Genomic DNA, 72,089 nt, shown 5'->3' with positions numbered 1-72,089 from the left:
TTACTGCTCTTTTTTGGCAACATTATAAGTCTCTTCCTTTAATCTAATACTATCTTTAACTTCTCTCGTTAGCCATGGTTAAACTACTAATCCCAGAAGTTTTTATTCCTCAGGGGAATGTACATTTGTTCCGAATTATGAAGTAATTCTTTAAATTTTTGCCATTGCTTATCTACCATCATTTCTTTTCATCTAGGTTCCGAATCTACCTTAGCCAACTCGCCCCTACGTAGTTTGCTTTGTTCAGATTTAAGACCCTAGTTGTACTTAACTAAATCACTCTCAAATGCAATATAAAATTCTATCACATTCGGATCACTCTTCCCCAGAAGACCATTTACGACAATGTTATTCATTAACCCTTTCTCATTGCACAAAACTAGATTTAAAATACTCTGTTCCCCGGTTGGTTCCGTGACATTCCGCTCTATAAAACTATCTCAAAAACATTCCATAAACTCATCCTCCACACTATTACTGAAAATGTGGTTTGCCCAGTCGATATGTAGATTAAAGTCCCTCATGATTACTGTATTACCCTTCTTACATGCACCTCTAATTTCCTGATTTATACACTGCACGACACTATGACTACTGTTAGGTGGCCTATAAATTACTCCCACCAGTGTGTTCTGCCCCTTGTTTCTTAGCTCCCCCCAATCTGATTCTACATCTTGGGTTTCTGAGCTAAGATCCTTTCTACTGTTTTTATCCCATCCTTTATTATCAGGGCTACAAGACCCCCGCACCCCCACCCCACACACACACACACACTTTTACACTCTGCATATATCTTCGAAAATTCAAGAATCCTCGAATATTTAGTTTCCAACATCGATCACTTTGCAACCACAGCTCTGTATTGGCTATTAGATTAAACCCATTTATTTCTATCCGTGCTATTAATTCATGTATTTTGTCGCGCATTCAGATATAGCGCATTTAGCTTTAACTTTTTTGTGTTTCTCCCTGATGTCACTATTTTCCCCTGCTTATCACTCAACCAACATCGCTAAAGTTGTGAGAGACAATATTGGCTCTAATGAACAAAATGTTGAATCATTGTGGGTGGAGATTAGAGATAGTAAGGGGAAAAAGTCACTGGTGGGCGTAGTTTATAGGACCCCAAATAATAACTTCACGGTGGGGCGGGCAATAATCAAGAGAATAATGGAGGCATGTGAAAAAGGAACGGCAGTAATCATGGGGGATTTTAACCTACATATCGATCGGTCAAATCAAATCGCACGGGGTAGCCTTGAGGAGGAATTCATAGATGGCATACAGGATTGTTTCTTAGAACAGTATGTTACAGAACCTACAAGGGAGCAAGCTATCTTAGATCTGGTCCTGTGTAATGAGACAGGAATAATAAACGATCTCCTAGTAAAAGATCCTCTCGGAATGAGTGATCATAGTATGGTTGAATTTGTAATACAGATTGAGGGTGAAGAAGTAGTGTCTCAAACGAGCATACTATGCTTAAACAAAGGGGACTACAGTGGGATGAGGGCAGAGTTGGCTAAAGTAGACTGGAAACACAGACTAAACGGTGGCACAATTGAGGAACAGTGGAGGACTTTTAAGGAGCTCTTTCATAGTGCTCAACAAAAATATATTCCAGTGAAAAAGAAGGGCGGTAAGAGAAAGGATAACCAGCCGTGGATAACCAAGGAAATAAAGGAAAGTATCAAATTAAAAACCAATGCGTATAAGGTGGCCAAGGTTAGTGGGAAACTAGAAGATTGGGAAAATTTTAAACGACAGAAAAGAATGACTAAGAAAGCAATAAAGAAAGGAAAGATAGATTATGAAAGTAAACTTGCGCAAAACATAAAAACAGATAGTAAAAGCTTTTACCAATATATAAAACGGAAAAGAGTGACTAAAGTAAATGTTGGTCCCTTAGAAGATGAGAAAGGGGATTTAATAATGGGAAATGTGGAAATGGCTGAGACCTTAAACAATTATTTTGCTTCGGTCTTCACAGTGGAAGACACAAAAACCATGCCAAAAATTGCTGGTCATGGGAATGTGGGAAGGGAGGACCTTGAGACAATCACTATCAGTAGGGGGATAGTGCTGGACAGGCTAATGGGACTCAAGGTAGACAAGTCCCCTGGTCCTGATGAAATGCATCCCAGGGTATTAAAAGAGATGGCGGAAGTTATAGCAGATGCATTCGTTATAATCTACCAAAATTCTCTGGACTCTGGGGAGGTACCAGCGGATTGGAAAGCAGCTAATGTAACACCTCTGTTTAAAAAAAGGGGCAGACAAAAGGCAGGTAACTATAGGATGGTTAGTTTAACATCTAGAGTGGGGAAAATGCTTGAAACTATTAAGGAAGAAATAGCGGGATATCTAGATAGGAATAGTGCAATCAAGCAGACGCAACATGGATTCATGAAGGGGAAATCATGTTTAACTAATTTACTGGAATTATTTGAGGATATAACGAGCATGGTGGATAGAGGTGTACCGATGGATGTGGTGTATTTAGATTTCCAAAAGGCATTCGATAAGGTGCCACACAAAAGGTTACTGCAGAAGATAAAGGTACGCGGAGTCAGAGGAAATGTATTAGCATGGATAGAGAATTGGCTAGCTAACAGAAAGCAGAGAGTCGGGATAAATGGGTCCTTTTCGGTTGGAAATTGGTGGTTAGTGGTGTGCCACAGGGATCGGTGCTGGGACCACAACTGTTTACAATATACATAGATGACCTGGAAGAGGGGACAGAGTGTAGTGTAACAAAATTTGCAGATGACACAAAGATTAGTGGGAAAGCGGGTTGTGTAGAGGACACAGAGAGGCTGCAAAGAGATTTAGATATGTTAAGCGAATGGGCTAAGGTTTGGCAGATGGAATACAATGTCGGAAAATGTGAGGTCATCCACCTTGGCAAAAAAAACAGTAAAAGGGAATATTATTTGAATGGGGAGAAATTACAACATGCCGTGGTGCAGAGGGACCTGGGGGTCCTTGTGCATGAATCCCAAAAAGTTAGTTTGCACGTGCAGCAGGTAATCAGGAAGGCGAATGGAATGTTGGCCTTCATTGCAAGAGGGATGGAGTACAAAAGCAGGGAGGTCCTTCTGCAACTGTATAGGGTATTGGTGAGGCCGCACCTGGAGTACTGCGTGCAGTTTTGGTCACCTTTCTTAAGGAAGGATATACTAGCTTTTGAGGGGTTACAGAGACGATTCACTAGGCTGATTCCAGAGATGAGGGGGTTACCTTATGATGATAGATTGAGTAGACTGGGTCTTTACTCGTTGGAGTTTAGAAGGATGAGGGGTGATCTTATAGAAACATTTAAAATAATGAAAGGGATAGACAAGATAGAGGCAGAGACGTTGTTTCCACTGGTCGGGGAGACTAGAACCAGGGTGCACAGCCTCAAAATACGGGGGAGCCAATTTAAAACCGAGTTGAGAAGGAATTTCTTCTCCCAGAGGGTTGTGAATCTGTGGAATTCTCTGCCCAAGGAAGCAGTTGAGGCTAGTTCATTGAATGTATTCAAATCACAGATAGATAGATTTTTAACCAATAAGGGAATTAAGGGTTATGGGGAGCGGGCGGGTAAGTGGAGCTGAGTCCACGGCCAGATCAGTCATGATCTTGTTGAATGGCGGAGCAGGCTCGAGGGGCTAGATGGCCTACTCCTGTTCCTAATTCTGATGTTCTTATGTTCTTAAAACAGATGATCTGGCCATTACCATTGGTGTTTGTGGGAGCTTACTGTGCACAAATTGCCTGCCACTTTTCCTATATTACAATAATGATTACACTTCAAAAATGCTTCTTTGGCAGAAAAGTGCTTTGGGCTCTCCTGAGGTTGTGAAAGGTGTTCTATAAGTCTTTCCTTTTTGCGCCATTTCTCTGGGGCTTTTGTCAATCTTTTGCCGAAGTTAAGACAGGCAGTTGAGAGAATGCCCAAAGAAATTCCACAACTGGCCATGGGTCACAGAATTGGAGCCACCCAGTGTTCATTTTCAGTGTTCCCAAGTGTCACACTGAAAATGAACACAGAGCTTGTTAGGTGTGCAATACCACTGAATTTACCCTGCAATATTACATACAAGATACAACATGGAAACAACTGCCATTTGGCACAACCAGTCCGTTTTGATGTTTATCTTCCACACAAGCAGTAGTCCCAATCTCATGTGCCCTCCATCTTCCCATATTCCTATACCCTGCTTTCCTTATCCACCTATCTAACCTACTCTTAAAAGTTCACATTGACTCCAACAAATGTGAGGTGCTCATCTTTATCACTATACAAACATAGAAACATAGAAATTTACAGCGCAGAAGGAGGCAATTCCGGCCCATCGTGTCTGCGCCGACCGACAAAGAACCGCACGGCCCTTGGTCAGCAGCCCTAAAGGTTACATATAAATCTATGAACAATGACGGAAAGGCAAAGAGCACCCAGCCCAACCAATCCACCTCACACAACTGCGACACCCCTTATACTAAAACATTCTACACTCACCCCAACTGGAGCCATGTGATCTCCTGGGAGAGGCAAAAACCAGATAAAACCCAGGCCAATTTAGGGAGAAAATATCTGGGAATATTCCTCTCCGACCCATGCAGGCGATCAAAACTAGTCCAGGAGATCACCCTGGCCGTATTCTATTCCCTGCAGTACTTACCATTATATCTGCTCCGTCCGACAAAAGGTCATCCAGTCTAATCCCAATTACCAGCTCTAGGTCCGTAACCCTGCAGGTTACAGCATTTTAAGTGCCCATCCAACCATCTTTTGAAAGTGGTGAAGGTTTCTGCATCCACCATTCTTCCAGGCAGCGAGTTCTAGATCCCCACAACCCTCTGCGTAAAGAAGTCCCCCCCCTCAAATCCCCTCTAAACCTTCCACCAACCACCTTAAGACTATGCCCCCTCGTAATAGACCCCTCCACCAATGGAAATAGACCCTTACTATCCACTATGTCCAGGCCCCTCAATATTTTGTACACCTCAATGAGGTCTCCTCTCAACCTCCTCTGTTCCAATGAGAACAAACCCAGCCTATCCAATCTGTCCTCATAACTAAGATTCACCATTCCAGGCAGCATCCTAGTAAATCTCCTCTGCACCCTAGTGCAATCACGTCCTTCCTATAATACAGCGACCAGAACTGCATGCAATACTCCAGCTGTGGCCTAACCAAAGTATTATACAATTTAAGCATAACCTCCCTGCTCTTATATTCTATGCCTCGGCCAATAAAGGCAAGCATTCCGTATGCCTTCTTAACCACCTTATCCACCTAGTCTGCTACTTTCAGGGACCTTATCCACCTGGTCTGCTACACTCCAAAGTCCCTTTGTTCATCTACACTATTAAGTGCCCTACCACTTAATGTGTATACCCTTATTAGCCCTCCCAAAGTGCATCACCTCAAACTTCTCTGAATTAAATTCCATTTGCTACTGCTCTGCTCACCTGACCAGTAGATTGATATCTTCCTCCATGACTTTCCTCTTCATTATCAACCACACAGCCAATTTTAATGTCGTCTGCAAACTTCTTAATCATACTCCCTATATTCAAAGCTAGATCGTTGATATATACCACAAAAAGCAAGGGTCCCAGTACTAAGCCCCGTGGAACCCCACTGGAAACATCCTTCCAGTCACAAAAACATCCATCAATCATTACCCTTTGCTTCCTACTTCCAAGCCAATTTTGGATACAACTTGACACTTTGCCCTGTATCGCATGGGCTTTAACCTTCATGACCAGTCTACCATGTGGGACCTTATCAAAAGTCTATATATACTACATAGTACGCACTACCCTCATCAACCCTCTTGGTTACCTCCTCAAAAAATTCAATTAGGTTAGTCAGACACGATCTTCCATTAACAAATTCATGCTGACTGTCCCTAATTAATCCTTGCCTTTCCAAATGCAGTTTTATCCTGTCTTTCAGGATTTTTTCCAATAATTTTCCCACCACTGAGGTTAGGCTGATAGGCCTGTAGTTACTCGGCTTATCCCTTTCTCCCTTTTTAAACAAGGGTACTACATTAACAGTCCTCCAGTCCTCCAGCACCATGCCCAGGTCCAAAGAGGACTGGAAAATGATGGTCAAGGCCTCTGCTATTTTCTCTTTTACTTTGCTCAACAGCCTGGGATGCATTTCATCCGGGCCTGGGGACTTTCTACTTTCAAAGCTGCTAAACCCCTTAATACTTCCTCTCTCACTATATTTATTTCATCCAGAATATCACACTCCTCCCCGATAACAGTATCTGCATTGCCCCTTTCCTTTGTGAAAACAGATGCAAAGTATTCTTTAAGAACCCTCCCAACATCTTCTGCCTCCACACAAAGATTACCCTCATGGTCTCTTAATAGGCCCAACCCTTTCTTTAGTTACCCTCTTACTCTTAATCTATTTATAGAACATCTTAGGGTTTTCCTTAATTTTACTGGCCAAGAATTTCTCGTGCTCTCTCTTAGCACTCCTAATTTTGCCTCTTAACTTTCTATATTCCTCTAAAGATTCTATAATATTTAGCCGTTGAAATATGACCTAAGCGTCCCTTTTTTTCTTAATCCTCCTCTGTAAGTCCCTAGACATCCAGAGGGCTCTAGAATTATTTTTCCCAGCCTTTTTCTTTAAGGCCACATGTTTGGCCTGAGCCTTCCGGATTTCCTCCTTAAATGCCTCCCACTGTACCAACACTGATTTACCCACAAGTAGCTGTTTCCAGTCCACCATGGCCAAATCACTCAACTTAGCAAAATTAGCTTTTCCCCAATTTGGAACTTTTATTCCAGGTCTATTCTTGTCCTTATCCATCATCAACTTGAATCTGATTGAATTATGGTCACTGGCACCCAAGTGCTCTCCCACTAATACCCCTTCAACCTGCCCAGCTTCATTCCCCAAAACTAAATCCAAGACCGCCCCCTCTCATGTTGGGCGTGCTACATACTGACTAAAAAAGTTCTCTTGAATGCATTTCAAGAATTCCCTCTATACCCTTCACACTAAATTTGGCCCAATCAAAATATGGATAGTTAAAATCCCGACTATTACTACCCTATTGTTTTTGGACTTCATAGCAATCTGCCTACATATTTGCTCCTCTATCTCCCTCCCACTGTTTGGGGGTCTATAATACATGCACAGCAGTGTGATTGCCCCTTTTTTATTTTTCAATTCAACCCATAAGGCCTCATTTGATGATCCCTCTAACATAGCATCCCTCCTCATCGCTGTAATATTTTCTTTAATCAGTACCGTAACACCCCCGCCCCCCTTTTTACCCCCCTCTCTATCTTGTCTAAAAATCCGGTAGCCAGAAATATTGATCTGCCAAACCTGCCCCTCTTTCAGACATGTTTCTGACATGGCTATAAAGTCATATGCCCAAGTGTCTACCTGTGCTCTTAGCTCATCCGCCTTATTCGCTATACTCCTTGCATTAAATTATATACCACTCAGCACAGGAAGACCTCCTTGCTTACTACTTACTAGCCCTGTTTCCTCTGTCTTACAGATTCCCTTTCTAGATTCTTGCTGTCCAATTTTAGCTTTACTTCCTTCCCTTTTGAATTCGTTCTCAGGTTCCCATCCCACTGCCAAGCTAATTTAAACTCTCCCCAACAGCACTAGCAAAACTCCCCGCGAGGATTTTGGTCCCGGTGCTGTTGAGGTGCAACCCGTCTGGTTTGTACAGGTCCCATCTCCCCCAGAAGCGGTCCCAATGCCTCAAGAATTTAAAGCCCTCCTCCTACACCAACTTTCCAGCCACGTGTTCATCCTCTCTATCCTTCTATTTTTATACTCATTAGCACGTGGCACCAGTAATAAGCCGGAGATTGCTACCTTTGAGGTCCCACCCATTAATTTTCTTCCTAGCTCCCTAAATTCTTCCTGTAGGACCTCATCCCTCTTTTTACCTATGTCTTTGGTCCCGATAAGGACCACGACCTCTAGCTGTTTACCCTCCCCCACCCCCTAGGATGCCCTGCGTCCGCTCTGTGACATACTTGATCTTGACCAGAGAGGCACAAAACCATTCGGGAATCACGTATGTGGCCGCAGTAATGCCTGTTTGTTCCCCTAACTATAGAATCCCCTATCACTACGGCTCTTTTGTTCTTCGTCCCTCCCCCCTGTGCAGCTGAGCCGCCCGTGGTGCCTTGGAATTGGCTCTGGCTGCACTCCCCAGAGACACCATCGTCCTGACCGATACTCAGAAGTGAATATTGGTTTGAAAGCGAGTTGGACTCATGGGGGGATTCCTGCGCTCCCTGTCTAGCACACTTACTACGTCTGGTGGTCACCCACTTCCCCTCTACATGCACGCCTTTAAGCTGCGGGGTGACCACCTCCTGAAACGTGCTATCTACGTAGTCCTCAGCCTCACGGGTGTACCTTATTGACTCCACCCGCTGCTCCAGCTCCGAAACGTGGAGCTCGCGCAGTTGAAGCTGGAGACACCTCCTGTACACATGGTTGTCTAGGCCGCGCAAAGCATCCCGGACTTCCCACATGCCGCAGGATGTGCACTCCACGGGACTGAGCAGCACTGCTATCCCTCTAGTTAGCATTATCTAGTTTAAAATCTACTGAGAAGAAATAGAGAAAAGAGATTGCGACCATCCACCCAGCTGTCTCTCCCACTTTCCTCCCTTCCATTAGCCCTCAAAGACAAAGGTTCCCCTCTGCCCGAGCTCTGAATTTGCATCTTTCTCTAGTTTCTCTCCTATCTCCCCATCTGAGCTTATCTTGCTCACGAGACCGACCTCCTGCTCCTTTGACCCTATTCCCACCACCCTGCTGACTGCGTGTTCATTGATATTGTTAACAGTTCCCTCTCCTCTGGTACTGCGCCCAACACCCCACTCCGCGCCCCCGCCCCCCTCCGCCACCTACCTTCAAATCTCCCAGAATCACCGCTTCTCAAAAGACCCATCCTCGACCCTTCTATTCTAGCTATCTACTGGCCCATCTCCAACCTCCCTTTCCTCTCAAAAGTCCTTAAACCGGTTGTCGCTTATCAGGCTCCCTCGGAGTCACACTGGTGGCTGATAAGCATTTGTTATGAGAACTGAGCCTTGTAAAATAGGCCCTTAAATGTTTAGTGACTTCCTCAAAGTATGCAACGATACTCTCAGCAGCAAACGCACAATCTCCACCAGCTAGAAGGACAAGGGCAGCAGGGGCATGGGAGCACTGTCACCTCCAAGTTCCTTTCCAAGTCACACACAATCTCAACTTGAACAGATATCAATATTCCTTGATCGGCGCTGGGTTGAAATCCTGGAACTTACTACTTAACAACATTGTGGGGTACCGTCACCACACGGACTGCAGGGTGGGCCTTCAAGAAGGAGGCTCACCCCCAACTTCTCAAGGGCAACTAAGGATGGGCAATAAATACCAGGGACGACCACATCCTGCGAATGAGTAATAACAAAGGTATCCGTGTGACATGACTATTGAAATAGCTCTTGACTGAAGAGGATAAGGAAATAACCAGTAACAGAACAATTAAGATGCTTGATCCTGGAAGAAAACAGCAATGAGCTTGACTTTTGGTTTATCTAAGCCCATCTCCTATTCATAACAACATAAGGATTGGTAATTTGTACAGGCTTCCAGTCATATTTTAATATCTGTATCTTTGACAAATTTTTATATCTCATAATACTCCTGCGAACCACCTTGGGATGTTTCACTACATTAAAGGCGCTATATAAATACAAGTTGTTGTTGTTGTCTGAAATATTAAAAGGGATGCAGCAAAATGAGGTTGCAGTTGAAACAGCAATCAACCAGCCTGTGAGAATTGAGAAACTGGTTCAAATCTGCCCATATCACATATCCTGCTATGAAGCCAGCGTGCAGGATGTAAAGTTCTGCAAGTGTCCCAACATAAATCAACACAGCACTCCTTTATCTGAACTTTCCATCTGGGCTCTTCCACACACTGCAGGGAAGCATCAGGAAATCTATTTCTAATGCATCACAATTCCCAGGATTGCTGTAGTCTCCTGAAAGATAGTGCCAATTGCAAAGATTTCTGTGCAAATGGAAAAACTAGGTCACTAACACTCCCAGTCCTGCGGATACAGTTCACCTTCCTCTTCAATGCGGTATCAATTTTTTTGTTTTAAAAAGCTTCTGCAGATATACATGAAGTTGAACTGTTGTAACAACTGAACCAAAACAGTCTCAGATCCCACTTCCTGGAATTGGAAAATGTTTTAAAATATCACAGCGAGTGTTGCTTTCAGTGTTAGGTAGTTCCCAAATTCAATTTGGATTTGACTTTTATCATAATAATTATGTACCTTAAATGAAGTAGGAGCTAAATTGATTATAGTTATTGGTAGTGCACTGTTAACTGTTTATATCAAGACTTAACAAAAAAGGATTACTAATGTGAGTGTACTTTGCATTTCAACTTTTATGATCTTGTAAACTGCAAATATGAAAGATGTTTAGCCGAGGTAATCTGTAATTTAACAGCAGATGACAATAAATGAATTTCTCTTTACTGTGGTAAGATATTTTCTGTTACGTAAAAGCCTCCTTTCACCCATCTTCATTTGAAAATCGGCCTGGCGTAGCAATGTACAATAAATCTTTTTTTTAATCTTTAATTTCAAATCAAATTTCTAAAGTTGTGCTGTACCCCCATGCTCGCTCACCTACAATGGCTCCCGGTTTGACAATGCCTCAAACATAGAAACATAGAAAATAGGAGCAGTAGTAGGCCATTCGGCCCTTCCAGTCTGCACTGCCATTCAATATGATCATGGCTGATCCTCTATCTCAACACCATATTCCCACTTTTCCCCCATAACCCTTGATGCCTTTTGTATCTCGAAATCTATCTATCTCCCTCTTAAATATATTCAGTGACTTGGGCCTCCACAGCCTTCTGTGGTTAAGAATTCCACAGGTTCACCACCCTCTGAGTGAAACAATTTCTCCTCATCTCGATCCTAAATTTCCTACCCTGTATCCTGAGACTGTGACCCCTTGTTCTCCACTTCTCAGCCAGGGGAAACATCCTCCCCGCATCCAGTCTATCCAACCCAGTCAGAATTTTATACGTTTCAATGAGATCCCCGCTCATTCTTCTAAACTCTAGTGAATACAGGCCTAGTCGACCCAATCTCTCCTCATACGACAGTCCTGCCATCCCAGGAATCAGTCTGGTGAACCTTCGCTGCACTCCCTCTATGGCAAGTATATCCTTTCTTTGGTAAGGAGACCAAAACTGCACACAATACTCCAGGTGCGGTCTCACCAAGGCCCTGTATAATTGTAGTAAGACATCCTTGCTCCTGTATGCAAATCCTCTTGCAATGAAGGCCAACATACTATTTGCCTTCCTAACTGCTTGCTGCATCTGCATGTTTGCTTTCAATGACTGATGTACAAGGACATCCAGGTCCCTCTGTACATCGACATTTTCCAAGCCATCACCATTTAAATAATACTTTGTCCTTATGTTTTTCCTACCAAAGTGAATAACTTCACATTTATCCATGTTATACTGCATCTGCCATCCATGTGTTTTCCCACTCACTCAACCGATCTAAATCGCCTTGCAGTGTCTTTGCATCCTCCTCACAACTCACAATCCAACCTAGTTTTGTGTCGTCAGCAGACTTGGAAATATTACATTTGGTTCCCTCATCCAAATCATTTATATACATTGTGAATAGCTGGGGCCCAAGCACTGATCCCTGTGGTACCCCTGTAGTCACTGTCCGCCACCCCAAAAAAGACCCGTTTATTCCTACTCTGTTTCCTGTCAGTTAACCAATTTTCAATCATGCCAATACATTACCCCCAATCCTCTTTTAGTACTCTGGGATGCAGATCATCAGACTCTGGGGATTTATCTACTTTCAGCCCCATTAGTTTCTCCAGCACTATTTTCTTACTAATAATAATTCACTAGACCCTTGGTTCCCTAGCATTTCTGTACATTATTTGTGTCCTCTTCTGTGAAGACAGAACCAAAGTATTTATTTAATTGTTGCATTTCCTTGTTCCCCATTACAAATTCTCCCGTTTCTGTCTGTAAAGGACCTACATTTGTCTTCACTAATCTTTTTCTTTTTACGTATTTGTAGAAACTTTTGCAGTCAGTTTTTATGTTCCTTGCAAGTTTACTCTCATACTCTATTTTTCCCCTCTTAATCAATTTCTTGGTTCTTTTTGCTGAACTCTAAACTGCTCCCAATCCTCAGGCTTGCTACTTTTTCTGGCAACTTTATATAACTCCTTTTTGGATCTAATTTCTTTTGTTAGCCATGGTTGGGCCACTTTTTCTTTTCTGTTTTTATGCCAGAAAGGAAGTATAACTGTTGCAATTCATGCATTCATTCCTTAAATATTAGCCATTGCCTATCCACCGTCATGCCTTTTACTGAATCGTCCCAATCTATCATAGCCAATTCATTCCTCATATCTTCGTTGTTTCCTTTGTTTAGATTTAGGACCCTAGTTTCAGATTGGACTACTTCACTTTTCATCTTAATAAAGAATTCAATCAAAGAGCAAACCATCTCGTACACACTTCAGGAATTCATCTGCCACAGTATTACTACTAATTTCGTTTGGCTAGTCTATATGCAGATTAAAGTCACCTACGATCACTTTTCCCTAAAGGACTGCGCACAATAAGACTGTTAATTAACCCTTTCTCATTACACAATACCCAATCTAGGATAGCCTGTTCCCTAGTAAGCTCCTTAATATACTGGTCTAACAAACCATCTCGTACACACTCCAGGAATTCATCTGCCACAGTATTACTACTAATTTCGTTTGGCCAGTCTATATGCAGATTAAAGTCACCTACGATTACTGTTGTACCCTTGCTACATGCATCTCTAATTTCCTGGTTGATGCCGTCCCCTACACTACCACTACTGTTTGGAGGCCTATAAACAACTCCCACCAATGTTTTCTGCCCCTTGGTGCTCCTTAGCCTCGATTTTAAAATTCTCATGTATGTTTTCAAATCCCTCCATGGCCTTGTCCCTCTCTATCTCTGTAACACCCTCCGAGAACTCTGCACTCCTCCAATTCAAGCCTCTTGCACATCCCAGATTTTCATCGCTCCATCATTGGCAGCTGTCTACGCCCCAAGCTTTGGAATTCCCTCCCTAAACCTCTCTACCTCTCGCTCCTCATTTAAGATGCTCCTTAAAACCTGCCTCTTTGACCAAGCTTTTGGTCATCTGTCCTAATATCTCCATATCTGGCTCTGTGTAAAATTTTGTTTGATGATGCTCCTGGGAAGCACCTTGGAATGTTTTACTACATTAAAGGTGCTATATAAATGCAAGTCGTTTTGTAACCCATGGCTTATTAACGTTCCTTCAAACCTATCAATTTTATTTCAATATGTTAGAATTTGGTTGCAGCTGGACTGGGAGGCAAAGACTATTAGTTAGCAATGAATCAGTAAATCTGTTATTGACAACTTCATACACAGTGTTATATTTCAATCTATTGGCTGTAATTAAATAAAGAGTGTATGAAATATTGGTCTCATACCACTGAATACATTATTGGTAGGCCACAGTATATTGTCTGTATATAAGAGGTGCAGCTCAGGAAATATTAGGCACAGAACCATGTGCAGCAAGCTCACCATCTCCCAGAGGTGTTCTGTGGGCAAATTGGCTGCTACTTTTCCTACATTTACAAAAGTGACCAGACTTCAAAAAAGTACTTCACTGGCTGTAAAGCACTTTGTGACGTCCTGAGGTCATGAAAGGCGCTGTATAAATGTAAATCTTTCTTTCTTCTCTCAGCTTATCAAGGTGCACACTCACAACTCTGACCAGCTTCATCCCGCAGCAAGCTCGGATCATCTCGTCATTTGTGATTAACCTTCCATGGACCATTTGATCACGTTCTTAAACAGATATTCAGGCAGCTCCTTTTTTAAAGCTATTTGTCCTGAGAGTTAATAGACTCCTTTTGCTTGGAGCCATGAGATTCCTATGATTCTGCACATCTGCAGGAGAGAAATATTAAATGGTCCAAGATACCAGCATTTGAGTAGATGGCTCTTGTGAGAGGGTTGACACTAGCCAGATATTGTCTTTTATGATTCTATAGGGATGACTCACTGATCCTGTCAGTCAACATATCTGAGGAATTAGATGAGGCAAATTTTAAGTCCCACAATTTCCTGGGTTGCACTGAGAGCGTGAGATTGCAGAATCACCTCATAATCAGTTTTCTGGGGGGAAAAAGGGGAATTCTTGTCCTCTGTCCCATCCCAGTCCCAGACAATGTCATCACCTGAAGCTGTGTCCACCATATTCAGTAATGTAGTCCCACTAGCCGCGAGCACGGGAGGTCTGGAGATAGGCCAGCAAGACATGTCTTGTGAGGTGGTGTGCCGGTACTGAAGTTCCACAGTTCCTGTCCTGCCTTTCAGGGCAGTCTCTCAGTGGCTCAGCTAGCTAAGGCGGCGAGGAGCCGAGGTACACAAAGCTAGAAAGGCCCTAGGATCTATCTCTGTTCTTTGCAGGGCCTGGGGAGGTGGGAAAGGCATTGTACTTAGCCTCTACGAGTCTGGTTTAAGGAGCGACAAACAGCCATCCCTCCACCACCCTGGATACTGCCACACACAACATACCACATTGTACATTCAAGCAGGCCCTGGACTTAAAGATGTTTTACAAATTTCAGATTTTTCCGCCATTCCCTTACCAACTGTCGCACAAGGTCATACTAAGCAGGCAGCTGCTTCACGGGCTTTTTCTCATCTTGACTGGAGGCAAGTCAGCGCACATGGACCAGTTAAATCCAATACATTATATACATAGAGTAGATGTAAAGATCACAATAGCAATTTTCTAAAATGTGGATACGAGGTCATACCAGAAACTATGGGCATCCATGTACATTGTGGGCAGCCATGTTTGCCACATGATACTGGAGTGTACCCAGCTCCTATGGAACTGTGTGCAGCAAAAACTCAATGCCTCCAGAAGAGGTGAGTGAGGGAGAAACAAAACTGAAAGAAACAAATGAATCAGCAAGACTTTTGGTCTCTGTCCTTGTTCATCGGTCAAGTAGGACCTTAGTTACCAGGCCTTGGGCAGTGAAGTAAAAGAAGCACCAATCATAAAAGCTCCTTAAGTCGGTGTGATGGTGGGATGGTTGAGCTGGTCCATTGCCTCAGGCAAGCCCTATGAATTGACTTGAAGGTACAGCTCTAGTGTTCTCCTTAATCACCAGAAGAGGCGAGGGCCAAGGGGCAGCACGGGCCAACCCATACTGCGATATGTGTGCGCACTAGGCCCGTGCAGCAGAGCTGGTCTCCAGTCGTTTTGGGTAATCCTTGTCACTGGACCAAGACCTAGCTCTGTCAAGCCCGTGTAGTGGCTGGTGTGCAACGACCACCACATGTTTAAAAAAAAATCCACGCACAGGCATCTTCCACCCTTCAACATGTAATTCAGGACCTGGAATATTAGGTCCTTCATTGAAACACCTGTGAACTCATATCTTTTTGGCGTGGAAGCAAGTCATCCTCATTTCGAGGGACTGCCTATGATGATGATAATCAGGCAGAGGATAGAAAGCTTTACAACTCTTTTAAATACCGGCGATTTGCCTCAGGACAGATAGTCGGAGATTGCTTTGTTCAGATTTAAGACCCTAGTTGTTGTACTTAACTAAATCACTCTCAAACGCAATATAAAAATTCTAACACATTCGGATCACTCTTCCCCAGAGGCTCCTTTACGACAATGTCATTCATTAACCCTTTCTCATTACACAATACTAGATCTAAAATACTCTGTTCCCTAGTTGGTTCCTCGAAATACTGATCTAGAAAACTATCTCCAATACATTCCATGAACTCATCCTCCACACTATTACTGAAAATGTGGTTTGCCCAGTCTATATGTAGATTAAAGCCCCTCATGATTACTGTGTTATCCTTCTTACATGCACCTCTAACTTCCTGATTTATACACTGCCCGACACTACGACTACTGTTAAGTGGCCTATAAATTACTCCCACCAGTGTGTTCGGCCCCTTGTTGTTTCTTAACTCCACCCAATCTGATTCTACATCTTGAATTTCTGAGCTAAGATCCTTTCTCTCTATTGTCTTTATCCCATCCTTTATCAGGGCTAACAGACACCCCACCCCCCTCGCTCCCACACACATTTGCATTCTTCCTATTTCTTCTAAAATGTAAGTATCCTCGAATATTTAGTTCCCAATATTGATCACTTTGCAAACACAGCTCTGTACTGGCTATTAGATTAAACCTATTTATTTGCATCTGTACTATTAATTCATGTATTTTGTAGCGTATTTGGCTTTAACTTTTTATTCATTTTCTCTGATGTCACTATTTTTCCCATATTATCCCTCAACCAACATCGCTAAAACAGATGATCTGGCCATTTTCATTGGTGTTTGTGGGAGCTTGCTCTGCGCATATTGCCTGCCATGTTTCTTATATTACAATAATGATTACACTTCAAAAAAATACTTTATTGTCAGTAAAGTGCTTTGGGATGTCCTGAGATTGTGAAAGGTGTTCTATAAGTCTTTCCTTTTTGCACTGTTTCTCTGGGGCTTTTATCAATCTTTTGCCGAAGTTAAGACAAGCAATTGAGAGAATGCCCGAAGAAATTCCACAACTGGCCATGGGTCACAGAATTGGAGCAAACCCACTGGTCCCACATTCCCAAGGGTCACACTGAAAATGAACACAGAGCTTGTTGGGCTGCTGGTTTGAAGTGCAATACCACTGAATTTACCCTGCATTATTACATACAAGATACAACATGGAAGCAACTGCCATTTGACACAACCAGTCCATTTTGATGTTTATCTTCCACACAAGCAGTAGTCCCAATTCCATGTGCTCTCCATCTTCCCATATCCCTATACCCTGCTTTCCTTTAACCACTTATCTAACCTATTCTTAAAAGTTGACATGGTTCCAACAAATATGAGGTACTCATCTTTGTCACTATGATGGAGACCATCCACTCAGCTGTCTCTCCCACTTCCCTCCCTTCCATTAGCCCTCAGAGACAAAGGTTCCCGTCTGCCCTAGCCCTGAATTTGAATCTTTCTCTAGTTTCTCTCCTATCTCCCTTCACTGAGCTCATCTTGTCCACGAGACCTACCTCCTGCTCCTTTGACCCTATTCCCACCACCCTGCTGACAACAGCTGAGGTTGCAGTTGAAACAGCAATCAACCAGCCTGTGAGAATTGGGTAACTGGTTCAAATCTGCCCATATCACACATCCTACTAGAAAGTCAGTGTGCAGAACGTAAAGTTCTGCAAGTGTCCCAACATAAATTAACACAGCACTCCTTTATCTGAACTTGCCATCTGGGGTCTTCCACATGCTGCAAGGAAGCGGTCATGCTGGGACCCCAGCTATTTACAATATATATTAGTGATTTAGATAAAGTTTCCAGATGATACTAAGCTGGGTGTCAGTGTGAGCTGTGAGGAGGATGCTCAGAGGCTGCAGGGTGACTTGGACAGGTTAGGTGAGTGGGCAAATGCATGGCAGATGCAGTATAATGTGGATAAGTATGAGATTTAACCACTTTGGTGGCAAAAACAGGAAGGGAGATTATTATCTGAATGGTGACAGATTAGTAAAAAACAGGAAGGGAGATTATTATCTGAATGGTGACAGATTAGGTGCAACGAGACCTGGGTGCCATGGTACATCAGTCATTAAAAGTAGGCATGCAGGTACAGCAGGCAGGTAAGAAAGCAAATGGCATGTTGCCCTTCATAGCGAGAGGATCTGAGTATAGGAGCAGGGAGGTCTTGCTGCAGTTGTACAGGGCCTTGGTGAGACCACATCTCGAGTATTGTGTGCAGTTTTGGCCTCCTAATCTAAGGAAGGACATTCTTGCTATTGAGGGAGTGCAGCAAAGGTTCACCAGACTGAGTCCCGGGATGGCAGGACTGACATATGAAGAAAGACTGGATCGACTTGGCTTATATTCACTGGAATTTAGAAGAATGAGAGGAGCTCTCATAGAAGCCTATAATTGGACAGGTTAGATGCGGGAAGAATGTTCCCGATGTTGGGGAAGTCCAGAACCAGGGGTCACAGTCAAAGGATAAGGGGTAAGCCATTTAAGACTGAGATGAGGAGAAACATTTTCACCCAGAGAATTATGAACCTATGGAATTCTCTACCACAAAAAGTTGTTGAGTCCAATTCATTGGACATATTCAAAACAGAGTTAGATGTGGCCCTTACAGCTAAAGGGATCAAGGGGTATGGAGAGAAGGCAGGAGTAGGGTACTGAAGTTGCATGATCAGCCATGATCATATTGAATGGTGGTGCAGGCTCGAAGGGCCGAGTGGCCTGCTCCTGCACCTATTTTCTATGTTTCTATCAGGAAATCTATTTTTAATGCATCACAATTCCCAAGACTGCTGTAGTCTCCTGAAAGATAGTGCCAATTGCAAAGATTTCTGTGCAAATGAAAAACTAGGTCACTAACATTCCCAGTCCTGCGGATACAGTTCACCTTCCTCTTCAATGTGGTATCAATTTTTTTGTTTTAAAAAGCTTCTGCAGATATACATGAAGTTGAACTGTTGTAACAACTGAACCAAAACAGCCTCAGATCCCACTTCCTGGAACTGGAAAACTTTTTAAAATATCACAGCAAGTGTTGCTTTCAGTGTTAGGTAGTTCCCAACTTCAATTTAGATTTGACTTTTATCATAATAATTATGTATCTTAAATGAAGTAGGAGCTAAATTGATTATAGTTATTGGTAGTGCACTGTTAACTGTTCATATCAAGATTAAAAAAGGATCACTAATGTGAGTGCATTTTGCATTTCAAATTTTATGATCTTGTAAACTGCAAATATGAAAGATGTTTAACAGCAGATGACAATAAATGAATTTCTCTTTACTGTGGTAAGATATTTTCTGTTACATAAAAGCCTCCTTTCACCCATCTTCATTTGAAAATCTGCCTGGTGTAGCAATGTACAAGAAATCTTTTTTTTAACCTTTAATTTTAAAACAAATTTCTTACGTTGTGCTGTAACCCCATGCACGCTCACCTACAATGGCTCCCGATCTGACAGTGCTTCGATTTTAAAATTCTCATGCTTGTTTTCAAATCCCTCCATGGCTTCTTATCCCTCTCGATCTCTGTAACATCCCCCAGCCCTACAACCCTCCGAGAACTCTGCACTCCTCCAAATCGGGCCTCTTGTGCATCCCCGATTTTCATTGCTCCACCATTTGCAGCTGTCTACGCCCCAAGCTTTGGAATTCCCTCCCTAAACCTCTCTACCTCTCGCTCCTCATTTAAGATGTTCCTTAAAACCTGCCTGTTTGATCAAGCTTTTGGTCACCTGTCCTAATATCTCCATATCTGGCTTGGTGTAAAATTTTGTTTGATGACGCTCCCGAGAAATATCTTAAAACATTTTACTATATTAAAGGTGCTATATAAAATGCAAGTTGTTGTTGTAACCCATGGCTTATTACGGTTCCTTCAAAATTATCAATTTTGATTCAATATGTTAGAATTTGGTTGCAGCTGAACTGGGAGGCAAAGACTATTAGTTAGCAGTGAATCAGTAAATCTGTTATTGACAACTTCATACACAATGTTATATTTCAAACTATTGGCTGTAATTAAATAAAGAATATATGAAATATTGGTCTCATACCACTGAATACACTATTGGTAGGCCACAGTATATTGTCTGTATATAAGAGGTGCAGCTCAGGAAATATTAGGCACAGAACCATGTGCAGCAAGCTCACCATCTCCCAGAGGTGTTCTGTGGGCAAATTGGCTGCTGCTTTTCCGACATTTACAACAGTGACTAGACTTCAAAAAAGTACTTCATTGGCTGTAAAGCGCTTTGTGACATCCTGAGATCATGAAAAGCGCTGTATAAATGTAAGTCTTCCTTTCTCCTCTCGGCTAATCAAGGTGCACACTCACAACTCTGACCAGCTTCATCCCGTAGCAAGCTCAGAGTATCTCGTCATTTGTGATTAACCTTCCATGGACCATTTGATCACGTTCTTAAACAGGTATTCAGGCAATTCCTTTTTTAAAGCTATTTGTCCGAAGAGTTAATAGACTCCTTTTGCTTGGAGCCATGAGATTCCTATGATTCTGCACATCTGCAGGAGAGAAATATTAAATGGTCCAAGATACCAGCATTTGAGTAGGTGGCGCTGGTGAGAGGGTTGGCACTAGCCAAATATTGTTTCCGGACCCAAGATTCTATACGCATGATTCACTGATCCTGTCAGTCAACATATCTGGGAAATTAGTTGAGGCAAATTTTAGGCTTAAGTCCCACAATTTCCTGGGTTGCATTGTGAGCGTGAGATTGCAAAATCACCTCATAATCAGTCTTCTGGGGGGAGAAAGGGGAATTCTTGTCCTCTGTCCCATCCCAGTCCCAGACAATGTCATCACCTGAAGCTGTGTCCACCATATTCAGTAATGTAAAACATTATTACATACATAGAGTAGACACAAAGATCATAATAGCAATTTTCTAAAATATGGATATGAGGTCATACCAAATTCTATGGCCATCCATGTACATTGTGGCCAGGGCAACCATGTTTGCCACATGGTACTGGAGGGTACCCAGCTCCTGTGGAACTGTGTGCAGCAACAAGTCAATGCCTCCAGAAGAGGTGAGTGAGGGGGAAAGAAAACTGAAAGAAAAGGATGAATGGAGGAGTCGGCAAAAGATGTGGGTCTCTGTCCTTGTTCAACAGACATGTAGGACCTTAGTTACCAGCAGCTCAAGGCCAAAAGGCCCTGGAAGGTGAAGTAAAAGAAGCACCAATCATAAAAGCTCCTTAAGTCAGTGTGATAGTGAGATGGGTGAGCTTGTCCTATGAACTAACTTGAAGGTACAACTGTCGTGTTCTCCTTAGTCAGTCAGAGGATAGAAAGCTTCACAACTCTTTTAAATACCAGTGATTTGCCAAATGACTTCAACCATGTGCCCCCTTGTCAAAGGGCCACAACCACTAGAAACTGTAAATTAATAAAAAAATGTTTAAAGAAACCGTAATAAGTCAAATTAAAATTTTGATCCAGGTTGTGATGCTGCACTCCAGTCCCTCTGATCCACCGGTCGCGGAAGGCCTCGAGCATGCTGGCAGACACCGTGTGCTCCATCTCCAGGGACACCCAGGCACGAACATAGCTGCGGAAGAGAAACAGGCAGACGGGCTGAACGACCCGTTCGACCGCTCGCTGCCTGGACCTGTTTAATGGCCAACTTGGCCAGGCCTGGTAGCAGTCCCACGAGGAGGTCTTCTGACTTATAAGAATTAGGTACAGGAGTAGGCCATCTAGGCCCTCGAGCCCGCTCCGCCATTCAATAAGATCATGGCTGATCTGGTCGTGGACTCAGCTCCACTTACCTGCCCTCTCCCCGTAACCCTTAATTCCCTTATTGGTTAAAAATCTGTCGATCTTTGACTTGAAAACATTCAATGAGCTAGCCTCAACTGCTTCCTTGGGCAGAGAATTCCGCAGATTCACAACCCTCTGGGAGAAGAAATTCCTTCTCAACTCGGTTTTAAATTGGCTCCTCCATATTTTGAGGCTGTGCCCCCTAGTTCTAGTCTCCCCTATCAATGGAAACAATCTCTCTGCCTCTATCTTGTCTATCCCTTTCATTATTTTAAATGTTTCTATAAGATCACCCCTCATCCTTCTGAACTCCAAGGAGTAAAGAACCAGTCTACTCAATCTATCATCATAAGTTAGCCCCCTCATTTCTGGAATCAGCCTAGTGAATCATCTCTGTACCCCTTCCAAAGCTAGTATATCCTTCTTTAAGTAAGGTGACCAAAACTGCATGCAGTACTCCAGGTGCGGCCTTACCAATACCTTATACAGTTGCAGCAAGACCTCCCTGCTTTTGTACTCCATCCCTCTCGCAATGAAGGCCAACATTCCATTTGCCTTCCTGATTACCTGCTGCACCTGCAAACTACCCTTTTGGGATTCATGCACAAGGACCCCCAGGTCCCTCTGCACCACAGCATGTTGTAATTTCTCCCCATTCAAATAATATTCCCTTTTACTGTTTTTTTTTCCAAGGTGGATGACCTCACACTTTCCGACATTGTATTCCATCTGCCAAACCTTAGCCCATTCGCTTAACCTATCCAAATCTCCTTGCAACCTCTCTGAGTCCTCTACACAACCCGCTTTCCCACTAATTTTAGTGTCATCTGCAAATTTTGTTGCACTACACTCTGTTCCCTCTTCTAGGTCATCTATGTATATTGTAAACAGTTGTGGTCCCAGCACTGATCCCTGTGGCACACCACTAACCACTGATTTCCAACCGGAAAAGGACCCATTTATCCCGACTCTCTGCTTTCTGTTCGCCAGCCAATTCTCTATCCATGCTAATACATTTCCTCTGACTCTGCGTACCTTTATCTTCTGCAGTAACCTTTTGTGTGGCACCTTATCGAATGTCTTTTGGAAGTCTAAATACACCACATCCATCGGTACACCTCTATCCACCATGCTCGTTATATCCTCAAAGAATTCCAGTAAGTTAGTTAAACATGATTTCCCTTTCATGAATCCATGTTGCGTCTGCTTGATTGCACTATTCCTATCTAGATGTCCCGCTATTTTTTCCTTAATGATAGTTTCAAGCATTTTCCCCACTACAGATGTTAAACTAACCGGCCTATAGTTACCTGCCTTTTGCCTGCCCCCTTTTTTAAACAGAGGCGTTACATTAGCTGCTTTCCAATCCGCTGGTACCTCCCCAGAGTCCAGAGAATTTTGGTAGATTATAACGAATGCATTTGCTATAATTTCCGCCATCTCTTTTAATACCCTGGGATGCATTTCATCAGGACCAGGGGACTTGTCTACCTTCAGTCCCATTAGCCTGTCCAGCACTACCCCCCTAGTGATAGTGATTGTCTCAAGGTCCTCCCTTCCCACATTCCTGTGGCCTGCAAATTTTGGCATGGTTTTTGTGTCTTCCACTGTGAATACGGAAGCAAAATAATTGTTTAAGGTCTCAGCCATTTCCACATTTCCCATTATTAAATCCCCCTTTTCATCTTCTAAGGGACCAACATTTACTTTAGTCACTCTTTTCCGTTTTATATATCTGTAAAAGCTTTTACGATCTGTTTTTATGTTTTGCGCAAGTTTACCTTCGTAATCTATCTTCCCTTTCTTTATTGCTTTTTTAGTCATTCTTTTCTGTTGCTTAAAATTTTCCCAATCCTCTAGTTTCCCACTAACCTTGGCCACCTTATACGCATTGGTCTTTGATTTGATACTTTCCTTTATTTCCTTGGTTATCCACGGCTGGTTATCCCTTCTCTTGCCGCCCTTCTTTTTCACTGGAACATATTTTTGTTGCGCACGATGAAAGAGCTCCTTAAAAGTCCTCCACTGTTCCTCAATTGTGCCACCGTTTAGTCCTTGTTTCCAGTCTACTTTAGCCAACTCTGCCCTCATCCCACTGTAGTCCCCTTTGTTTAAGCATAGTACGCTTGTTTCTGACACAACTTCCTCATCCTCAATCTGTATTACAAATTCAACCATATTGTGATCAGTCATTCCGAGAGGATCTTTTACGAGGAGATCGTTTATTTTTCCTGTCTCATTACACAGGACCAGATCTAAGATGGCTTGCTCCCTTGTAAGTTCTGTTACATACTGTTCTAAGAAACAATCCCGTATGCATTCTATGAATTCCTCCTCCAGGCTACCCCGTGCGATTTGATTTGACCAATCGATATGTAGGTTAAAATCCCCCATGACTACTGCCGTTCCTTTTTCACATGCCTCCATTATTCCCTTGATTATTGCCCATCCCACCGTGAAGTTATTATTTGGGGGCCTATAAACTACGCCCACCAGTGACTTTTTCCCCTTACTATCTCTAATCTCCACCCACAATGATTCAACATTTTGTTCATTGGAGCCAATATCATCCCTCACAACTGCCCTGATATCATCTTTTATTAACAGAGCTACCCCACCTCCTTTCCCTTCTTGCCTATCTTTCTGAATCGTCAGATACCCCTGTATGTTTAATTCCCAGTCTTGGCCACCTTGCAACCATGTTTCTGTAATGGCCACCAAATCATACCCATTTGTAATGATTTGTGCCGTCAACTCATTTATTTATTTCGAATGCTGTGTGCATTTAGGTAGAGTGTTTTCATCCTAGTTTTTAAACCATGATTTTTAGTTTTGACCCCTCCTGCAGCCCTTTTATATTCAGTGGCCCTTTTTGTTTCTTGCCTTTGGTTTCTCTGCCCTCCACTTTTACTCATCTCTTTTCTGTCTTTTGTTTTTGTCTCCTTTTTGTTTCCCTCTGTCTCCCTGTATTGGTTCCCATCCCCCTGCCATATTAGTTTAACTCCTCACCAACAGCACTAGCAAACACTCCCCCTAGGACATTGGTTCCGGTCCTGCCCAAGTGCAGACCATCCAGTTTGTATTGGTCCCACCTCCCCCAGAACCTGTTCCAATGACCCACGAATTTGAATCCCTCCCTGTTGCACCACTGCTCAAGCCACGTATTCATCTGTGTTATCCTGCGATTCCTACTCTGACTAGCATGTGGCACTGGTAGCAATCCCGAGATTACTACTTTTGAGGTCCTACTTTTTAATTTAGCTCCTAGCTCCTTAAATTCGTCTCATAGGACCTCATCCCTTTTTTTACCTATGTCGTTGGTACCAATGTGCACCACGACAACTGGCTGTTCTCCCTCCCTTTTTAGAATGTCCTGTACTCGCTCGGAGACATCCTTGACCCTTGCACCAGGGAGGCAACATACCATCCTGGAGTCTCGATTGCGGCCGCAGAAACGCCTATCTATTCCCCTTATGATTGAATTCCCTATCACTATCGCTCTCCCACTCTTTTTTATGCCCTCCTGTACAACAGAGCCAGCCACGGTGCCATGAACTTGGCTGCTGCTGCTCTCCCCTGATGAGTCATCTCCCTCAACACTCAAAGCAGTGTATCTGTTTTGCAGGGGGTTGACCATATGGGACCCCTGCACTACCTTCTTTGTACTACTCTTCCTGCTGGTCTTCCATTCCCTAGCTGGCTGTGGATCCTTCTTATGCGGTAAGACCAACTCACTACACGTGCCACTTATGTCATTCTCAGCATCGTGGATGCTCCAGAGTGAATCCACCCTCAGCTCCAATTCCGCAACGCGGTCCGTCAGGAGATGGAGGCGGATACACTTCTCACACACGTAGTCGTCAGGGACACCGGAAGCGTCCCTGAGTTCCCACATGGCACAGGAGGAGCATATCACGTGACCGAGCTCTCCTGCCATGACTTAACCCTTAGATACCTTTAAATTGGTAATAACAATGTTACAGTTTACTTACTGATATAAAAAGAAAAAGAAAAGCTACTCACCAATCACCAGCCAATCACTTACCCCCTTGGCTGTGACGTCACCTTTTGATTCCTTGCTACTTCTTTTTTGCTTTCTCTCCCCTCTCCCCGCTCCCCCCCGCACCGGTGTCCAAAGATCAGGAGCGTGGGACTGAAGTGTAACCAAAAATCAAGGAGCAGCCCTTTCAAATATTGGAAGAGTGGCTGCAAGCTCACACGCTCAACATAAGCGTAGAGCATGGCCTTCTCCAGGCCGCAGAAAATGTAGGCGGTCCAGGAGTCTGCGAACTGACTTAAAAACTTATTGCACGGGACTGGCCCGTCCAACACCCTCCAGGCTAAGTCCCCAATAGATAAAGAGAGGACTCCCGCATAGAGAGCCCTCCATTAAAGACCTCTGCCTCCTCCGGATGGCAAGATGCTGCACCAAAGCATGCCTGGAAGGCAGACGAGGATGGCAAAATGAAGGGTGTGCAAGAGCAGCCCGGACAGGAATGAGAAAGCTTTACACACCTGATCAGTGACAGGAACTAAATGACCACAGGTGGTCTGGAATCAGTTGGCCACTATTAAAGAGGCTAAACCATTTAATGGGAACCTTTATGTTGCACAGGGTGCCTTGATAACTTATTTTTACTATGACATATAAACTGGCTACATTTTTTAAAAAACCTTTAAACTACAGAAGCTGAAAACCCTCCTCCAACACACCTTCTACCCCCACACCCATACCCCATACACCCTCTCCCCATACCCACACCCCATACACCCTCTCTCCATACCCACAACCCATACACCCTCTCCCCATACCCACACGCCCTCTCCCCATACCCACACCCCATACACCCTCTCCCCAAACCCACACCACATACACCCTCTCCCCATGCCCACACCACATACACCCTCTCGACATATCCACACCCCATACACCCTCTCCCCATACCCACACCCCATACACCCTCTCCCCATACCCACACCCCATACATCCTCTCCCCATACCCACACCCCATACACCCTCTCCCTCCCACCCACACCCCATACACCCTCTCACCCACACCTCATACACCCTCTCCCTCCCACCCACACCACATACACCCTCTCCCCATACCCACACCCCATACACCCTCTCCCCATACCCACACCCCATATACCCTCTCCCCCCCACCCACACCACATACACCCTCTCCCCATACCCACACCCCATACACCCTCTCCCTCCCACCCACACCCCACACACACTCTCCCCCCACCACACTCCATACACCCTCCCACCCACGCCCCGTATACCCTCTCCACCCCCCACATACACCCCATACACCCTCTCACCCCCCCACACCCTCTCACCCCCCCCACACCCCATACACCCTCTCCCCCACCCATACCCCACACACCCTCTCCCCCACCCATACCCCACACACCCTCTCCCCCACCCATACCCCACACACACACCCCATACACCCTCTCACCCCCTCCCTCCCTATACACCCTCTCACCCCCTCCCTCCCCATACATCCTCTCCCTCCCCCCCACAACCTCTCCCCCCACCCACACCCTATACACCCTCTCACCCCCTCCCACCCCATACACCCGATACACCCTCTCCCCCCCACACACCCCCCACCCACACCCCACATACCCTCTCCCTCCCCCCACACACCCTCTCTCACTCCACCCACACCCCATACAACCCCCCCCCCCCTTATTACTGCCCCATACCCTCCCTACCCCTCTCCAGTCTCAGTCCCCAAACCCCAGAGGGTGCCAGCGGTGTGTGTGTGGCTCTATGCACCGTGAGTGGGGCGAGAGGCGGAGCCGGTGTGGGGGGGCGGTGCTAGGGGACGGGGACGCGGAAGTAGTGAGGCTCTTGGAGGCGGCTGGGCTCGGGCGGATGGCGGGCAGTACGGGGACCGGTACCGTGGCCGGGACCGAGCACTTGTTCAAAGTGCTGGTGATCGGGGAGCTCGGGGTGGGGAAGACCAGTCTCATCAAGCGCTACATCCACCAGCTCTTCTCCCACAACTACCGCGCCACCATCGGCGTCGATTTCGCCCTGAAGGTCCTGAACTGGGATCCCAACACTTTGATCCGGCTCCAGCTCTGGGACATCGCAGGTAGGGGCTGGGGGAAGGAGTGGGGTGGGATGGGGTGGGGACTTAGAAGAGTGGAGAGGGGGCAGGGAAGAACATAAGAAATAGGAGCAGGAGTAGGCCATTTGGCCCCTCGAGCCTGCTCCGCCATTCAATAAGATCATGGCTGATCTGATCATGGCCTCAACTCCACTTCCCTGCCCACTCCCCATAACCGTGGACCCCCCTTATCGTTCAATAAAGGAAGGGGAGTGGGAGAGGGAAGGAAGGGGAGTGGGAGAGGGAAGAAGAGGTAGGGGGAGGAGGGGACTGGGGAGAGGGAAGAATCGATGGAGAGGGGAGTCTGGAAGGGATAGGACATTAGGAGAGAGGGGAGAGGAGGAAAGTGGCTGCGTTCTCTTCACAAGTGCCAGTGAGTTGCAGAAGAGTTCGATGCTTGTGTCAGTAAAGGATCCTCTAAAACCAGCAGCGAAATGGTTAATTCGGAAGGACGTGGGGTTGTGACGAGCCGCTGGTGGAATGAGTGAGCACAGTGCCCTTCCCACCGAGACTGGCACCGCCTGATACACAGGGCTGTGTGCACACAGGGTGATCCTGAGCAGTGCCATCGCTCCTCGGCTGCTGCCTTATTACTGAGGGACAAGAGTCTGTGTCCGCTGCTCACCGGCTCATTTACTGACGGCTTTTGGCACTTTTCACAGTCCTGGGTTTAATCTTCTTGTAAAAGTTTTCGTGTAAAATATTGCCGTCTTTATGCGGTCTAGTTTATATGTGACTCCAGACCCACAGTAACGTGGTTGACTATCAGCTACCTTCTGCAGTGCCTTAGAAAGCCACTCACTTGACACTCACTATATAACACTGAGGTGCAGTACTGTTGGGTACGGGCTTGTCACTGTACAACACTGAGGTGCAATACTGGTGGATAAGGGCTTGTCACTATATAACACAGATATAGTACTGGTGGGTACGGGCTTGTCACTGTATAACACTGAGGTGCAGTACTGTTGGGTACGGGCTTGTCACTCTATAACACTGGTACAGTACTGGTGGGTAGAGGCCTGTCACTATATAACACAGGTATAGTAGTGGTGGGTACAGGCCTTCACTGTATAACACAGGTATAGTAGTGGTGGGTACAGGGCTGTCACTGTATAACACATGTATCGTACTGGTGGGTACAGGCCTGTCACTGTATAATACTGTATAAAGATGAAATAGCAGCGCATTTGGAAAGCAGTGACAGGATCGGTCCAAGACAGCATGGATTTATGAAAGGGAAATCATGCTTGACAAATCTGGAATTTTTTGAGGATGTAACTAGTAGAGTGGACAAGGGAGAACCAGTGGATGTGGTGTATTTGGACTTTCAAAAGGCTTTTGACAAGGTCCCACACAAGAGATTGCTGTGCAAAATCAAAGCGCATAGTATCGGGGGTAATGTACTGATGTGGATAGAGAACTGGTTGGCAGACAGGAAGCAGAGAGTCGGGATAAAAGGATCCTTTTCAGAATGGCAGGCAGTGACTAGTGGGTTCAGTGCTGGGACCCCAGCTCTTTACAATAGACACTAATGATTTAGATGAAGGAATTGAGTGTAATATCTCCAAGTTTGCAGATGACACTAAACTGGGTGGCGGTGTGAGCTGTGAGGAGGATGCTAAAAGGCTGCAGGGTGACTTGGACAGGTTAAGTGAGTGGGCAAATAAATGCATGGCAGATGCAGTATAATGTGGATAAATGTGAGGTTATCCACTTTGGGGGTAAAAACATGAAGGCAGAATATTATCTGAAAGGGGGAGGTGCAACAAGACCTGGGTGTCATGGTTCATCAGTCATTGAAAGTTGGCATGCAGGTACAGCAGGCGGTGAAGAAGGCAAATGGTATGTTGGCCTTCATAGCTAGGGAATTTGAATATAGGAGCAGGGAGGTCTTACTGCACTTGTACAGGGCCTTGGTGAGGCCTCACCTGGAATATTGCATTCAGTTTTGGTCTCCTAATCTGAGGAAGGACATTCTTGCTATTGAGGGAGTGCAGCGAAGGTTCACCAGACTGATTCCCGGGATGGCGGAACTGACATATGAGGAGAGACTGGATCAACTGGGCCTTTATACACTGGAGTTTAGAAGGATGAGAGGGGATCTCATAAAAACTTATAAGATTCTGACAGGACTGGACAGGTTAGATGCAGGAAGAATGTTCCCGATGATGGGGAAGTCCAGAACCAGGGGACACAGTCTTAGGATAAGGGGTAGGCCATTTAGGACTGAGATGAGGAGAAACTTATTCACTCAGAGAGTTGTTAACATGTGGAATTCCCTACCGCAGAGAGTTGTTGATGCCAGTTCATTGGATATATTCAAGAGGGAGTTAGATATGGCCCTTACGGCTAAAGGGATCAAGGGGTATGGAGAGAAAGCAGGAAAGGGGTACCGAGGGAATGATCAGCCATGATCTTATTGAATGGTGGTGCAGGCTCAAGGGGCCGAATGGCCTACTCCTACACCTATTTTCTATGTTTCTATGTAACACAGGTATAGTACTGGTGGGTACAGGCCTGTCACTGTATAACATAGGTATAGTACTGGTGGGTACAGGCCTGTCACTGTATAACACAGCTATAGTACTGATGGGTACAGGCCTGTCACTGAATAACACAGGTATAGTACTGATGGGTACAGTTCTGCTACTGTATAACACTGTCATAACACAAATCTGACACTGTCTCTGGTCCACAAACTCCGTTCCCTAGCTACCGACTCCCTGGCCTCTGTCTGAGGCTGAACCGGATTGTTCGCAACCTTGCTGTCCTCTTTGACCCTGAGCTGAGCATCTGACCACACATCCTCTATCACCAAGATCGCCTAGTTTCACTTGCATATCAAAGCTCGTCTCTGCCCCTGCCTCAGCTCATCTACTGCTTAAACCCTCATCCATGACTTTGTTACCTCTAGTCTCAACTATTCGAATACTCTGGCCAGCCTCCCATCTAGCACCCTCTGTAAAGTGGAGCTCTTTGAAAAAACTGCTGCTCATGTCCCGCTCACACATCACTCCTGTGCTCGCTGACCTATATTGGTTCCTGGTCTCGCAAAGCCTCAATGTTAAAATTCTCATCCTTGTTTTCAAATCCCTCCATGGCCTCGCCCCTCTATATTGCTGTAACATCGTCCAGCCCTACAACCCTCAGATTGCTGCAGTCCTCCAATTCTGGCTCTTGCGCATCCCCAATTTTCTTTGCTGCAGCATTGGTGGCCATGCCCTCATCTTCCTCGGCCCTAAGATCTGGAATTCCTTCCCGAAATATCTCTGTCTCTCTCTCTCCTCCTTTGAGACTCCTTAAAACCTACCTCTTTGACCAAGCTTTTGATCACCTGTCCTAGTAACTCCTTATGTGGCTTGGTGTTATATTTTGTTTGGTAATCACTCATATGAAGTGCCTTGGGACATTTTAAATGTGAAATATAAATGCAATTAATGCATCAGTTCAGGCCTGTCACTAACACTGGGGTACAATACTGGTGGGTTCAAGTCTGTCACTGTATATCACTGGGGTACAGTACTGGTGGATACAGATCAGTTGCTGTATAACATTGGGGTACACATCTGTCACTGTATAACACTTGGGTACAGTACTGGTGGGTACAGGTCAATCACTGTATAACACTGAGGTACAGTACTGGTGGGTACAGGTCAGTCACTGTATAACACTGAGGTACAGTACTGGTGGGTACAGGTCAGTCACTGTATAACACTTGGGTACAGTACTGGTGGGTACAGGTCAATCACTGTATAACATTGGGGTACAGTATTGGTGGGTACACATCTGTCACTGCATAACACTCTAGTAATGGTCTGTCAATACTAAACTGGAGTATGGGTCTGTAACTGTGTAACAGCTTGGTACAGTACTGGTGGGTACAGGTCTGTCACCTTATAACAGTGGGTACAATGCTGGTGGGTACAGGTAACTGTATAAGACGAGTACAGTACTGGTGGGTACAGGTCTGAGTGCAGTATTGGTGGGTGAGGCCTGTCACTGCATAAGACTGGTGTACAGTAACGGTGGGTGCAGGTCTATCAATGTATAACATTGGGGTACAGTACTGGTGAGTTCAGGTCTGTCAGTGTATAACGCTGGGGTTTCAGGTCTGTCAGCTTATAACACTGAGGTTGAGGTCTGTCACTGTCTAACAGTTGGGCACAGTCCCCCTCCATTTTAGATGCCCCAAAAGTTTGCCAACATTCTTTGCCTGCTCCACGACGACATGCAGGCCATGATCCTTACCAGCGGTTCCATTACAGACCCAATCCACGTCCGGACCGGGGTCAAACAGGGCTGCGTCATCGCTCCAACCTCTTCTCAATCTTCCTCGCTGCCATGCTCAACGTCACAGTCAACAAGCTCCCCGCTGGAGTGAAACTAAACTACAGAACCAGTGGGAAGCTGTTTAACTTACGTTGCCTCCTGGCCAGTCCAAGATCACCCCAACCTCTGTCGTTGAGCTGCAGTACGCGGATGACGCCTGCATCTGCGCACATTCTGAGGCTGAACTCCAGGATATAGTCGATGTATTCACCAAGGCATATGAAAGCATGGGCCTTACGCTAAACATCCGTAAGACAAAGGTCCTCCACCAGCCTGTCCTCGCCGCACAGCACTGCCCCCCAGTCATCAAGATTCACGGCACAGCCCTCGACAACGTGGACCACTTCCCATGCCTCGGGAGCCTTTTATCAACAAAGACAGACATTGATGCAGAGATTCAACATCGCCTCCAGTGCGCCAGTGCAGCCTTTGGCCGCTTGAGGAAATGAGTGTTCGAAGACCAGGCCCTCACATCTACCACCAAGCTCATGGTCTACAGGGCTGTAGTAATACCCGCCCTCCTGTATGGATCACAGGCATGGACGATGTACAGAAGACACCTCAAGTCGCTGGAGATATATCACCAACGATGTCTCCGCAAGATCCTGCAAATCCCCTGGGAGGACAGGCACACCAACATCAGTGTCCTTGCCTAGACCAACATCCCCAGCATTGAAGCACTGACCACACTCGATCAGCTTCGCTGGACAGGCCACATAGTTTGCATGCCAGACACGAGACTCCCTAAGCAATTGCTCTATGCAGAGCTTCTTCACGGCAAACGAGCCAAAGGTGGGCAGCGGAAACGTTACAAAGCCTCAAAGCCTCCCTGGTAAAGTGCAACATCACCACTGACACCTGGGAGACCCTGGCCGAAGACCCCCCTAGGTGGAGAAAGTGCATCTGGGAGGGCGTTGAACTCTTTGAATCTCAACGTCGCGAGCGTGAAGAGGTCAGGCGCAGGCAGCGGAAAGAGCGTGCGGCAAATAAGTGCCACCCCCTCCCCCCTTCTCCCGACGAATGTCTGTCCCACCTGTGACAGGATCTGTGGCTCTCGTATTGGACTGTTCAGCCACCAAAGGACTCACTCTAGGAGTGGAAGCAAGTCTTCCTCGATTCCGAGGGACTGTCTATGATGATGACAGTACTGATGGGCGCATGTCTGACACTGGGGCTGCAAAGTGGTTAGAGCAACTGTGTGACATGTTCTAGGAGATTGTAAACACGAACAAACTTTGGAGGTAAAATTCCTGTGTGTTGATACTATCATTTTTTTTTTTAATGATTGTGTATGTTGGAAGATTTATCGTGGACTTTTTAAACAGGCGAGTCTTGGAGTGAAATATTGTGGCTGAAGTTCATGTATTTCCCTCTGTGATTGAGCTGAGATTTCGACATGTTCCAATATAATGGGATTAAGAAGCACAAGTATTGTAGCTACTTGAGCGATATAGAGTTCAGTGGTGCAGATCCAGAACATATAGTTTCATAAAAAACCCATGAGCACAGGATTTAGAGTTCAAATTTTAAACCAGAATTTTGAAAGAAGTGTATATAGGAATAGTAGGATAAGACAGATTAATGTGTGACTGGAGAAATGGTGCAGGAGGGAGGACTTCAGATTCCTGGGGCATTGGGACCAGTTCTGGGGCAGGAGGGACCTGTTCAAGGTGGACGGGTTGCTCCTCACCAGAGCTGGGACCAATGTCCTCACGGGAAGATTAACCAGTGCTGTGAGGGACAGTTTAAACTACTTTGGTAGGGGATGAGCACCAGGAAAAACATTACAGAGAGGAAGCAAGGAGGACGGGAGAAATAGATAGCACTACAGTAAAGAATAGTTCACAAATAGGAAGGATCGGACAGGGAGCAAATGCGAGGCAGTCTAAGATGGGTTTGGAGTACATGTGTCTAAATGCACGTAACATAGTAACTAAGGTTGGTGAGTTGCAGGCACAAGTCGCTACATGGTACTATGATATAGGGACAATAACAGAGACCTGGCTCAAAGAAGGGGAGTATTTGCAACTTAATAATTCTGGCTACAGGGTATTCAGGAACGATCAGGAAGGAAAAAAAAAGAGGGGGTGGCACTATTGCTTTAAAAAAAAACGATTATAGCACTGGAGAAGGATGATGTAGTTGAGGGATCAAAGACAGAATCTATAGAGTTGGAATTAAGGAACAACAGAGGAGTTATTACATTAATGGGTGTGCACTATAAGCCACCTTTCTATTGCGCTTTCGTCTACTTCCACTGGACATCCTTCTCGAGGAACTCGTGCACTGGAACTAACATGGTCGCTAACTCAGGTAAGAAACATACATAGTACTGGACCATTCCAGGGAAAGATCTTAACGCAGACTCGTCTGTGGCTTTGGAGCATCAACCTTTTCCTTCACTGTTTACATCCACTTTCAGACCCAGGTACACAACCTCAGGTTTACGATACTTGTAAGAGAAGTTTCTCTAGCGATGCTCTACTTGTGCACTATGCCACAGAGCGTGAGCTTCAGTTAGCGTGTGATGCTTCCAGCTATTGTATAGGAGTTGTCATACGCCACATAATGGATGAGGACCTTGATGACGTCACTCTTCACAGTGTTCCCTCCTGCATCAGCTCGCGCTGCTCCCTGATGTGGCATGCCTCCACACTGCTCCTGGGTCGCCGCACCTGGACGTCATCAAGGTCCAGGTCAGTGATTGGAGCGTGGGCAGATACAGCAGGAGTGGCGAGGTTGAGGCGAAGGAGCGGAGAGAGACTGTAGAGGGACGTGATCAGGGCCCAGGGGAGGCGTGAGTTCAGGCCCAGGGGCAGCACGGGTCAGCCCACACTGCAATACCTGTGCGCACTAGGTCGATGCAGCAGAGCTGGTCTCCAGTTGTCTTGGGTAATCCTTGCCACTGGACCAAGACCTAGCTCTGACAAGCCCATGTGGTGGCTGGTATGCAACGGCCACCCCACGTTAAAAAAAATCTACGCACAGGCATCTTCCACCCTTCAGGATGTAGTTCGGGTCCTTCATTGAAACACCTGTGAACTCGTCCCTTTTTGGCGTGGAAGCAAGTCATCCTCATTTCGAGGGACTGCCTATGATGATAATAGGCCACCAAAGAGTGTGAAGGAGCTAGAGGAACAAATTTGCAGGAAAATTATTGAAAGATGCAAGAATAGTGATAATAGGGGACTTCAATTATACTAATGTAAACTAGGTTAGTAACAGTGTAAACTCACGTCCGGACCAGGGTCAAGCAGGGCTGCGTAATTGCGCCAACACTCTTCTCGATCTTCCTCGCTGCAGTGCTCCATCTCGCTCTCAACAAGCTCCCCGCTGGAATGGAACTAAACTATAGAACCAATGGGAATCTGTTCAACCTTCGTCACCTCCAGGCTAGATCCAAGGTCGTTCCATCCTCTGTCATCGATCTACAGTATGCGGGCGACGCTTGCATCTGCGCACATTCAAAGGCTGAACTCCAAGCCATCATCAACATCTTCACCAAGGTGTACGAAAGCATGGGCCTTACACTAAACATTTGTAAGACAAAGGTCCTCCACCAACCTGACCCCGCCACACAGCACTGCCCCACCGGTCATCAAAATCCACGGCACAGACTTGTACAACGTGGACTATTTTCCATACCTCGGGAACCTACTATCAGCAAGGGCAAACATCGGCGAAGAGGTCCAACACCGCTTCCAGTGCACCAGCGCAGCTTTCGGTCGCCTGAGGAAGAGAGTGTTTGAAGAGCAGGACCTCAAATCTGGCACCAAGCATATGGTCTACAGGGCAGTAGTGATACCCACCCTCCTATATGGCTCAGAGAAGTGGACCATTTACAGTAGACACCTCAAAGCCCTGGAGAAATACCACTAGCGCTGCCTCTGCAAGATCTTGCAAATCCACTGGGAGAATAGACGCAGCAACGTCAGTGTTTTCGATCAGTGCAACATCCCCAGCATCGACCACACTCGACCAGCTCCGTTGGGTAGGCCATATCATCTGCATGCCCAACACGAGACTCCCAAAGCAAGCCCTCTACTTGGAACTCCTACACAGCAAGTGAGCCCCAGATGGGCAGAGGAAACATTTTCAAGGACATCCTCAAAGCCTCCTTGATTAAATGCAACATCCCCACTGGCACCTGGGAATCCCTGGCCCAAGACCACCCCAAGTGGAGGAAGAGCATCCGGAAGGGTGCTGAGCACCTCGAGTCTCGTTGCCGAGAGCATGCAGGAATCAAGCGCAGGCAGCACTTGTGACAGAGACTGTAATTCCTGTATTGGACTGTACAGTCACCTGAGAACTCACTTTTAGAGTGGAAGCAAGTTTCCTCGATTTCGAGGGACTGCCTATGATGATGAACAGTGTAAAGGGAAAAGATGCAGAGAAATTCTTGAAATGTGTACAGTATAACTTTCTTGATCAGTGTGTTTCTAGCCCAACGAGGAAGGAAGCAATGTTGGAAGTGGAGCATGTTTCAGTTGGAGAGCATTTGGAGAACAGTGATCATAAAAGCAGGTTTGGAATAGTTATGGAAAGGTCAAGGAACAATCAAACATAAAAATACTAAACTGGATGGGGACTAACTTCAGTGAGTTGAAAAGGGATTGAAAGGTGGATTGATATCAAAATATGGTAATTGAACAATAAGAGGCCTTCAATGCAGAGTAGCCACATTCCCATGAGGGGGAAAGGAAGACTATCCAAAGCTAGAACTACCTGGATAAAGATATTGAGGTTAAAATAAGACTGAAAAGGGAAGCTTATGACAGTTGTAAGGTTAATAATACAGCAGAGAACTGAGCTTAATATAGAAAGTACAGAGGAGATCTAAACAAAGGGAATATGAAGGGCAAAGAGAGAGTATGAGACTAGATAAGTGGCTAATATAAAAGCGAACCCAAAAGTCTTTTATAAACACATAAATAGGAAAAGGATCCTCAAAGGAAGGGTAGGGCCAATTAGGGACCAAAAAGGAGATCATCTTGTGGCGGCAGAGGGCATAACTGAGGTACTGTATGAATACTTTGCATCTGTCTTCGCTAGAGATGAAGATGCTGCCAATGTAGCAGGCAGGAGGAGGCAGTAGTAATATTGGATAGGATAAAAAATAAAGAGGAAGTACTTTAAAAAATCCTCGAAGTAGCAAAGTCACCTGATCCAGACTGGATGCTTCCTAGGTTACTGAGGGATGATGGGTGGAAATTGCAGAAGTTCTGGCCACAATCTTCCAATCCTTTTTGGATAGAGTGGTGGTGCCAGAGGACTGGAGAATTGCAAATGTTACACCCCTGTTTAAAAAAAAAAGGGGAGAGAGAGAAACCCGGCAGCCTAATGTTGGTGTAGAGGAAAATTTGAGACAATAATCCAGGACACAATTAATTGCCATTTAGAAAAGTATGGGCTAATAAATGAAAGTCAGCATGGATTTGTTAAAGGCAAATCCTGTTTGACTAACTTGATCAAGTTTTTTGATGAAGTAACACAGAGGGTTGATGAGGGTAGTGCAGTTGATGATGTGTACATGGACTTGCAAAAGGCATTTGAAAAGTACCACATAATAGACTTGTTAGCAAAATTAAAGCCTATGGACTTAAAGGGACAGTGGCAGCACTGGCTAAGGGACAGAAAGCAAAATTGTGGTGAACAGTTGTCTTTCAGACTGGAGGGAGGTATACAGTGACCTTCCACAGGGGTTGGCATTAGGAGCACTAATCTATTAAGGTTTAATGACCTAGACTTGGGTATACAGGGCATAATTTCAAATTTTGCAGATGACATGAAACTCGGAAATGTAGTGAACAATGAGGAGGATAGAAGCAGACTTCAGGACGACACAGGCAGACTGGTGAAATGGGAAGACACATGGCAGATACAATTTAATACAGAGAACATAAGAAATAGGAGCAGGAGTAAGCCATTCGGCCCCTCAACTCTGCGCCACCATTCAATAAAATCATGGCTGATCTTCTACCTCAACTCCACTTTCCTGCACTATCCCGATATCCTTTGATCCCCTTAATATCCAAACTCTATAGATTTCTAGCATAAGAACATAACATAAGAAATAGGAGCAGGAGTAGGCCATTTGGCCCCTTGAGCCTGCTCCGCCATTCAATAAGATCATGACTGATCTGATCATGGACTCAGCTTCACTTCCCTGCCCGCTCCACATAACCCGTTATTCCCTTATCGCTCAAAAGTCTGTCTTTCTCCGCTTTAAATATATTCAATGATCCAGCCTCCACAGCTCTCTGGGGCAGAGAATTCCATAGATTTACAACCCTCTGAGAGAATAAATTTCTCCTCATCCAAAAGGGCGGCCCCTTATTCTAAGACTATGTCCCTTAGTTTTAGTTTCCCCTATGAGTGGAAATATCCTCTCTGCATCCACCTTATCAAGCCCCCTCATTATCTTATAAGTTTCAATAAGATCACCTCTCATTCTTCTGAACTCCAATGAGGCCCAACCTACTCAACCTATCTTCATAAGTCAACCCCCTCGTCTCCAGAATCAACCTAGTGAACCTTCTCTGAACAACCTCCAATGCAAGTATATCCTTCCTTAAATACAGAGACCAAACTGGACACAATACTCCAGGTGTGGCCTTGCTAATAACCTGTACAGTTGTAGCAGGGCTTCTCTGCTATTATACTTTATCCCCCTTGCAATAAAGGCCAACATTCCATTTATTTGCCTTCCTGATTATTTGCTGTACCTGCATACTAACTTTTTGTGTTTCATGCACAAGGACCCCCAGGTCTCTCTGTACTGCAACACTTTGCAATTTTTCTCCATTTAAATTATAATTTGCTTTTCTATTATTTCTGCCAAAGTGGATAACCTCACATTTTTCCACATTATACTCCATCTGCCAAATGTGTGCCCACTCACTTAGCCTGTCTATTTCCCTTTGCAGATTTTTTGTGTCCTCCTCACGATTTGCTTTCCCACCCATCTTTGTATCAACAGCAAACTTGGCTACATGACACTCGGTCCCTGCATTCAAGTCATTAATATAGATTGTAAATAGTTGAGGACCCAGCACCAATCCCTGCGGCAGCCCACTAGTCACTGTTTGCCAACCGGAAAATGACCCATTTATCCTGACTCTCCGTTTTCTTTTAGTTAGCCAATCCTCTATCCATGCTAATATATTACCCGCAACCCCGTGAGCTTTTAGCTTGTGCAGTAACCTTTTATGTGGCACCTTATCGAATGCCTTCTGGAAATCCAAATACACCACGTCCACTGGTTCCCCCTTATCCACCCTGCTCGTTACATCCTCAAAGAGGTTATGCTAAACTTTTATAAAACACTGGTTAGGCCTGATGTATTTTGTTCAATTCTGGGTACCACACTTCAGGAAGTATGTCAAGGCCTTAGAGAATGCAGAAGAGGTGAAACTGAATGGGACCAGGGATGAGGGACTTCAGTTATGCGGAGAGACTGGAGAACCTGGAGTTCTGCTTAGAGCATTTTTGATAGAGGAGTTTTGATCGTGGTGTTTAAAGCCATGAAATGTTTTGATAGAGTAAATAAGGAGAAACCGTTTCCAATGGCAGAAGGGTTGGTAACCAGAGGACACAAATTTAAGGTAATTGGCAAAAAAAACAGGCGACATTAGGAAGCATTTTTTTACACAGCGAATTGATCTGGAATGCAGTGCCTGAAAGGGTAGTGGAAGCAGACTCAAAAGATAATTGAATAAGTATTTGACGGGAAAAAAATTTGCAGGGCTATGAGGAAAGAGTAGGGTAGTGGGACTAATTGCTTAGATCTACCAAAGAGCTGGCACAGGCACAGTGGGCCGAATAGCCTCCTTCAGTGCTGTATCATTCTGGTTCTATATGTATTTGTGTCAATGAGATTGCCTGTGAATATGAGAATTTGTGTGTATATGATGTGTGTGATTGTGTTTATATGGGACTGTATGGGAACATGTATGTGGAAATGTTCATGCATGCTTACGTATGTGTGTGAATGTAAGTTTACGTGTGTTTGTGAGTGTTTGAGACAGAGAGTAAGAGTGTGGTTGATTTTAAAGATTGGTGTGGGTGTGGTGTGCTGGGGTGGGGGGGCTGAGGTGGCGGGAAGCTGTTGGGGCCCTCGGCAGCATGAGGCCCAAGGCTTTTTAAACTCCTAGGCCTCGTGTGTATGTTTACCGTCAGTCTCCCACCCAAACCTGGCAGAAAGTACTCGATGATCCGTGGGCAGGAGCGGATGTTGGGCAGCGTGAGGCCACCGCTGTGGACCTGTGCACAAATTGGCAGCCATGTTTCCTACATTACAACAGTGACTACACTTCAAAAGTACTTCATTGGCTGTAAAGCGCTTTGGGACATCCTGAGTTCATGAAAGGTGCTATATAAATGCAAATTTACATTTTTTCTTGTATATGACGGTTCCTACATCGTCACTGTGTTTATATCCTGGAATTCCCTCCCTAACACCATTGTGAGAGCACTATCACCATGTTAACATTCAACTGTTAGTCAACCTGCTTCCTTCTATGCTCCACAACAATGCATTCCGAGTAAACACAAGACACTTGATGGGGAGCAGACTGAATTGATATCTAGTAGACGTGATTGGCCCAACTGGACTTGGAGAGTGGCTTTCAGTCTCTAGTTCTATCTATCGATCCCTTGAAGATCTGTTGAAAACCATGCTCCTTTTATACACCATATTTTGCCTACATCATGGTTCATGAAAAGATAAGACCTTATGACAATTAAAAAATTTTTTTTTTAAACGACCTCATGATATCTGTCCCTGAATCCTTTGGAAACAGCCTATTCACGTAAACAGTTGCAGTTATTTACTTCACAGCTACTTCTCTCAAAAAAAGACTTCCGGACTTAACTGTTCTCAAATCCTTTTAGTAGTTTTATTATCCATTAATTTTCTATACTATAGTTAATAGATCGTTCTACCTATGTTTATTACACTAGATGTTGTTCCAGTCATTTTTTTCCTTGCACAAGCATTTCTTGTAGAGAATATTCAGAAAATAAGCCATGTTTTCTTCTTATGGCACTTTGAAGCCATCCTGTTTATATTGGAAAATTTGTTGTTCTGAGATACAAGGAAGTTTGATTTTTTTACCCATAACTCTCCAAGATATCCAACACACCACACAACTGCAACAGCTCAAGAGGATGGCCCACCACCACCTTTTCAGAGCAAACAGGAGGGCCAATATATGACAGCTTGCCAGTGTCAACCACATCCTCATAGATGCATTTAAGGGCAAGCTAGGTAAATACATGAGGGAAAAATGAATAGTGTGATATCTTTACAGAGCACACACACACAGCTCCTAACATGGAGGCTGCTTGATCCAGAAGCTACCGGAAGCTGTCTGTCTGTTTATTATAACTCTGCAGCTGCAGTACACAATACGTCTACATCCACAGTATGGAGCTACAAGCATTACAAGCTTACCGCACTTACAGACATCACACTTCTCCCTCCTTAATGAAAAAGCCATCATAACAAACATCATAAATAACTTCATTTTTATACATATATTTACAAATTTAACTTTACCACTTGTTTTCTGTTTTGAAGAGGATACCTTCGTTCTCGAACAGAACCTTCCAAATATGGTGTTGATTTCACACTCATTTGAGGCTCATCCTGAGGAACATTTTCCTCCATGGAATTTTCTTGATTTTCATTTGCATTCACTCTAACTTCAGGCTCTTTGTTTCCCTGACTTGGACTCAAAGACTTTCATTCTGATTCTCTCCTGGATTTGTTTCCAGTCCATTGGATTTAGGATTTGCTATTGGTATATCAAAACTATCTGATGAGTCAGAAATAATTGAATCATTCTCACCTTCAACTCCTTCCATGTCTGTAGGTAAAATATGATCAATATGGACAAACCTAACCTGTCCATTATCAAACATCTTTACCAAATATGTGCAAGGACCACATATCTTCACCGCTCTTCCGGGTAACCACTTTGACCATTTATGGTGATGGTTCTTCACTCTCAACTTCTGGTTTAATTTCTTCTCTCTTTTAGTCTCCCTTTATCATGATTCTCTTTTTGTTTAATTTGTGTCTCTTCTACAGACTGTGCCAAATTTGGCTTTAACAATGAGAATCTGGTTCGTGGCTGTCGTTTGAGAAACAACTCTGCTGGCGTTCTACCAGTAGTTGTATGAGGAGTATTTTGATATGTAATCAAAAAATTAGCCAATTTGTGATCCAATGACAACTGTCGTTTTCTTGGATTTGGATCTAACATTTGTTTGATGAGGGCATGTTTGACAATTTGTACAGTGCGCTCTGCTGCACCATTCAAAGCAGGGTGGTATGGTGGAACCTTGGTGTGTTTCACACCATTTTTGCTCGTAAATTGTGCAAATTCTTCTGAACGAAATTGTGGTCCATTATCCGAAACAATTTCTTCAGTGAGACCAAATGCAGAAAATAATTTTCGTAAAATGTCCAATGTTTTACTTGTTGTTATTTTCCATATTGGAAACACCTCAACCCACTTTGAATGGCTATCAATTACAATGAACAATTGTTGTCCATCTAACTGAGCAAAATCAATATGTAGCCTTTGCCACACCCTGGAGGCCATTTCCATGGCTGTAATGGTACTGGTGGTGGTTGCTTGCTTACTGATTGACATGTCATATACTGACTCACAATGTACTCCATATCTTTATCAAGACCTGGCCACCATAAGTAACTGCGTGCAAAACTCTTGGTCAAGCACATTCCCAGGTGCTGGTCATGGAGGTCTCCTAATAATTGGACCTGAATTTTTTTGGTATAACCACTCTTGCACCCCACATAATACAATCTTTATCAACTGATAATTCATTCCTATGAATGAAGAATGGATGTGTATCTTTGTCAGTTACCTGGTTTGGCCATCCAGTTGCAATATACTCATACACCTTTGCCATCACGAGGTCACGTTTGGTTGCTCTACCAATCTCCCCAGCTGTGACTGGCAGTTCATAAATATATGAAAAATAAAACACTTCTTCCCAATCTCGACATTGCATCAGCATTACTGTGATCAGCTGATCGTCTGTATACAATATCATATGTATATGCTGAAAAAATCAAAGCCCATCTCTGCATTCGGGCTGCAGCTAATGTTGGAACTGGGGACTTTGGATGGAGGATTGCTGTTAGGGGCTTATGGTCTGTAACGATGGTAAACTTACGACCATACAAGTATTTGTGAAACTTCTTGACCCCAAAAATTAATGCCAAAGCTTCCTTTTCAATTTGCGCATAATTTCTCTCACTGACAGAGAGTGCGTGAAGCAAAAGCAATTGGTCTCTCCTCCCCACTACTTAATACATGAGAGATTACTGCCCCAACTCCATACGGAGAGGCATCACATGCTAGTTTAATCTCCTTAGATATGTCATAGTGAACTAACATGGTGCTCTCTACCAATTTGTTTTTACACTCCTTGAATGCTGTTTCGCATTCTTTTGACCACTTCCATTGGACCTGTTTTTTCAAAAGTTCATTCAGTGGATGCAATACTGTAGCCAAATTTGGTAGGAACTTCCCATAATAGTTCAAAAGACCCAAGAATGAATGAAGTTCAGTGACATTCCTGGGAGTGGGTGCATTTCTAATTGCATCCAATTTTTCCTTGGTCGGATGTAAACCATCTTTGTCTACTCTGTACCCTAAGTACTTCACTGAGTTTTTAAATAACTCACACTTACGAGCAGACACTCGTACTCTGTGCTTCTCTAGCCGTTTGAGGACTTTATTCAATATCTTATTATGAATTTGCCTATTTGGTGCTGAAATTAGTATGTCATCCAAATAACATACTACCCCTTCAATACCTTGCAAAATCTGGTTCATCACCCCTTGGAATATGGCAGGGGCAGAAGACACTCCAAACGGTAGCCTATTAAATTGATATAGGCCTAGATGAGTGTTTATAGTCAAACATGACTTGGACTCCTCATCTAGTTCAAGCTGTAAGTAGGCTTTCGTAAGATCCAGTTTTGAGAAGATCTGACCACCTGTTAGTGTTGTGAACAAATCTTCTATATTCGGCAATGTATTTGGGACATTACCCTCTAGAACCTGGTTTACGGTTACCTTATAATCACCACACAATCTTACTTTACCATCAGACTTAGGTACAATTGGGTGTAGCCCAATTACATCGATCTGTCTTACAAATAATGTTCTCAGTCTCTAGTCTTTTGAGTTCTTGCTCAATTTTCTCTTTGAGTGCATATGGTACGGAACGTGGCTTGTAGTAAACCGATCTAGTGTCCTTCTGTACCCTGACACTCGCCTTGAAGCCTTGTTTCGCAGAACACCTTTGGATACTGTTTGATAACCTCATCCGTTGATGAAAATCTCACTTCCACAGAGAAAATCTTACTCCAATCCAGCTTCAGTGAGCTTAACCAATTTCTTCCTAGTAAAGCAGTCTTGTCTCCTTTCACTATTATTAGAGGCAAGTTCTGAAATTGATCTTTATGTATCACCGGATACAGCCGACTACAGGAATTTTCTCTCCCGAGTAGCCTCGCAGCTCTATCTTGGATTTCTCCAGTTCGAAATCACGCAATTTGTCGCGGTATAGTGACTCCGGTATTACACTCACGGAGGCACCGTGTTAATTTCCATTGGTATCTTGAATCCCGCAATATCTATGTGGATTTTGATTCTTTCTGAATCGCTGTCCGTTAACCTCGTGCTCCTGATGACGTGTAATTCTAACATCTCGTCCTGTTGTTCTTCTTCCAAGCCATGTAGTCTCTTTGGATTACTACTCATAGCTTTGAACGCTGGACTCATAGCTTTAAAAGCTGGTTTACCCTTCAGTCGGCATGCCTTCGCAAGATGTCCAGTCCTTCTGCAGAAGAAACACTCTGCCTTCACGTATGGACAACTTTTAGCAATGCGTTGTCCCAGGCACCTAGAGCACGACTTCGACGCTCTGGTAGAATTTCCAGTTTCTGAGACTTTCGGCCCTGGCCGTCTTTTACTTTGAACCTGCAGGTGATTTACCTTGGTTGACTGACAATCGTAATCATTATTTAATTCTCGGGAATATTGTTCGGCCATGTTCATCGACCTCACTGTCTGCCGAATCCCGAAACGTTAGCTTTCAGCAATTTCAAACGGTTTGGGGTTATAGTGCTGCTCCAGCTTTGTTAAAATCTCTTTAAGCGTTGTGTACTTTGGCTCATCAGGCACAAGCAGATTTACAAGTGTTTCGTATAAGGTCGGACCTGCCATCAATAAGAAAATCGCTTTCTTCCGTTCCAATACAGCCTGGTTCTGGACTGCATTGTCTGGAACTTCGATTATGTTATTTGCAGTGAAATACATTTCTAGCCGATCCACATACGCTTTCCTGGTCATGCCTATATTCACCCAAATATCCGATTACACCTGCCATGTTTAATCTCGAGCTGTTCTCACTGTGTGCTATATTTTACCTCGGATTTTGTAGCTTTTTTTTCTAGGACAGAAACTTCCAAAGTCTTCTGTCGGCTGGCTGAATCCTTCACCAACAAAAATTAAGCTTTAAACATCCGAAAAATCTCTATCCTCAGTCGCCAACTGTGATCTCTTTACAGAGCACACACACACAGCTCCTAACATGGAGACTGCTTGGGCCTGTCTGTTTATTGTAACTCTGCAGCTGCAGTACACAATACGTCCACATCCACAGTATGGAGCTACAAGCATTACAAGCTTACAGCACTTACAGACATCACAAATAGAAGGAAAAATGATGGGATTGGAAGAGGTAAGGTGGGAGGAGGCTCGTGTGGAGCATAAACACCGGCATGAACCAGTTGGGCCGAATGGGCTGTTTCTGTGCTGCAAATTCTATGTTAAATAAACACGAAATAAATCTGTCATTCGTTATGGAATTTATTACATTTGTTTTTGTTTATTTTGGCTGCCGCAGGTCAAGAACGATTCGGCAACATGACAAGGGTGTATTATAAAGAAGCTGTCGGAGCTTTCGTAGTCTTTGATATATCCAGACGTTCAACATTTGATGCTGTTCTGAAATGGAAAAGCGACCTGGACAGTAAAGTGAAGCTGCCCGATGGGAAGCCGATCCCGGCCGTGCTCTTGGCAAATAAATGTGATCAGCAATGGGATGGTTTGGAGAATAACCCGGCGATGATGGACCGTTACTGCAAGGACAATGGCTTCGTCGCCTGGTTTCAAACCTCGGCGAAGGTTAGTGATGATGAGACATCTCTCTGGGACGCTGCAGCAAAATAGTCCAGTGCCCAACCCAACATCACAACAGGCTGTTGCTTACTGGCCGGGCGTTGGCCGTGGTTCAGTGGGTTCAGAAGGTTGTGAGTTGAAGTCGCACACCAGAATCTTGAGCATAAAATTTAGGCTGACACTCCCAGTGAAGCACTGAGGGAATACTCAGTGAATACTCAGTGAAGTACTGAGGGAATAATGCTGTGGGATAATTTATGTCTTTTGCGTGAGATATTGAACTGAGGCCCCATCTGCACCCTCAGGTGGATGTAAATTATCCTACAGCATTATTTTTAAGAAGAATAGAGGAATTATCTCGGTGTCCTGGCCAATTATATATACCTCAGCCAGCAACAAAAATAGATTTTTTTTGTCAATTAATTTATTCCTGTGGGTCTTTGCTGTGCGCAAATTGTCTGCTGCATTTCCTACATTACAACATTGACAACACTGCAAAAGCATTTCATTGGCTGTAAAGCGCTTTGGGACATCCTGAGGTCATGCAAGGCACAATAGAAATGCAAGTTTTTCTTTTTGCTGTTAATGTTGCCCTGTCACTGTTCATGTAACAGTGCAACAGTGACCACTTTTAAACTGCAAAGTACATCTCAGCTAAACAAATTGATATTTCCACACAGCTGCCCTACTGTTGCCCCACTCCCGCTTGCCTCCACCCCGCTCGCCTCCACCCCGCTCGCCTCCATCTCCCCTCCGCCCCGCTCCCCTCCACCCCGCTCGCCTCCACCCCGCGCGCCTCCATCTCCCCTCCGCCCCGCTCCCCTCCACCCCGCTTGCCTCCACCCCGCTCGCCTCCATCTCCCCTCCGCCCCGCTCCCCTCCACCCCGCTCGCCTCCATCTCCCCTCCACCCCGCTCACCTCCACCCCGCTCACCTCCATCTCCCCTCTGCCCCGCTCCCCTCCGCCCCGCTCCCCTCCACCCCGCTCCCGCTCCCCTCCACCCTGCTCCCCTCCACCCCACTCCCGCTCCCCTCCACCCTGCTCCCCTCCACCCCGCTTGCCTCCACCCCGCTCGCCTCCACCCCGCTCAACTCCACCCCGCTCACCTCCATCTCCCCTCCACCCCGCTCGCCTCCACCCCGCTCACCTCCATCTCCCCTCCACCCCGCTCCCGCTCCCCTCCACCCCGCTCCCGCTCCCCTACACCCCGCTCCCACTCGCCTCCAGCCCGCTCCCGCTCACCTCCATTCCATTCCCACTCACCTCATCTTCACGTCAGCTTACCACTTTAACCTTCACTGTGTTTGCCTTGTTACATTTTTGAAACCACTTATGATGTAAAAAAAAGCCACTGCAATTATTTTGTACCTTTTCATTATAACAATAAATGTTCCAAAACTCTTCACAATAGAAATAGAGAAGTGAACAGGCACTAAGCTATGGTTATGAGCAAAGTGATTCGGAGGGATGACTGGGAGCTGGGCTTTGGGAGAGTAATTCGGAGGGGTGACTGTGTGCTGAAATATGGGGGAGTAATTCATAGAAACATAGAAAATAGGTGCAGGAGTAGGCCATTCGGCCCTTCAAGCCTGCACCACCATTCAATAAGATCATGGCTGATCATCACCTCAGTACCCCTTTCCTGCTTTCTCTCCATACCCCTTGATCCCTTTAGCTGTAAGAGCCATATCTAACTCCCTCTTGAATAGATCCAACAAACTGGCATCCACAACTCTCTGCAATAGAGAATTCCACAGGTTACCAACTCTCTGAGTGAAGAAGTTTCTCCTCATCTCGGTCCTAAATGGCTTACCCCTTATCCTTAGACTGTGTCCCCTGGTTCTGGACTTCCCCAATATTGGGAACATTCTTCCTGCATCTAACCTGTCCAGTCCCGTCAGAATTTTATATGTTTCTATGAGATACCCTCTCATCCTTCTAAACTCCAGTGAATACAGGCCCAGTCGATCCAGTCTCTCCTCATATGTCAGTCCTGCCATCCCGGGAATCAGTCTGGTGAACCTTCGCTGCACTCCTTCAATAGCAAGAACGTCCTTCCTCAGATTAGGAGACCAAAACTGAACATAATATTCCAGGTGAGGCCTCACCAAGGCCCTGTACAACTGCAGTAAAACCTCCCTGCTCCTATACTCAAATCCCCTAGCTATGAATGCCAACATGCCATTTGCCGCCTTCACCGCATGCCAACTTTCAATGACTGATGTACCATGACACCCAGGTGTCGTTGCACCTCCCCTTTTCCTAATCTGCCGCCATTCAGATAATATTCTGCCTTCGTGTTTTTGCCACCAAAGTGGATAACCTCACATTTACCACAGTATATTGCATCTGCCATGCGTTTGCCCACTCACTTAACCTGTCCAAGTCACCCTGCAGCCTCTTAGCATCCTCCTCACAGCTCACACCACCACCCAGCTTAGTGTCATCTGCAAACTTGGAGATATTACACTCAATTCCTTCATCTAAATCATTGATGTATATTGTAAAGAGCTGGGGTCCCACACTGAGCCCTGCAGCACTCCACTAGTCACTGCCTGCCATTCTGAAAAGGACCCATTTGTCCCAACTCTCTGCTTCCTGTCTGCCAACCAGTTCTCTATCGACGTCAGTACATTACCCCCAATACCATGTGCTTTAATTTTGCATACCAATCTCTTGGTGGGACTTTGTCAAAAGCCTTTTGAAAGTCTAAATACACCACATCCACTGGTTCTCCCTTGTCCACTCTACTAGTTACATCCTCAAAAAATTCTAGAAGATTTCCCTTTCATAAATCCATGATGACTTGGACCGATCCTGTCACTGCTTTCCAAATGCGCTGCTATTTCATCTTTAATGATTGATTCCAACATTTTCCCCACTACTGATGCCAGGCTAACTGGTCTATAATTCCCCGTTTTCTCTCTCCTTCCTTTCTTAAAAAGTGGTGTTACATTAGCTACCCTCCAGTCCATAGGAACTGATCCAGAGTCGATAGACTGCTGGAAAATGATCACCAATCCATCCACTATTTCTAGGGCCACTTCCTTAAGTACTCTGGGATGCAGACTATCAGGCCCTGGGGATTTATCGGCCTTCAATCCCATCAATTTCCCTAACACAATTTCCTGACTAATAAGGATTTCCTTCAGTTCCTCCTTCTCACTAGACTCTCTTTCCCCTAGTATTTCTGGAAGATTATTTGTGTCTTCCTTCGTGAAGACAGAACCAAAGTATTTGTTCACTTGGTCTGCCATTTCTTTGTTCCCCATTATAAATTCACCTGATTCTGACTGCAAGGGACCTACATTTGTCTTCACTAATCTTTTTCTCTTCACACATCTATAGAAGCTTTTGCAGTCAGTTTTTATGTTCCCAGCAAGCTTCCTCCCATACTCTATTTTCCCCTTCCTAATTAAACCCTTTGTCCTCCTCTGCTGAATTTTAAATTTCTCCCAGTCCTCAGGTTTGCTGCTTTTTCTGGCCAATTTATATGCCTCGTCCTTGGATTTAACACTATCCTTAATTTCCCTTGTTAGCCACGGTTGAGCCACCTTCAGTGGGGTAACTGGGAGCTGAGCTAAGGGGGAGTAAGTCAGAGGGCTAAGTGGGAGCTGAACTTTGGGGGAGTGATTTTGGAGGATTGACTGGGATTTGAGTTATGGGAGGAGTGATTCGGAGGACTGAGTGGGTTCTGAGCTATGGGGATGGAGTGATTTGGAGGGATGATTGAGTGCTGAGCTATGATGGGGATAATTTGGAGAGGTGACTGGGTGCTGAGCTATGGATTCATAGGGTGAAAGAAAGTTTGGACGAAGTGATGGGGTTTAAGAAGGTTTTTTGAAGATGGAAAGGGTTGAGGAAGGAATTTGAGAGTGGAGCTTAATGCTGTACCAGTAATGTTGGGAAGAAAAGTGGAGAGCGATGGGTTTCAGAGGGCTGAAGTGAGACACCAGCAATAGGTGTCGGTGCCATTCTGGAGTGCCCATCAGTGCAGAGGTTGTGTTTTATGTCTTAAAAATGGGTAAAGAAAGAATCGTGAATGTGGAGCTGTGTGTGGAGTATGTGAACACTGTGTTTGGCAGTGATGAGGTTAACTATAGAGCGGGCATGGTGAAAGAGGATGTGGAAATTCTTTTTCTGAGGGGAGTTTTAAAATTTGATCCTACACATGTTAAGTTTCCGGAAGAGAGCTGGAGATTAAGAGCAACTGCCTCTTTCAACCCGTGAAGGGGGTTTTAATAATGTACTGAGTTTGGGAGTTTTGTGGGGATAGAGGAAAATGTGACCGATTTGTACCTCAACTCTATTTACCTGCCTTTGTTCCACATCCCCTTGGTACCCTAATACGACAAAAATATATCAATCTCAGTCTTGATTTCAATTGACCCTCAGCATCCACAATCTTTTGGGGGCAAATAATTCAAGAGTTCTACCACTCTTTATGTGGAAAAACTGCTTCCTGATTTCATTCCTAGCTCTAATTTTAAGGTTGTTTCCCCCTTGTTCTATATTGCCCCACCAGAGGAAATAGTTTCTTCGTATCTACCTGATCAAATCTTTTTATCATTTTAGACATCATCATCATCATAGGCAGTCCCTCGAAATCGAGAAAGACTTGCTTCCACTTTAACAGTGAGTTCTCAGGTGGCTGTACAGTCCAATATGGGAATTACAGTCTCTGTCACAGGTGGGACAGACAGTGGTTGGAGGAAAGAGTGGGTGGGGTGTCTGGTTTGCCGCATGCTCCTTCCACTGCCTGCGCTTGGTTTCTGTATGCTCTCGGCGACGAAACTCAAGGTGCTCGGCGCCCTCCCGGAATAGCTTCCTCCACTTAGTGCGGTCTTGGGCACCCCGATTAGATCACCCCATCATCTCCAAAGGGAATGCAAACCAAGTTTATACATCCTGTCCTCATAATGTAACCCTCTAAGTTCCAGCATCAATCTCATCACGTCAAACTGTGCCCAGTTATGCGCAGTCTACTTCTCCGAATTCTCTTCTGTTTTGCACAAATAGTAAGTGTTGGCAATGATACAAGAGGACATAGTTTGAATGACGTTGGCGGTAAAAGGCAAATTAATTGGTTTGGGCAGCTTCTGTTGGTGGGTGGAGTGCGGGGAGGGGGTGGTAGGAATGTTGTCAGGTGTTAGAAGGATGGATGGAAGGAAAAAGACCAAAAAGGAGGGAAAGAAGGATGCTTATAAGCTACCTTGTTAGCCATGGCTCAGGGGTGGTACTCTTGCCACTTAGTCAGACAGTGAGTTCTCTCATTTATCCCTCAACCAACATCACAAAAAAAACAGATATCTGGTCATTATCACATTGTTGTTTGTGGGAGCATGCTGTATGCAGATTGGCTGTCATGTTTCTTACATTACAACAGTGATTACAATTCTAAAGTACTTAATTGGCTGAGAAGCACTTTGGGACGTCCTGAGGTCATGAAATGTGCTGTAGAAGTGCAAGTCTTTCTTCTTTGGTGTTTTTTTTGTTCGTTGCCTTGAAAATCTTAATATATAGATGTTTTCTTGTAATAAATTAATGTCTAATGAAAATTCTCATCCTTAATTACAAATCCCTCCACAGTCTCGCCCCTCCCTATCTCTGCAATCTCCTTCAGCCTCACAAGCCCCCACCCCCGCCCCCGAGTTGTCTGCGCTCCTCAAATTCTGCCCTCTTGAGCATCCCTGCTTATATAACTGCTCAACTATTGCCGGCCGTACCTTCAGCTGGCTGGGCCCTAAGCTCTGGAACTCCCTCCCTAAACCTCTCTTTCCTCCTTTAAGATGCTCCTTAAAACCTACCTCTTTGACCAAGCCTTTGGTCATCTGCCATAATTTCTTCGTATATGGCTCGGTGTCAAATGTATTTGTTTTGTCTTGTAACACTGCTGTGAAGCGCCTTTGAGATGATTTACTACGTTAATGGCGCTATATAAATACATGTTGTTATTCTTGCAACATTTTTTTTTAATGTTTGCAGGAGAACATAAACATCGATGAAGCAACCAGGTTTCTGGTGGAGAGTATTCTGGCCAACGATTGCATCCACGTATCTGAGAACAGTGACACAGATACAGTTAAATTAACAGAGGATACTGAAGAAACTGTGGACAAGACACAGTGCTGCTAACACACAGCCCCTCTCCCGGCAATATTTTATTACGAGCTTCGGAGGCCACAATCTCCAGACGTTCTTTTATACGCAACAGCAAAGGGAATGACTGTTATACAAAACTAACGCCTTCAGCTAACGACTATTTAAACAGAGGTTTTTCTCTTAGTTTTAATTAGGAATGGAATGATAAGAGCAATTCTACAAATCTTTTCCATCTCAAATTTTCTATAATCCTTTTGAAATAACATTAAAAATTTGTTTGGTTTGTCAGTTTTTATTGTACAGAAGCCATTTTATATGCACTGTCTAACTTTACCACAGTATTGTGAGCCCAGACACTAGCTACTGTTCAATAAAAAATTGGAATTACATCCATTAAAATGTTTTGGGTTCTGGTGCAGCAATTGATGTCAATCTGTGAATTATTTGAAATCCATACACATTGTAAATTTGGTAAGGTATTTCAAACGTCAGTGAGGTTTCTGCAAATTGTGCTATTGAGTCGAGTTTATCCATTTGTGACTCGACTTAGTGGCCCAGTATGGCATCGCAAGGCAACAACATCATGGAGCCATCCAGTTTATGGGATTGCTAGATTTCCCAAAGTCCGGGGGCAATAGGTGATTTCTAACCTCCTACAGTCAACAGAAAGAGGTACCATTCACTCAACATTAAGACTACGGATAACAAGATACAGTCTGATACCCATATCCTCTCCAACGCAAAGATCTACTTTCATCTCCATAATGGCCCTGACATTCCGGTCAGAGGCTTCTATTGGACGAATGCCTCCGACTGGAGAATTTTAATGAATTTACCTGGTGGTCCGGGAGGACCCTGCGATTCTGGTGGGGAGGCCTTCTCTTCCCGCGCTGCGAAGCGCGCTCCCGTCCTCCATGTTCCCACATGACTGCACAACCAATCAGGTACAGAATTCCACAACTTTCTCATTAATAGCAATGAGAACTCCATATCTACAAGTTCTTATTGCTATTAATGAGAAAAAAAAACACACTAAACACCATAATAAAAAATAAAAAACACACCTCACATAATTAAAATTAATTGAAATTAAAGTTAATAAATGTTAGAAAAAAATTCCAATTTTTAAAAAAGTTTTTTAAAATTATAGTTTAAAATAAACTTACCGTAAACAATAAAATGTGTTTTTTAAATTTTATTTTATTATGTTTTTGTATGTTTTAAAACTCTTATGCCTGTAACAGTAGGCTATGCACCTGCTTTTATCAAGTGCAAGAGTTTTGAGAACATTTGCTGGGCAAGATATGGGTAAATACCGCAATCTTGCCCTTGCAAATGTCCTCGCTCCTGAGATATAGAGGATCTGTCAAGCTGGAGCTTGACCGATCAGAAAAGCTGGTTTTTAGTGCATGCGCATTGTGTGCTGAAAACCAGCATTAGCGATGCCTTCCCGGGTCCGTACACGCTCCGTACGAACCTGGGGAGGCCGGGTTTCCAGGCCTATATCTCCGCACCTGCCTCAGCCCATCTTCTGCTGAAACCCTTATGCCTTTGTTACCTCCAGACTCAACTATTCCAATGTTGTCCTGCCAGCCTCCCTCCTACCAACCTCAGTGAACTAACCAAACTCTGCTGCCTGTATCTTTACTCACACCAACTCCCATTCACCCACTACCCTATGTGCTCACTGACCTACTTTGGCTCCCAGTCCACCAATGCCTCAATTTAAAAATTCTTATCCTTGTGTTCAAATCCCTCCATGGCCTCACCTTTCCCTAGCTCTCTAACCATCTTCAGCCCTACAATGCTCCGAGACCTCTGCATTCCTCCAAATGTGGCCTCTTGGCAGCCCCTGGCATCTCCCAATTGGCGTCCATGCTGCCTTGGCCTTCAGCTCTGGAAATCTCTCCTTAAACCTCTCCGTCTCTCCACCTCTCCTCTTTTAAGATGCTCCTTAAAACCTACCTCTTTGACCAAGCTTTTGATCACCTGTCCTAATAACTCCCCCTTTGGCTCAGTGTCAATTTTTGTCTGATGTACGCTCCTGTGAAGCGCCTTGGGACATTTTACTATTTTAAAGGCGCTATATAAATGCAAATTGTTATTGTACCCGCCAGTGTGGACATTTTAGGCACCATTTCAATTTTGTCAACATAGCTGGCTAAATTGGTGTAGTGGTTGTGTAACTGGACTAGTAATCCAGAGAATATGGGTTCAAATCCCAACATGGCAGTTTAAAAAAAATCTCAATAAAAAGTTGGTATCAATAAAAGTGACCATGAAGCTGTCAGATTGTCATAAAAACCCAACTGGTTCAGTCTTTTCCTTTTGGGAAGGAAAGCTGCTGGTCTGGCCTATATACGTAACTTCAGGCCCACCACCACCTTCTATAGGGCAACTACAGAATGGGCAATAAATGCCGGCCCTGCCAGCGACGCCCATATCCCAAGAAAGAGTTTCTGTTTTTAAAAGTGATTTGTCAACATAAGTGGTGCCTTTGGATTTAACATAAAATGGGCCTTGACAACCTGAATGCAACTATCAGTTCCTGATACCGTGCTCTGTTCTGGAGCCCGGAGCCCTGACCCCTGTGTGAAGCTGTCTCCCTGGCAGATCCTTGTTGCATTAACTTGGCCTCCACTGACCGAGCTCCGCTGACTAACCAGCATCATTTGAGCAACTCCATCACCACTGGCACCAGCCCACCATAAGGCGCTGAATGTTCACAGGAACCCCTTTCCCCTCCGGTGGGCATTAACCTGGGTATCACCTATTCCTGTGTCGGGGTCTTCCAGCACAGCAAGGCATGAGTGGAATTTACAAGTCCAGGGCCCTCGGCAGTAAGAAGCAGAGGTTCGACATATAACTGACTGGGACATCCCGAATCCAACCATCACAACGATAGCGAGAAGGTGTAGCGGGGAATATCTGTCAACATAAGCGGTAAGTGATGTAAGCCTTTAATGCTGTTAGGGATTTAAGACAAAATCTGTTGACTAAGACAGACCAGAGTTTATGTTGACATCGATATGCACAGTAAGTCTTAAGTATTAATTCAACATGAACGGGTTTGGGATAAGTTGGTAGGACTCAATTAATCCTCTGCTTCATCTCAAGTGGCAGCCTTCCTGCCAAGGCATCAGTTCAGAGACAGGCCCCCGAGGGACAGGAGTGTGAGCCAATAGGAAGTGCACAGGGTGATGCAGAGAACACAAGGGGCCAGAAGAAGTGGGAGGTGTGAGATGAGGCAGATGTTTGACAGGAGGGTTAGGGGACGTCATCCTCGGCTGAAGGGCCTGGGGACTCAGGTGTGCTCCATTTCCCCAGATGTACTATTTAATCAATACTGTTCCATTCAATGCTGCTCCCTTGTGGCAATATTTCAGATGGGTCAAGCCAGCGGCTTGAGGTGCGAGCACCTTAAGAGCAACGGGGTATCTGACGGATTACTTCACTGGGGAAGTAATCCAACAAAAACAACAACTTGCAGTATATAGCGCCTTTAATATAATAAAACTTACAAAGGTGCTTCATATGAGTGTTATCAGACAAAATTGACACCAAGCCGCATGAAATATTAGGACAGATGACCATAGAGGTAGGTTTTAAGGGGAGTCTTAAAGGAAGAGAGAAAGGTAGAGATGCAAAGATTTAGGGAACAAGCCCGGGGCTGAGACAGCTGAAAGCACAGCCACCAATGGTGGAGTGATGAAAATTGGGCACGCACAAGAGGCTGGAGGATGTTAGAGAGGTAGGGTGCTGAAATCCTGGCTTCCCTAGGTCCATACAGAGTGTGTACGGACCTGGGAAGGCATCTCAAAAGCGATCTGTCAAGTTTTAGCTTAACAGATCGCACACATCTCGGCAGCCAGGAGATTCGCATGGGCAAGATTGCACTATTTGCCCATCTCTTGCCCAGCGAATGTTCTTAAAACGCTTGCGCCTGGTAAGATCCCTTATCCTCTCCATCACAAAGATCGGCTACTTCCACCTCTGTAACATCAAAAGTTTCTCCACCAGAGGAAAATCTAACCTATCAACTCCTTTGATCATCTTAAACACCTCAATTAGTTCACCCCTTAAGCTTCTATATTCAAGGCAATACAAGCCTATTCTATGCAAGCTGTCTTCATAATTTTACTCTTTAGACCCGGCATAATTGTGGTGAATCTGCGCTTACCCTCTCCAAGGCCAATATTTTTTGTGTAATCCTGTGTAACATTCCTCCTGAGATACGGTGCCCAGAACTGAATGCAGTGCTCCAGATGGGGTTTGTTTATGATTTGAAAAAAAATATTTCATAAACTTTTTCACAGTAACAGAAAAATGTTTAAAAAGTCACACATTTCACAACAAGTTTAAATCTACCCACGGGTTTATCTTTTAATACCTTCAATAAAAATTTTACTTCAAAGCTTCAGCTTGTCTGAAAAGACTGCACTTTGCATATTTTCACCTCACAACAGCTGGACTGAACTTTGAACCCAGTCTACGCATTCCGAGAATCTGCAAGTTGCAGAATTTCCTCACGTGCGCTATGTTGGGACAGAAGGGTCTGCTTCCCTCATTTCATTGAGGAATTGAGAGTTATTGTTTCAAAAATAACATCCAAACAAATTGGGGATTGAGATCTCAAAGATTTATTTCAGACAGGTTTCATTTAAAAGATTAACAACCATTCAGTGTTCGGTTTGACAACACCTGTGGTTAACACTCCTGTGATTAGCAGCAGCTGTGATTTCCCTGTTTTCCTTTTTCGCTGTCGACAGATATAGTTTGTTGTTTTTGGATCTTTTTTTCCTCAATTGAAAGGTTCAAAACTTAGTTTAAAAAATTATCTTCTGAATCATTTTTGCATTTTAAGGGACTTTTTTTTAAAATTTAGAATCTGAGAAACCGTATGAGCAATGAACTTGTGAGTGTTTTATGAGGTAATTTGGCAAACACACAAATAGTGGGTAAAGCAGAATAGAAAGACAGGAACTGTCTGACAATGGGGAAGAGGGGTATCTGATGGGCTTTGGACTGGTCAGGAATGGACATTGACACGAGTAGGACTTGATTGTTCAAAAGAGGCCAAAAGGAATTCAGCTCCCTTCCTCTTGGCTTCTACCTTTCCACAAGGATGCGAAGCCATGTCACAATATGATCAGACTGCAGCAATCACCAACTTAACCAGACTCTGTCCCACACAAAGCTTTTGAACCTTCTGAAAAGTCCAGTGGGACCCCAAAATTCCTTTTCCTAGGATTTCATCCCACACACACGCACCCTCAGTTCACAGGACCTGTTGTGGTTCTCACACACCCCTAAAAGATGTTCCATTGTTCCTGGATCCCCAATGGTCCCAGACTATATACTTTCCTCCCCAACGCTACCATATTCCAAGAGTCCTGTCCAAAAATCCCAGGACCCACACCCCAGTTTTCAGATTCACATAGCAGTGCTCCCAAACCCCAAGGACCCCACTCCAAAGTACTGCCAGACCCTGAGCCTTCAGACCATTATTGCCAAACTCAAAGCCTTCTTCCCACTCCCTCCAGATCTGCCCCCGCCCACCCTAATGCAGACAATCTGCATTCCTGGTAATAGTACTTGGTATAACATCTTGATTAAAACTCCTGATGTCATGTGAGCAACCCCATGGGAGATTTTTTTAAATTTGTTCCTGGATGTGGGTGCTCCTGACAAGGCCAGCATTTATTGCCTATCGCTAATTTCCCTTGAGAAGCAGGTGGTGAGACGCTGCCTTGAACCGCTGCAGTCTGTGTAGTGAAGCTACTTCCATAGTGCCGTTAGGGAGGAATTTTCAGGATTTTGACCCAGCAATGTTGAAGGAACGGTGATATATTTCCAAGTCAGGATGGTGTGTGACTTGTAGGGGAACTTTCTAGTAATGGTGCTCCCATGCGCCTGCTGCACTTATCCTTATAGGTGGCAGAGGTCACGAGTTTGGGAGGTGCTACTGAAGAAGCCTTGGCGAGTTGCTGCAGTGCATCTTGTAGCTGGTCCACAGTGCGCCAGTGGTGGAGGGAGTGAATGTTTAAGGTGGTGGATGGAGTGCCAAACAAGCGGGCTGCTTTATCCTGGATGGTGTTGAGCTTCTTGAGTGTTGTTGGAGCTGCACTCATCCAGGCAAGTGGAGAGTATTCCATCACACTCCTGACTTGTGACTTATAGATAGTGGATAGGCTTTGGGGAATCAGGAAGTGAGACACTCGTCGCAAAATACCCAGCCCCTGATCCCCTCTTGTTGCCTCAATATTTATGTGGTTGGTCCACTTTAGTTTCTGGTCAATGGTAACCTTCAGGTTGTTGATGGTGGAGCATTCGACGATGGTAATGCCATTGAATATCATGGGGCAGTGGTTAGACTCTTGCTTGTTAGAGATAGTCATTGCCTGGCAATTGTGTGGTGCGAATGTTACTTGCCACTGCTCAGCTCAAACCTGAATGTCGTCCCACACTTGCTGCATACAAGCATGGACGGATTCATTATGAGGTATTACAAATGGAACTGAACACTGTACAACCATCAGCAAACAACCCAACTTCTGACCTTATGATGGAGGGAAAGTCATTGATGAAGCAGCTGAAGATGGTTGGGCCTAGGACACTGCCCTGAGGAACTCCTCCAGCAATGTCCTGGGCTGGGATGATTGATTGCCAACAACCACAACCATCTTCCGTTGTGCTTCCAGCCAATGGAAAGTTTTCCCTCTGATTCCCATTGATTTCAATTTTATGAAGACTCCTTGATATTACACTTGGACAATTGCTGCCTTGATGTCAAGAACAATCACTCTCGCCTCATCTCTGGAATTCAGCTCTTTTGTCCATATTTGGACCAAGGCTGTACTGAGGTCTGGAGTTGAATGATCCTGGCAGAATCCAAACTGAGCATTGGTAAGCAGGTCATTGCTGCTACAATATAAAAATACAGCAGTTTCATAAAACTAGAGCACACAAACCACAACATGGCTTCCTGTTTGATGCAACTGTTTTTCTTTCAATTTCATTGTGATCAAAAATAATCCTTCAGCTTCCCACTACCCCTTCTACTTCCTACCACACACTTGCTACCATCACTTACCCCAACTTCTTCCTATCTACTGCTTAACTCCTTTATCTTTCTCTCCCCTTGCTCACCTGTCACTGATCTCACCCTGAACCCATTCCAACGTGCTCCTCCGAAGGGCAACTCACCCTCAATCTGCTTCGCTGCTCCACTCCCTCTCGTATCCTCCCTCACCACTCTCGCGTGCACATACACACACACATACACACACACACACACGGCTGAAGTAATAGTAACATCAGGCAATAGGAGACCCGAATTGGGGAAAAGCTAATTTTGCTAAGTTAAGAAGTGATTTGGCCATGGTGGACTGGAAACAGCGACTTGTCGGTAAATCAGACAGTGGGAGGCATTTAAGGAGGAGATCCGCAAGGCTCAGGCCAAACATGTGCCCTTAAAGAAAAAGGCTGGGAAAAATAATTCTAGAGCCACCTGGATATCTAGGGACTTACAGGGGAGAATTAAGAAAAAAGGGATGCTTATGTCATATATCAATGGCTAAACACTATAGAATCTTTAGAGGAATATAGAAAGTTAAGAGGCAAAATTAAAAAGGATATTAGGAATGCTAAGAGAGAGCACGAGAAATTCTTGGCCAGTAAAATTAAGGAAAACTCTAAGATGTTCTATAAATATATTAAGAGTAAGAGGGTAACTAAAGAAAGGGTAGGGCCTATTAGAGACCATGAGGGTAATCTTTCTGTGGAGGCGGAAGATGTTGGGAGGGTTCTTAATGAATACTTTGCATCTTTTTTCATAAAGGAAAGGGGCAATGCAGATACTGTTATCGAGGAGGAGTGTGATATTCTGGATGAAATAAATATAGCGAGAGAGGAAGTATTAAGGGGTTTAGCAGCTTTGAAAGTAGATAAGTCGTCACGCCCGGATGAGATGCATCTCAGGCTGTTGAGCGAAGCAAAGAGGAAATAGTAGAGGCCTTGACCATCAGTTTCCAGTCCTCTTTGGATCTGGGCATGGTGCTGGAGGATTGGAGGACTGCTAATGTAGTACCCTTGTTTAAGAAGGGAGAAAGAGAAAGGTCGAGTAATTACAGGATTGTCAGCCTAACCTCAGTGGTGGGAAAATTATTGGAAAAAATCCTGAAAGACAGGATAAATCTGCATTTGGAAAGGCAAGGATTAATTAGGGACAGTCAGCACGGATTTGTTAAGGGAAGATCGTGTCTGACTAACCTGATTGAATTTTTTGAGGAGGTAACCAAGAGGGTCGATGAGGGTAGTGCGTACAATGTAGTATATATGGACTTTAGCAAAGCTTTTGATAAGGTCCCACATGGTAGACTGGTCATGAAGGATAAAGCCCATGGGATACAGGACAAAGTGGCAAGTTGGATCCAAAATTGGCTTGGAGGTAGGAAGCAAGGGATAATGTTTTGTAACTGGAAGGATGTTTCCAGTGGGGTCCCTTGCTGTTTGTGGTATATATCAACGATTTACCTTTGAATATAGGAAGTATGATTAAGAAGTTTGCAGACAACACTAATATTGGCTGTGTGGTTGATAATGAAGAGGAAAGTCAAGGGTTGCAGGCGGATATCAATCTACTGGTCAGGTGGGCAGAGCAGCGACAAATGGAATTTAATTCAGAGAAATGTGAGGTGATGCACTTTGGGAGGGCTAATAAGGAAAGGGTATACACATTAAGCGGTAGGCCACTTAATAGTAAAGATGAACAAAGGGACCTTGGAGTGCTTGTCCACAGAACTCTTTTTGTGAAAAAATTAAAACATTAAATCATTAAATCGTGTCCCCCCGATCTGGGGGGCGCACCAAACACTTCCAAGGCCCTTTTTTGTGGTTTTTTTTGTTGTTTTTTTAAAAAGTTTTTTTTGGGCAATAAAATAATTTTTTTTCCTCCAAGTGCCCCCTATAAAAGGGGAGGGGGACACTAAAAAACACCGGCAATTAAAACAAATTAAACTTTAAAACATAAAATCAAATTAAAATTTGGTTGCCGGGGGTGACGATGCACTCCAGTCCCTCCGGTGCCCACCTCTCGCAGAAGGCCGCGAGCGTACCGGTGGACACCGCGTGCTCCATCTCCAAGGACATCCTAGCGCGGATGTACGCGCGGAAGAGAGGCAGGCAGTCAGGTTGAATGACCCCCTCGACCGCCCGCTGCCTGGACCGGCTGATGGCACCCTTGGCCGTGCCCAGGAGCAGTCCTACGAGGAGGCCCTCGGACCTACCAGCTCCCCTCCGCACAGGGTGCCCAAAGATCAGGAGTGTGGGACTGAAGTGCAGCCAGAATTTCAGGAGCAGCCCCTTTAAATAATAAAACAGGGGCTGCAACCTTGTGCATTCAATAAAAACATGGAACACGGACTCTTCCAGACCGCAGAAATTGCAGGCGGCCTGGGAGCCCGTGAACCGGCTTAAAAATTTATGGCACGGCACTGCTCCGTGCACCACACTCCAGGCCAAGTCCCCGATAAATACTGGGAGGACTCCCGCGTAGAGTGCCCTCCATCGGGGACCTCCGCCTCCTCCGGATGGCAAGATGGTACGCCATGGCGTGTCCGGACGGCAGGCGAGAATGGAAAAGTTGGGAGTGTGCAGGAGCAGCCCGTACAGGAAACCCCTCCGCGTGGAACTAAAAGGCAGGGAAGGGATTTCCTCGAGGCGGCTCAAGTTGTGAGGCGCCGGCTCCTGAGGGAGGTTCCGGGGTTTGGCGCCGATGAGGAATTCCGTCCGGACGGGGGTCAGTTCAGACGCGATCTCCCCACGTGCTTGAGCCTCCTCGATGCACCTAACAGAGTCAGGGCCCAGAGCTGTTTTTAGCGACTTGATAGCATCGGCCGCGCGGCGGACGTTGGCGGAATTTAGGCGCCGCGCCAGAGTGTCTGGCGACATCCAGCCCGCTCCTCCGCCATCGAGCAGGTCCCTGACCTTGGTCACCTCACCAGCCACAGCCCTCTCGTCCGACCGCCACCTAAAACCTCGGTCGTGGAGGTACGGATTCCCGAGCAGCGGCTCCTGCAGGACAGCCGCCACTCCAGCCGGTGGAGAGCTGCGCTTGGTGGAGACTTTGTTCCAGACCCTGGTGAGTTCCTTGTAAAAGACAGGCAGCTCCTGGAAGGCGGTCCTGACGTCCCCCAAGCTCACAAACAGGAGCTGCGTGTTGTAGTTGAGGCCGTGCTGCTGGCGGAAGAAATACGTCGCCAGAGCACGCCACCTAAGAGGGGGCTCGACGTAAAGGTATCGCTGCAGGGTCTGAAGACGGAAAGTCGCGAGCTGGGTGCTGACGCAGACCAACGACTGACCGCCCTCCCCAAGCGGGAGACTCAAAACCGCGGCAGAGACCCAGTGCTTCCTGTTGTTCCAGAAGAAGTCCACCAGCTTCTTCTGTATCTTGGTGACAAACGCAGGGGGAGGGGTCAAAGTGACCAGCCGGTAGCACAACATGGCGGCCACCAGCTGGTTTATGACTGGCGCTCGACCCCTGTAGGACAGCACTCGGAGCAGTCCTGTCCAGCGCCCTAGGCGAGCGGTGACCTTGGCCTCCAGCTCCTGCCAGTTCGCCGGCCAGGCTTCCTCGTCGGGGCTAAGGTAGACTCCCAGATAGATGAGATGGGTCATGCTCCAGGCAAAAGGCCTGAGCTCCTCCGGCAGGGAGTCCACCCGCCACTGACCCACCAGGAGTCCGGAACATTTCTCCCAGTTGATCCTGGCAGAGGATGCGGCCGAGTAAAATTCCTGGCACTCACGCATCCTCCGCAGGTCAGCGGGATCCTCTACTGCGAGGAGCACGTCATCGGCGTAAGCCGAGAGGACGACCTCCACGCCCGGCCCTTGCAGAGCCAGTCCCGTCAACATCGTCCGCAGGAGGCGCAGGAAAGGCTCCACGCAGATAGCATACAACTGGCCGGACATGGGGCATCCCTGGCGCACCCCTCTCCCAAAGCAAAGGGGTGCCGTCAAGGACCCGTTAACCTTTATCAGACACTCCGCGGCGGCGTACAAAAGTCGGATCCGGGTGACGAAATGCGTCCCGAACGCGAAAGCGCGCAGAGTCCCGAACAGGTAGTCGTGATCCACCCTGTCGGACGCCTTCTCTTGGTCGAGAGATAGGAAGGCGACCGACAGACCAGCCTCCTGGGAATGATGGATGAGGTCCCGGACCAGATGGATATTATCGTGGATTGTCCGGTAGGGACCGTGTAGGACTGGTCGGGGTGGATCATGTGGTCCAGCACGGCGCCAAGGCGAGCAGACATCGCCCTGGCGAAGATTTTGTAGTCCGTGCTGAGGAGGGAGACCGGGCGCCAGTTCTTAAGGAGGCGGAGATCGCCCTTTTTAGGCAGCAGAATGATGACTGCCCTGCGCCAAGAGAGGGGCATCTCCCCAGTCGCCAGACTTTCCCCCAGGACCCGCGCGTAGTCGCCCCCCCAGGACGTCCCAAAAGGCCCTGTGGAACTCCACGGTCAGCCCGTCCAGCCCCGGGGCTTTTCCCCTTGAGAGACGGGCGAGGGCGCCGGTCAGCTCCGCCAGGCTTAGCGGAGCTTCCAGATTTTCGGCGCCCTCCGGGCTGACCTTCGGCAGGTCCTCCCACAAAACTCTACGCGCTTCCTCGCTGGACGGCTCCGGAGAGAACAGAGCCCCGTAATATTCACGGGCCCTGTTGTTGACGCCCTCCGGATCCGAGACGAGAGAGCCGTCGTCGGCCAGCAGCGTCAAGAGCTGCTTACGGACACTCTGCCTTTTTTCCAGCGTGTAGAAGAAGGGGGAGCTGCGGTCCAGATCCCGCAGGAACCGGATCCGCGACCTCACGAACGTGCCTCGGGACCCGATGAGCTGCAGGTCCTTCAGCGCGGCCTTCTTCGCTTCGTACACCATCCGCAGGGCCAGGTCCTCGACGACTTGACCGAGACGGGACTCCAGGTCGAGCACCTCTTTTTCTAGGCGCCCGACCCTGGCCGCCCGCCTCTTGGTCGACCCCCTCGCGTACTCTTGACAGAAGACGCGGATGTGAGCCTTGCTCACGTCCCACCATAGCCTCAAGAAAGGCAAGCCCCCATGCTTCCTTCTCCAGTCGGCCCAGAAACGACAGAACGAGTCCTGGAACCGCACGTCCTCCAGCAGCTGGTTGTTCAAATGCCAGTACGCGGACCCCGTCCTCGCGCGGAGCGAAGCGAGCTCTGCCCACACCAGGTGGTGGTCCGAACACGGCACCAGTCGCATGGAGGCCGCCGGGACGCAGGAAACGTACGCCCGAGACACGTAAAGGCGGTCGACTCTGGACCATCCTACTCCAGGCCTCACCCAAGTAAAGGCGCTAGAGTCGGGATGGAGATTTCGCCAGACGTCCACCAAGTCAAAGGACCCGACCAGGTCCCTCAACTTCTCCATCGCCGTCATGCACTGCGGGGCACCGGAGCGGTCCCTCGCCTTGAGGGTGCAGTTAAAATCCCCCCCGAGGACAATGCAGTCGCCGACGTCGACGGAGCCAAGAAGAGCGGACACTTCTTCAAAGAAACGTGTTTGCTGCGGGCCGGGCTGAGGGGCGTACACGTTCACGAGATGGAGCGGCACGTCCCCCAGGTGAACCGTGACGTGCAGCAAGTGGCCAGGCACGGGCTCCGCGACCCCCAAGATCTCCGACTGAAAATGCGGGGCCAACAAGATGGCCACCCCACAAGAAGTGGTAGTGAGGTGGCTCATGCAGACCTCTCCTCTCCATTCCAGGAGCCACGTGGCTTCGTCTCCCGGAACGGTGTGGGTTTCTTGCAGGAAGCACACCGCATATTTCCCCTCCCGCAGGAGCGTAAAATTGTTAAATCTACGGTGTGCCTCTCTGCCGCCGTTGATGTTGAGGCTGGCTATGGTTATCATCATGACAAAAGCATAGTGCAACCTCTACCTAACCTATTGTGGGGGAGGGAGCGGAGTCGTTTGTTGACCTCCACTCCTTCAGCAGCCCAGCGAGGAACTTTTTGAGCCGGCGCAGCTCAAGGCCTTGCGCCTTTGATAAGGGCCCGCCCGTGGCCATGGTTTTAGCGGCGACGCGGACGGAAGCGACGAGCAGCCCCGGCTCGGACCATCTTTCCCGGGCCAGATGGGTTCGGTTGCGGCGACCCTGGCTCTGGACCAAAAAGTCCCGGAGTTCCTTTGCAGGAATGAGGGGGGACTCAGCGGCGGGCACGAGGAGATCCGCCGCCTCACTGGCGATGGACTCGAGATCTTCACCCGCGTCCTCCACCGAGTCCCCGTCCCCCTCCGGGAGGTCGCCGCTAGCAGCCGGCCCGTCGACCGCACGAGGTACGGCAAACGGCCCGGCCGCTCCATCCGGCCCTGGCTCTGCCCTGATCCCACACCCAGGATCGTCGACAGAGGAGTCCCCACTGGGCTCTTTTGAAAGCGGTGCTGGGTCAGGAAGTGACAGCGGAAGGGGTTCCTCCTCCGCCCCAGGAACCGGGGAACATGGAGAGACCTGGCCAAAGTAATTCTCCAGGTCCTCCAAGTACCTCAGCTCCAAAGTAGGGGGCGAGGGTTGGTGTTCTTCTCCCTCCCCGCCGCCACCCACCGGCCCAGCGTATACAGAATCGTTAAAATTATTCATAATTTCCGTTTCTTCCGGGCCAGGGGAAGTTGGTTAATAGCTGGGCGGGCTCAGGTTCGGCCTTTTCGGCCCCGCCCGCCTCAGTCCCCGGGACACTCGACCCGGCGGCATCGTATCCCTCCGCTGGCCCCACGCCCCCCACGATAGGCAGATCTTCCACGCCATCCCCGGGAGGCAGAGGCTGGGCAGCCTCGACTGTCTCACCCTCTCCGGGGACTGATTCCTCCTGCCTACGGCGCAGTTTGGGGGCGCTGGTGGGGGACGCGGGACACGCGGCGGGCACCGACTCCTCCGCGTAGGGATGTAGTTCCCCCTCCGCCTCATTGGAGCGGCGCCTCCTTTTGTTCCTGGGGGGGCGCGGAGGCAGGGAAACCTCCATGTCTGCCGAGGCCTCCCGCTCCACGCCCCCCTTTTTCTTTTCTTGCCCGCGCCCGAGCCCCTCTGTGATATTGGTCAAGGGCTCGGGCACGGGCTCAGGGCACCCCGCGCTCGCCGATGTCAGGGTTGGGCTGAGCGTGGTGTTCAAGCTGTCTGGCGCACTGAGAGGACCCGCCTCGAGATGTTTCGCCTTCCTCCGCGCCTTCCTTCCGATCGGACGCTCTCCCTCCCCCCCGCCGGAGTCCGTGAAAACAAAGGCCCCCGACGATGCCCGCGCACCTACGGCTCCCGGCACGCGGACGCAACTAGGAGGAGGGGTGGCGTCGGCGCCAGCCTTGGCCGTCTTCGGTGGTTTGGCGGCCTTGGAGGCGGGGCAGTTCTTGCGAACGTGCCCCACCTCCCTACAGGCATGACACTGCACGCCGCCCGACATCCAGAAGACGTGGTAGGCAGTCCCCTCGTGCACCACATTAAAATTGCCCTCCATCGTCTCCTCCCGCGCCAGCCGGACAAAAAGCTGGCGGCGGAAGAAGAACACATTGCGCAGGCTGTTCTCCCTGAGGCCGAGCGGTATGGGGTTGATCCCCGACCTTACCTCCCCCAGTTGGTGTAGGTGAGGGAGGAGGAGCTCAGCGGGAACAAAGGGCGGGACGTTTGAAATGATGACCCTCTGCGCGGTGGCCTCGAGAGGGTCCACCGGCAGGAATGTCCCGCCCACCGTGAGCCCCTTTTCAAGGGCCAGGGACACCGCCCGCTCCGACCCCAGGAAGAATACAGCCTTCCCAGACATCTTGGAGGCTGCGACAATGGCCGAGGGGCCGACTACCCCAGCCATCGCCCGCACGCACTCCTCAATGCTCATTGTGGGGTGAGTGTAGCTCTTGACCCCGTGTTTTTTTGTTATCAGTCTGAATGGTGGCAGGGCAGCAGGAGGCGCAGGAGGCGCCGTGGATGTGGACGCCGCCTGCGCGTATGTCCTAGCTGGCCCTGCCATCGGCGTGGATGGGGTCGCCATCACGGGGTCCCTTTAAGGGCTAGACCCACCCCAAAGTCACAGGCCTTAATGGTCTTTAATTGGCCTCGTTTGAATTTATGAGCAGAGGAGCTCTCAATGAGGCACACCTCTCCCTTAGTTGACAATTGGGGAGGGGCCTTGCTCCCTCTGCTCAGTTGTCTTAATTGTTTTTCCAATTAAGGAGGAAAGGAGCTCTCAGAGAGAGAGGGGAGAGACAGAGGGAGTGACAGAGTGAGAGCGTGAGGGGGTGGGAGAGAGGGAAACTGTGAGGGCAGGTCTCCCCTCACAGCGATGGGTGGGTGTTTTTCTGGGGCGCACTCCCTAGATGATGGAAAACAAAGCAAGGCACAGTCTTATGGGATGGTCTTCGGGTGGGAGGAGAAGATGTCTTCACCTGGGACAGCTGGAGCCACCCAGGCACACACTCCCAACGATGTTTAATAGGGTGATTAGTAAATCTTCAGCCAGGTAGCTCCAGCTATCCCAGGTTAGGCAATGGGGGAGGGGTGCTTCAGTGGTGTGTGGGGCCTAGCTGTAAGCAAGACCCCCACACACACTTCCACACACACACCCCCCGCGATGTTCCGGGCCTCGAAGAAAATCTTCTTTTCTCCCCCCACCAATAAAACAATGTCTTTCGGGGAATGCACCAATACCCACCTGTAGAATGTTGTAGAATCTCCCTCCTTCCACACAGGTTGTTGCTCTTTTCCCCCTCTCTCCAACTCTTTGCAGAAGTAAATAAAGTTGTTAAATTTTTCAGCTCTCCTCCTCTCCCTCTGGACGTTGAATGTGTCGTAAGCCAGCCCTCTCCTCCTCTTCCTGGGCTGTTCTCAGGGCTCACTCCAGGCCTTCCAGACATGAGCTTCAGCAGGGAGTTCCTTCTCTCACAGCAGCACAGCTCCAACTGAATAGGCCACGCCTCCAAATCTCCACCATTGGTCCACAGAACTCTTTTTGTGAAAAAATTAAAACATTAAATCATTAAATCGTGTCCCCCCGATCTGGGGGGCGCACCAAACATTTCCAAGACCCTTTTTTTGTGTTTGTTGTGGGGTTTTTTTGTTTTTGTTTTTTTTTTAAAGTTTTTTTGGGCAATAAAATCATTTTTTTTTCTCCAAGTGCCCCATATAAAAGGGGAGGGGTCACTAAAAAACACCGGCAATTAAAACAAATTAAACTTTAAAACATAAAATCAAAATAAAATTTGGTTGCCGGGCGTGATGATGCACTTCAGTCCCTCCGGTGCCCACCTCTCGCAGAAGGCCGCGAGCGTACCGGTGGACACCGCGTGCTCCATCTCCAAGGACACCCTGGCGCAGATGTACGCGTGGAAAGAGGCAGGCAGTCAGGTTGAACGACTCCCTCGACCGCCCGCTGCCAGGACCAGCTGATGGCACCCTTGGCCGTGCCCAGGAGCAGTCCTACGAGGAGGCCCTCGGACCTACCAGCTCCCCTCCGCACAGGGTGCCCAAAGATCAGGAGTGTGGGACTGAAGTGCAGCCAGAATTTCAGGAGCAGCCCCTTTAAATAATAAAACAGGGGCTGCAACCTTGTGCATTCAATAAAAACATGGAACACGGACTCTTCCAGACCGCAGAAATTGCAGGTGGCCTGGGGGCCCGTGAACCGGCTTAAAAATTTATTGCACGGGACTGCTCCGTGCACCATCCTCCAGGCCAAGTCCCCGATAAATATTGGGAGGACTCCCGCGTAGAGTGCCCTCCAACGGGGACCCCTGCCTCCTCCGGATGGCAAGATGGTACGCCATGGCGTGTCTGGACGGCAGGCGAGGATGGCAAAGTTGAGAGTGTGCAGGAGCAGCCCGTACAGGAAACCCCTCCGCGCGGAACTGAAAGGCAAGGAGGGGATTTCCTCGAGGCGGTTCAGGTTGTGAGGCGCCGGCTCCCGAGGGAGGTTCCGGGGTTTGGCGCCGATGAGGAATTCCGTCCGGACGGGGGTCAGTTCGGACGCTATCTCCCCACGTGCTTGAACCTCCTCGATGCACCTAACGGAGTCAGGGCCCAGAGCTGTTTTTAGCGACTCGATGGCATCGGCCGCGCGGCGGACGTTGGCGGAATTTAGGCGTCGCGCCAACGTGTCTGGCGCCATCCAGCCCGCTCCTCCGCCATCGAGCAGGTCCCTGACCCTGGTCACCTCACCAGCCACAGCCCTCTCGTCCGACCGCCACCTAAAACCTCGGTCGTGGAGGTACGGATTCCCGAGCAGCGGCTCCTGCAGGACAGCCGCCACTCCAGCCGGTGGAGAGCTGCGCTTGGTGGAGACTTTGTTCCAGACCCTGGTGAGTTCCTTGTAAAAGACAGGCAGCTCCTGGAAGGCGATCCTGACGTCCCCCAAGCTCACAAACAGGAGCTGCGTGTCGTAGTTGAGGCCGTGCTGCTGGCGGAAGAAATACGTCGCCAGAGCACGCCACCTAGGAGGGGGCTCGACGTAAAGGTATCTCTGCAGGGTCTGAAGACGGAAAGTCACGAGCTGGGTGCTGACGCACACCAACGACTGACCGCCCTCCCCAAGCGGGAGACTCAAGACTGCAGCAGAGACCCAGTGCTTCCTGTTGTTCCAGAAGAAGTCCACCAGCTTCTTCTGTATCTTGGTGACAAACGCAGGGGGAGGGGTCAAAGTGACCAGCCGGTACCACAACATGGCGGCCACCAGCTGGTTTATGACTAGCGATCGACCCCTGTAGGACAGCACTCGGAGCAGTCCTGTCCAGCGCCCTAGGCGAGCGGTGACCTTGGCCTCCAGCTCCTGCCAGTTCGCCGGCCAGGCTTCCTCGTCGGGGCTAAGGTAGACTCCCAGATAGAGGAGATGGGTCGTGCTCCAGGCAAAAGGCCTGAGCTCCTCCGGCAGGGAGTCCACCCGCCACTGACCCACCAGGAGTCCGGAACATTTCTCCCAGTTGATCCTGGCAGAGGATGCGGCCGAGTAAAATTCCTGGCACTCACGCATCCTCCGCAGGTCAGCGGGATTCTCTACCGCGAGGAGCACATCATCGGCGTAAGCCGAGAGGACGACCTCCATGCCCGGCCCTTGCAGAGCCAGTCCCGTCAACCTCGTCCGCAAGAGGCGCAGGAAAGGCTCCACGCAAATGGCGTATAACTGGCCGGACATGGGGCATCCCTGGCGCACCCCTCTCCCAAAGCGAAGGGGCGCCGTCAAGTACCCGTTAACCTTTATCAGACACTCGGCTGCAGCGTACAAAAGTCGGATCCGGGCGACGAAATGCGTCCCGAACCCGAAAGCGCACAGAGTCCCGAACAGGTAGTCGTGATCCACCCTGTCGAACGCCTTCTCTTGGTCGAGAGATAGGAAGGCGACCGACAGACCAGTCTCCTGGGAATGATGGATGAGGTCTCGGACCAGATGGATATTATCGTGGATTGTCCGGCCCGAGACCGTGCAGGACTGGTCGGGGTGGATCATGTGGTCCAGCACGGCGCCAAGGCGAGCAGACATCGCCCTGGCGAAGATTTTGTAGTCCGTGCTGAGGAGGGAGACCGGGCGCCAGTTCTTAAGGAGGCGGAGATCGCCCTTCTTAGGCAGCAGGACGATGACTGCCCTGCACCAAGAGAGGGGCATCTCCCCGGTCGCCAGACTTTCCCCCAGGACCCGCGCGTAGTCGCCCCCCAGGACGTCCCAGAATGCCCTGTGGAACTCCATGGTCAGCCCGTCCAGCCCCGGGGCTTTTCCCCTTGAGAGACGGGCGAGGGCGCCGGTCAGCTCCGCCAGGCTTAGCGGAGCTTCCAGATTTTCGGCGCCCTCCGGGCTGACCTTCGGCAGGTCCTCCCACAAAACTCTACGCGCTTCCTCGCTGGACGGCTCCGGAGAGAACAGAGCCCCGTAATATTCACAGGCCCTGTTGTTGACGCCCTCCGGATCCGAGACGAGAGAGCCGTCGTCGGCCAGCAGCGTCAAGAACTGCTTATGGACACTCTGTCTTTTTTCCAGCGAGTAGAAGAAGGGGGAGCCGCGGTCCAGATCCCGCAGGAACTGGATCCGCGACCTCACGAACGCGCCTCAGGACCCGATGAGCTGCAGGTCCTTCAGCGCGGCCTTCTTCGCTTCGTACACCATCCTCAGGGCCAGGTCCTCGACGACTTGACCGAGACGGGACTCCAGGTCGAGCACCTCTTTTTCTAGGCGCCCGACCCTGGCCGCCCGCCTCTTGGTCGACCCCCTCGCGTACTCTTGGCAGAAGACGCGGACGTGAGCCTTGCCCACGTCCCACCATAGCCTCAAGGAGGGGAAGCCCCCCTGCTTCCTTCTCCAGTCGGCCCAGAAACGACGGAACGAGACCTGGAACTGCACGGCCTCCAGCAGCTGGTTGTTAAAATGCCAGTACGCGGACCCCGTCCTCGCGCGGAGTGAAGCGAGCTCCGCCCACACCAGGTGGTGGTCCGAACACGGCACCGGTCACATGGAGGCCGCCGGGACGCAGGAAACGTACGCCCGAGACACGTAAAGGCGGTCGACTCTAGACCATCCTACTCCAGGCCTCAGCCAAGTAAAGGCGCTGGAGTCGGGATGGAGATTTCGCCAGACGTCCACCAAGTCGAAGGACCCGACCAGGTCCCTCAACTTCTCCATCGCCGTCATGCTCTACGGGGCACCGGAGCGGTGCAGTTAAAATCCCCCCCGAGGACAATGCAGTCGCCGACGTCGACGGAGCCAAGAAGAGCGGACACCTCTTCGAAGAAGCGCGCTTGCTGCGGGCCGGACTGAGGGGCGTACACGTTCACGAGATGGAGCGGCACATCCCCCAGGCGAA

General features: G+C 47.0%; 1 protein-coding gene across 1 annotated transcript; it reads left to right on the top strand.

The window, feature by feature from the left end:
- The first annotated feature begins 27,306 nt into the window (after positions 1-27,306).
- Positions 27,307-52,672, top strand: rab32a (RAB32a, member RAS oncogene family). The gene is made up of 3 exons (XM_070888812.1): positions 27,307-27,572; positions 45,873-46,153; positions 52,134-52,672. Exons 1-3 carry the CDS (start codon positions 27,350-27,352, stop codon positions 52,281-52,283), a joined length of 654 nt encoding a protein of 217 aa, XP_070744913.1. The 5' UTR covers positions 27,307-27,349; the 3' UTR covers positions 52,284-52,672.
- Positions 52,673-72,089: the final 19,417 nt, after the last annotated feature.

This window comes from Pristiophorus japonicus, chromosome 9, assembly GCF_044704955.1.
Source record: "Pristiophorus japonicus isolate sPriJap1 chromosome 9, sPriJap1.hap1, whole genome shotgun sequence".
In the NCBI taxonomy this organism is placed as follows: Eukaryota; Metazoa; Chordata; class Chondrichthyes; family Pristiophoridae; genus Pristiophorus; species Pristiophorus japonicus.
The sequence above is the reverse complement of the archived record's forward strand: the minus strand, read 5'-3'. Positions and strand labels throughout refer to the sequence as shown.

Coding starts and splice junctions, on each gene's coding strand:
- rab32a (XM_070888812.1), top strand. CDS start 27,350: ATGGCGGGCAGTACGGGGACCGGTACCGTGGCCGGGACCGAGCACTTG. Junction 27,573..45,872: donor CCAGCTCTGGGACATCGCAG/GTAGGGGCTGGG, acceptor TGGCTGCCGCAG/GTCAAGAACGATTCGGCAAC. Junction 46,154..52,133: donor GGTTTCAAACCTCGGCGAAG/GTTAGTGATGAT, acceptor TAATGTTTGCAG/GAGAACATAAACATCGATGA.